The sequence below is a fragment of the Malania oleifera genome, chromosome 4 (assembly GCF_029873635.1).
Source record: "Malania oleifera isolate guangnan ecotype guangnan chromosome 4, ASM2987363v1, whole genome shotgun sequence".
NCBI lineage: Eukaryota > Viridiplantae > Streptophyta > Magnoliopsida > Santalales > Ximeniaceae > Malania > Malania oleifera.
The window spans coordinates 101911375-101979787 of record NC_080420.1 but is presented as its reverse complement, the minus strand read 5'-3'; the positions used below and the strand labels follow the sequence as shown (position 1 = coordinate 101979787).

Here is a 68413-nt window from a genome sequence, read left to right as displayed (position 1 = left end):
AAGCTAAAGTCCAAGGGATTTCAAAGTGACCATGTCATGGAAGATTTTAAACTTAGAGTATAAGGTTTCAGGATGAGAAATGTAAGTACTTCAAAATTGAATATCTATTGAAATATTATTTGAAGCTCTTTAGGGGTAATTCATGGGCTTAGAAACCCATTTTAAAAACCCCGAAAAATGGTTTATAAATGAGCAAAGAAAGAGAGTAAAACAGATTTTTTTGAAATGGAAATAAAAAATCTAGAAAGTATACTGCTCAGAAGATTGAAGTTGCTACTCAGAAGTTTGAAGATATAACTTCAGAAGACTGAGGTTTAAGCTCAGTTGTATGAAGAATTACTCAAGAAGTCTGAAGATTAAGTTCGGTCGTCTGAAGATTTATTGGTGAAACATAGAAACAAACAGTAGCACATCAAAACACTGAACTCTAACTTCAGTCGTCTGAACCCGAAACTTCAAAAGTCTGAACCCTAACTTCAGACGTCTGACCCTGTGTCCAGTTCAAGATTTTTAAAGCTTTAAGGAACTTCAGAAGACTGACGCTGAAGGTTCAATCATCTGAACACTGTTAACGGTCAAATTTTTTAAATATTTTAAATGTTTTAAAATGGTTTCTTGTGGTCCATATTTTCCTAAAACTTAGGAAACAGTCCAAGTAATCTTGGGTAGCACGAAACTAACTTTATTGGCTTATAAATACATGGTTTTATAAATTGAATAATACCAAGAATTGAAAAATCTGCTCTAAGCTCTCTTGCATTCAAAATCAATACTTGCTCAAACACTTGCAATCTGAAAGTGCTGATATTCTGAAAGTGTTGATCATCAATCCTTGAGTTCTGCATACTGATTTCTTATATGGAGAAAAGGGAACTTGGTGAATTCTAATCTTGAGCTTCAAATTGTATTTCAACTTTGATATTTAAATTCTGAAGTATATAGATTTGAAACTGTACTAATCAGCTCTGTGTGTGAGCACTCTTTATACATATCTATTTGTTGTTTCTCCTGTAGTTATTGGATGATTCCAAGCTTGTTGGATTGTTGACCGAATGAGAGAATATTGTTTGGAGAGGTGGGTTCTAGCCTACTTGAAGGAGTGATTGTAAAAAGTGTTGTTCCGCTCGGTAAAGGAACTAAGTTAGTGAATCCTTTGGTGGTTTGCCAAAGGCGACGACGTAGGCTGGGGATAAGCCGAACCTCGTAAAACCTTGGTGTTCTTCTCTATTCCTTACTTTTGCATTTTACTTGTATTTGTTGGATGCAAACTGATTGATTGCAGGGCTTAAGTAAAAATTCAGAGAAGACTCTTAATTCTAGAAAGTACATTTTAATTAGCCTTTTGCGGAAACCCTTAAGGGAGTACATTGGTTAATTTGTGAAAATCTTGATTAAGAGAGTGCATTACAAAACAAGGCTTGCATATAATCACATGGCTATTACCAAAGGCTAAAAGCATCGAGCTCTTGTTTGTTTTGATTGATTGATTTCAATATTGTGGTTGATTGGAATTTGTGGTGTGTTTTGGTTTGATTGATTTATTTATGTTTTCATTGTTGCACTAAAACAAGTAAAAGTTTTAAGAAGAGCCTAAAAGTTTTAAATAATCCAATTCACCCACCTCTTGGGAATCATATTCTACTTTCAATTGGTATTAGAGTCTAGTTATAGTAAGTCTTAACAAGAAGCTATAAAAATATCAAATGGCACACATAGGAATATCTCCCTTCGGAGAGGGACAATCCTCAACCTGTCCACCAATTTTTTGCGGACTAAATTATATCTTTTGGAAATAGCGTATGAATCTTCAAACTATGGATTGAAAAGCTTAGGAAGTTGTCACAGATGGTGACCTAATTCCCCTCAAACTAGTAGACCAAAAACAAGTTCCTAAGGAGAAAAAGGACATGAGCAACTTAGATCACAAAATGTTGTCAGTTAATTCAAGTGCAATAAATGCTTTATATTGTATTTTAGATATTAATGAATTTAATAGAGTTATGGCTTGCAAAACAACCAAAGAAATTTGGGATAAGCTAGAAGTAACTTATGAAGGAATGGTTGATGTTAGAGACTATAGGATTGATATGCTAACTAGTGAATATGAAGCCTTCAAAATGAATTCGGATGAAACCATTACTAGTATGTATACAAGATTTACTCACATAATCAATTCTCTCAATGCCTTAGGAAATACCTATACCACCTATGAAATGATTCAAAAAATACTTAGAGGTCTTCCACCCATATGGGAACCAAAGGCTACTGCAATAATAGAAGGTAGGAACCTTAAAACCACTTCACTAGATGAACTTATAGGTTCATTGCTCACTTATGAAATGGCCTTGAAAGAAAGGAATCTTGAACCTAAGCACAAGAAGTCTATTGCTTTAAAAGCTGCTAATGAAAGCTTAAATGATGATGATAGTGATTCAAGTGATCTAGACCAAGATGAATTGACATTTATTACTAAAAGACTTGGCAAATTCTATAGAAGAAACGAAAAGTTCCCTAGAAAGTTTAGTAAAACAAAATATGAAAAAGGGGAAACAAGTAGGAAGGAAAACAAAAATAAAAATGATCCACCTACATGTTATCATTGCAAAAAGTTAGGTCATATCAAATCGGACTGTCCTCAACTCAAGAAGGAAAAGAAGAAATAGAAGACAGCTATGAAAGCAACATGGGATGACACAAGTTCAAGCAAAACAGAAGATGAGACAAGCGGGCAAGAGATAGCTAACATGTGCTTCATGGTATAAGATGAAGAGGTAAATTTTTACTACTCCTCATCGGAAGAATCAAGTAGTGAATCATGTGATGAATCTTGTGATAGCAAGCCCTCCTACAAAGAACTTCAAGCCAAGTTGTTTGTACTACATAAAAGATTTATCAAAGTTTCTAAAAGAAATATAACTTTGAAAGAACAAAATGAAAATCTAATAAAACAACTTGAATCCTCAAAATCTATCGAAAAAGAGAAAAAATCTCAAATTGAAAATCTAAAAGAGAAAATAAATGATATGTCACAAGAAATAGAAAAAATACAAGTAGATGATCAAAATAAGAAGAATTTAGAAATAATTGATCTTAAGAAGGCACTTGAGGATAAAGAGAAAATTATCTACAACTTCACAAAAGGAAAAGAAAATTTTGAGAAAATGATTGGACAACAAAGAATGCATGGAAATAAAGAAGGAATCGGTTATAATGGAATAACAAATAAAAGAAAGAAGAAGTTGTTCATGGGGTACTTTGTGAAAGAAGCTAAACACTATGTTAGTATTTTTTCAACTAATGTACATGAACATACCACTTGCTATATGTGCAAGAACAAAGGACTTATCATGTTTAACTGCCCCCTTAAAAAGAAATATGTTAAGGTTAAAAATGAATGGAAAGAAAATAATAGAACTAGATATAATTTAAAGAAAATTAAGAAAGTTTGGATTCTAAAAGTAACATCTTAAATCTTTCATTGTAGGTGTGCTTTAGGATAACACCATCAAAAGAAAAGTGGTACTTGGACAGCCGGTGTTCGAGACACATGACCGGAGATAGAACCAAGTTCACCACATTAACACAAAAAGATGGGGGATACGCAACCTTCGGTGACAATGCCAAAGGTAAAATTGTTGGAATTGACAAAGTAGGTAAGGAGCCCTCACTTACAATTGATGATGTGTTGTTAGTAGATGGTTTGAAGCATAATCTATTAAGTATTAGTCAACTTAGTGACAAAGGTTTTGAAATCATCTTTAAGAAAGACAAATGCATAATTCAACATCCTAAGAATAATAAAATTCTATTCACAACTCATAGAATGAACAATGTGTATTACATAAATCTTGATAATTTAATATCTCAAGATGTAACTTGCTTGGTAGCACTAAATGAAAATAGTTGGCTTTAACATAGAAGATTAGGACATGCTAGCATGGATCTTTTATCTAAATTATCTAAGAAGAAACTAGTAAAAGACTTACCAAATACTAAATTTGTAAAAGATAAAATTTGTGATGCCTGCCAATTAGGAAAACAAATCAAGACAAACTTTAAAAAGAAGAAATACATATCAACAAGTAGGCCCTTAGAACTCATGCACTTAGACTTGTTGGACCTACTAGAACTCAAAGCTTAGGTAGAAAATAATATGCTTTTGTGATTGTTGACGATTATTCTAGATACACATGGGAATTGTTTTTAGCCAATAAATATGAAGCTTGCAATATGTTAATAACTCTATACAAGAAACTACAAAATGAGAAAGGTTATAATGTTACCAACTTTAGGAGTGACCAAGGTAGAGAATTCAAAAAAAAAGACGTTGAACAATTTTGTAGTGATCATGGTATAAATCATAATTTTTTAGCTCCAAGAACTCCATAACAAAATGAAGTTGTTAAAAGGAAAAATAGAACCCTTCAAGAAATGATTAGAACAATGCTAAATGAAAACAATTTACCTAAGTATTTTTGGGCTGAACTGTAAATACAACTTGTTATGTGATAAATAGGGTATCTATTATATCAAGCTTAAACAAGACACCTTATGAACTATGGAATGGTAGAAGGCCTAACATAACTTACTTCCATGTATTTGGGTGTAAGTGCTTTGTTCTAAATAACAAAGATGACTTAGGAAAATTTGATGCCAAATCAGATGAAGGTATTTTCTTAGGATATGCTACAAATAGTAAAGCTTATAGGATTTATAATAAAAGGACACTTACTATCATTGAATCAATGCATGTAACTTTTGATGAATTAAATCCCTTTGCAAATGATATCAAGAATGTTGAAAAAGAAGATATCACTCAAAAGGTTGAAAATATTGAAACTAAAGAAGAAATAAAAAAAAAACAATGAAGAAACTTCACAAGAAAAACCCACAGAAAATCAAGAATTACCAAAAGAATGGAAATATGTTAAAAATCATCCAAAAGATCAAATTATTGGAGAACCATCGAAAGGAGTAATCACTAGATCATCAATGAATAGCATATGCAACCATTATGCATTTCTATCTCAAGATGAACAAAAAAATATAGAAGAAGCATTAAATGATGATTCATGGATCATGGCTATGCAAGAGAAGCTCAATCAATTTGAAAGAATTCAAGTATGGCAATTAGTTCCCAAACCTAAAGATCATTCAATCATAAGAACTAAATGGGTCTCTAGAAACAAGAAAGATGAAAATGGGGTAGTTGTTAGAAACAAAGTTAGGCTAGTAGTACAGGGATATAATCAAGAAGAAGGTATTGATTATGATGAAACCTTTGTCCCTTTAGTTAGAATGGAAGCAATTAGAATGCTTCTAGCCTATGCAGCCCATAAGGAATTTAAGCTATATCAAATGGATGTAAAAAATGTTTTCTTAAATGGATATATAAATGAAGAAGTTTATGTAAAACAACCACCAGGTTTTGAAGATACAAAACATCCTGATCATGTATTTAGATTAACCAAAGTTTTTTATGATTTAAAACAAGCTCCTAGAGTTTGGTATGAAAAACTAAGCAAATTTCTACTTAGTAATGATTTTTCAAGAGGAAAAGTTGACAACACCTTATTTGTAAAGAATAAAAACAAACACATGCTAATAGTACAAATATATATGGATGACATTATTTTTAGAGCTACAAATGAAGAATTATGTAAAGAATTTGCAAATTGCATGCAAAAAGAATTCGAAATGAGTATGATGGGAGAGTTAAATTATTTTCTAGGGTTACAAATCAAACAAGCCAAAAGTGGAACTTTTATAAATCAAATAAAATATATTAAAGATATGTTTAAAAAGTTTGACATGGAAGGAAGTAAACCCATAGGAACTCCTATGAGAACCTTAATAAGCCTTGATAAAGATGAAAAGGGAAAATCAATGGACATAAAACATTATCAAGGAATGATAGGAAGTTTATTGTATTTGACAACTAGTAGACCTGATATCATGTTTAGTATATGCATGTGTGCTAGATTTCAATCAACACTTAATGAATCTCATCAAGTCGTTGTTAAAAGAATACTAAGGTACTTGGTAGGTACTCTTGATTTAGGATTGTGGTATCCCAAGGAGACTGATTTTGAAATGATTAGCTATTTGGATGCGGATTATGCTGGATGTAAAATAGATAGAAAAAGTACTCGTGGCACTTGTCACTTTTTAGGACGCTCACTAGTATCTTGGTTTTCAAAGAAGCAAAATTCTGTAACTTTATCCATAGCTGAAGCCGAATACATACTTGTTGGGAATTGTTGTGCACAAACACTATATATGAAACAACAACTAAAAGACTTCAGTCTTGAATATCAAACAATATCAATTAAGTGTGATAACACAAGTGCAATAAACATTTCTAAAAATCCTATTTCACACTCAAGAACTAAGCACATTGATATAAGACATCACTTTCTAAGAGATCATGTTCAAAAAAAAGATATAAAACTTGAATTTATCAATACAAATGATCAATGGGTAGATATATTTACAAAACCTCTCAGTGAAGAAAGATTTATAACTATAAGGAGAGAACTTGGATTAATACATAGCAGAGAAGTGTTTTAAAAAAAAAATTATAATTTTTTTTCTGAACTTTGGTCGTCTGAACCTAAATCCTCAGACAACTTAACATTGTACACTGTAGGTTCAGAAAACTGAACCTAGAACTTTAGACATCTAGGTGGCTACTGACATTTAAAATTTAGGATTTGGATATCTTCAGACGATTGAAGATAATCTTCAGTCTTCTGAAGTCGGGGAGTTTAAATATAACAACTCCTTCAAAACCCTAATTTTAGACATTTGAAGTCTGTTCCATCACTCCTCCGAACTCACCTCTCTCTATCTCCCTCCACTCTTAACCAAAAATCCTTCAATCCAAAGCTTCACTTTTCAAAAGTCAATCTCACGTAGTCTAGGGTTTTCCAAACAAGCTTTCGCATACTCCAATCATGACTCGCACCAAACAAACAGCAAATCGTGGATCTTCTTCAGGAAGAGATTAACAAAATATTGAAAAATGGCTTGTTGCACCACAAGCCAAACTCCGTTATCATGCCTCTCTTGGCACCATTGATCCTATTATGGGTAAGGTGTTAGATATCTCCTTCTTCACTGATGAATTTCCTGAAATTCTTCAGTTAATTAAAAATATAAGATGGTATGATTTCATTGTTCAGCAACCCAAAGGCATCTTTCCTCATCTTGTCAAAAAATTCTATGCAAACTTGATTTATGAAAATGACATTTTTTCATCTAAAGTTAAGGGGAAGAAAATTATTGTAAATTTTGAAATACTTTCTCCTATCTTCAAAATCACTCCAAGAGAATTTTAATGTCCCACTCTCACTCAATCCTGGATTTTGGAACAAGGTTTTACTCTTGAAACCTTTCTACCATTAATTATGGAAAGCAAACCCGTATACTTTGGGCATCCTCTGACATATAAGCAACTCAATTTAAAAGCCCAAATTCTACATAAGATTATTTCCTATAATATTCTCCCCAAACAAGGTTCGTTCGATCATCTTTCATACATAGAATGTTTTGTTCTTTGGTGTCTTCTTAAAGGTAAAAAACTAGATTTGGCCAGCTTGATTATAAAATGGATGTGGGCCAAACTAGAATCCACTACGGTTGTTCTCCCGTATGGTGGTGTTCCCACCCTTCTCTTTGCTCATCTTCATATCTCAAGTGCTCCTGAATTCTTCGTTAAAAGAACCCGATATGATCTTTTCAATCTTTCCACCTTAAAATAAATGGGGTACGACAAAGGCAATGAGGGTTGGTATTTTAAGATCGGTAGACCTCAGCGTGCTCCAACAGCCTCAGTAGCAGCTCCTCCTACACATGATCAGGGATCTTCACAAGATGCACCCTCATGGTTTTTGTCCTTTCAGCAAGACTTCTCCACTTTCTCATCTGAAGTGCGATCTGGGATTCAAAGTATCAAGGAGAAAGTCACCTCACTTGATCAACACATAACTCGGATTGAGGAACATCAGAAAAAATCCTTTAGGGGTGGTGATCCCATGGACATCAGCTCAGCTCCTTGCAGTGAAGCTGATAGTTCTGAAGAAGAAACTGAGGACGAAGAAAAAGGATCTGAAGAATAAGGAGGTCAGGAAGAAGAAAAAGGTCAAGAAGAAGAAGAAGAATAGGAAGATGAAGAAACTAGAGTAGATGACTAGCTGATGTTGTATTTATAAGTTGTTTGAATTGTATGACACTGTTTGAGTTGTTTGACTAGCTAAAGTTGTTTTATGAGTTGTTTGTTTTTTTTTAACACTTTTTGAATGTAATTCCCTCTGTGTAAAGACATCTTTGCGTTTATGATATGATCCTATTTCCTATCCCTTGTTTCTTTTTGAATAATGACAAAGGGGGAGAAAATTGTTAGCAAAGATGATACAAAATGAGCTAAAGTGTAAATATGACAAATATAAAAATGGCACAAGAAAAGGTGAATAAGTTATACAAATATAAAAATTGGCACAAGAAAAGGTGAATAAGTTATACAAATATAAGAAATCATTTTTCAAGTAATACATATCTTGTGAATGAATTTAACGAAATCATACTTTATGAGCTAAAAGATTCATATTGAATAAAGTGTGACATACTTGTTAAATATTATTACATGTTGGATGATATGCTATTTGTTTACTTGAAAATTTTATCATTACTCTTATTAAATGTTAAAAGGATGCTTATTGTAAGGGGGAGCTTTTTTTCAAAGGAACTTTCATCTTTACTCCTTATTGGTCATCATAAAAAAAGGGGAGATTGTTGGCCTAACTGGGTTTTTCAATTAGTTTTGGTGATAACAAACAAAGGATAATCTAACTTGGATTGGTTGAGTAATAATGTTTCAGGTTTGACAATAATACAAGGATCATTATGGACCATCAAGCTACACTCATCAACAAGTGATCCAAGCGAAGCTCAAAGCAACACTAGATTGATTAATGCATGAGGAAACTAAAACCAGCTCAAGCTAAAGTCCAAGGGATTTCAAAGTGACCATGTCATGGAAGATTTTAAGCTTAGAGTATAAGGTTTTAGGATGAGAAATGTAAGTACTTCAAAATTGAATATCTATTGAAATATTATTTGAAGCTCTTTAGGGGTAATTCATGGACTTAGAGACCTATTTTAAAAACCCTAAAAAATAGTTTATAAAAGAGCAAAGAAAGAGAGCAAAACAGATTTTTTGAAATGGAAATAAAAAAGCCAGAAAGTATATTACTCAAAAGACTGAAGTTGCTGCTCAGAAGTTTGAAGATATAACTTCAGAAGATTGAGGTTTAAGCTCAATTGTCTGAAGAATTATTTCATAAGTCTGAAGATTAAGTTCGGTCGTCTAAAGATTTATTGGTGAAACACAGAAACATGCAGTAGCACATCAGAAGACTGAACTCTGACTTCAGTCGTCTAAACTGAAAACTTCAAAAGTCTGAGCCCTAACTTTAGACGTTTGACCCTGTGTCCAGTTCAAGATTTTCAAAACTTTAAGGAACTTTAGAAGACTGACCTCGAAGGTTTAGTCATCTGAACACTGTTAACGGTCAATTTTTTAAAATATTTTAAATGTTTTAAAATGGTTTTTTGTGCTCCAAATTTTCCTAAAACTTGGGAAACACTCCAAGTAATCTTGGGTAGCACGAAACTAACTTTATTGGCCTATAAATGCATGGTTTTATAAATTGATTAATACCAAGAATTGAAAATTTTGCTCTAAACTCTCTTGCATTCAAAATTACTACTTGCTCAAACACTTGCAATCTGAAAGTGCTGATATTCTTAAAGTGTTGATCATCAATCCCTGAGTTCTACATACTGATTTATCATCTGGAGAAAAGGGAACTTGGTGAATTCTAATCTTGAGCTTCGAATTGTATTTCAACTTTGATATTTAAATTCTGAAGTATATAGATTTGAAATTGTACTAATTAGCTCTGTGTGTGAGCACTTTTTGTACACATCTATTTGCTATTTCTCTTGTAGTTAATGGATAATTCCAGGCTTGTTGGATTGTTTACCGAACGAGGGAATATCGTTTGGAGAGGCGGGCTCTAACCTACTTGAAGGAGTGATTGTAAAAGGTGTTGTTCCGCTTGGTAAAGGAACGAAGCTAGTGAATCATTTGGTGGTTTGCCAAAGGCGAGAACATAGGCTAGGGATAAACTGAACCTCATAAAATCTCGGTGTTCTTCTCTCTTCCTTACTCTTTACTTGCTGCATTTTACTTGTATTTGTTGGATGCAAATTGATTGATTGTAGGGCTTAAGTAAAAATTCAGAGAAGACTCTTAATTTTAGAAAGTATGTTTAATTAGCCTTTTGTGAAAACCCTAAAAGCAGTACATTGGTTAATTTGTAGAAATCTTGATTAAGAGAGCACATTACAAAACAAAAACAAAACAGGGCTTGCATATAATCACAGGGCTATTACCAAAGACTAAAAGCATCGAGTTTTTGTTTGTTTTGATTGATTGATTTCAATATTGTGGTTGATTAGAATTTGTGGTGTGTTTTGGTTTGATTGATTTATTTATGTTTTTGTTGTTACACTAAATCAAGTAAAAGTTTTAAGAAGAGCCTAAAAATTTTAAATAATCCAATTCATCCCCCTCTTGGAATCATATTCTACTTTCACTGTTGCTGCACTTTTTTTATCTCGTCTTCTTCTTCTTCTTCTTCTTCTCTCTCCATCCTATTGTTCTTATCCATCAATGGCTAAAGAGAGAGAGAAGGAGAGAGAGAAAATGATGTTTATTGGGTTTGTAGGAAAGTGTGCTAATGAGCTCAAAATCTTCTCGACCTGTCTTCCGTTGCTAGGCGTGGTAGCCACCCTTCTCCAGTTTCTCCCTTCTCGCTTTTCCCTTTTCCCCCTCTAATATTCGCCACTGTCTAGTCTGCAAAAATACACTCCAGTTTGATGACCGCCTCCCAGTGGTGGCGATGACTCCATCGCCTCTTATTCAGCCGCCGGAGGTCTCCACCCCATCGCCACCGGCGCCACCGCTGCCGTTGCTTCCGTATCCCCCGCCACCACCGTCCCTCGAGAAAGATCAAACCATTCACAACGGCATCATCAAGTGCGCGGTCAACCCCTTCGGCGCCGCCACTTACAACTTTATCCTCATGAGTGCTTAGAGAGGCGGAGTCAACATTTTCGCCATTGTCGGCCTAGCCTCCAATCCTCTGCTCGTCTTCGGCAAGCCCACTTACCAATGTGAGTGGTTCCCCGCACTCAATTCCTCTAAATCCATCACTGCCACTAGTTACAAGATCCTCCTTGATTGGGGCTATGGACGGGTCTACACCGTCGTAGTCATGAATTGTACCTTCCCGAAACCTTTCAGAGCCAACAGCTCCTGCAAGAAATTGGTCCTCCACGCCTCCATGACCGGCGGCGGCGGCGACCAAAATTTCAACTTGACTGATACATTCGAAGCCTTGGTCGAAATGCCAGGGAGCGTAGAAGCGTCTCTGTTCACTTCTCCACCGAAATATGATTATTTGTACTGCGGGTCTTCCCTGTACAGGAACTTGAGTCCGTAGAAGATGAGGGAATGGGTCGCCTACCACATGAGGTTGTTCGGCGAGAAATCTCATTTCATTATCCACGATGCCAATGGAATTCACAAAGTTCTCGAGATTCTGAAGCCGTGGATGGAGTTGGGGTATGTGATTCTACAGGATATCACAGAGCAGGAACGATTTGATGGTTACTATCACAATCAATTTCTGGTGGTGAACGATTGTTTGCATCGTTATAAATTTGCTACAAAATGGATGTTCTTCTTTGATGTGGACGAGTACATCTATATTCCCGATGCCCATGTCGAGCCAGCTCTGCCTCTCTGCTGATGCCGATCAGTCATTCAGGAAATGGGGAATGGAGAAGCTAGTGTACAGGGACGTGAAGAAAGGGATCTGAAGAGACAGGAAGTACGCGCTGCAGCCATGCAATTTGTACGCGACGGGGGTGCACATGTCCCAGAACCTCGTCGGCGAGACCACCCACAAGACGGATCACCTCGTCAAGTACTTCCACCACCACAACACTCAAATACACACATACTGTTTCACCCACTAAAAAACACACCAACACACACCTATACACACACCTGCGCGCGCGCGCGCACACACACACACACTAAAAGACGCACCAACACGCACTACCTCACACATTACACACTAATTTAATGTACATCACTGCACAACCTGCACACACACCAACTCACACACCACAAATTTACACACACTCATGCACGCGTACAACACACGCCAACTCACCCACTCATGCACGTACCCACCCATCCACATGCACACACACCCATGCATGTATACAACCCATGCACATGCACACACACCCATGCATGTATACAACCCATGCACATGCACACACACTCATACATGTACACAATATACACCAAAACACGCACTCATGCACGCACAAAATTCACACTAGCACACATGAACTCACGCATTCCATACACGGACCACCCACGTGAAAGGCATCGCGTGTTGACGTTGGACTTGACGGGGCCTAAAACTGGTCGACCCCTCTAGGACCGGTTCTTTCCCGAACCGGTTGGGTCCTTTGAACCGACATAGGACCAGTTTTGTCTTTTGGTTCGTTTCATATTTTAATTAAATAAATTCACAAAGTCCACAAAAATCACAAAAATTTTAGAAAAATCATTCAAAAAACTTGGAAAAAATTTTGAAAATACTTTCACACATATTTTCATGATTTTTGCTTTAATTGTCTTTGTATTATTTAAATATGTGGGAAAAATATTAAAAAATCATAAAAATGTTTTCACAATCACAAAAAATTCAGAAAAGGCCTTAGAAAATATTTTAGAGGACTCAAATCCCGAACGAGTCCAAAAAACCTCCCGGAGTATTACTTTTCATACTTAAGAAAAACCTACAAAATTTCAAAAGAGCTGAGAGTGTATTTTGTACCCCAATTTCTCGATTTTCCAATTCTGATGATTTCAAAGGGAGGCATGAACTCTTCGGAGTACGATATGCCTCGGTTATGAGGGAATACCTATATAGTACCTTCATTTTTTCGATTTTTGGAAAGCAGTAATCTTAAAGGCTTATTACATTTAACTTGTGGGATAATTTTCGTTTAATCTGGTACCGTACGTAAGAACAAGTGCGTAGGGGGTGCTAATACCTTCCCCTCACGTAACCGTACTCCTGATCCTGATTTTAGCAAAGCAGACCGACTCTACCCTAAATTGGGTAGCAATCAAGTGTTCCAACCGCACTTAAAAAGGCTAGTGGCGACTCTATTACACCATGTTGTCCAAAAAAATATTCTTTTCAAAATTCACCCATTTTCCCAATTCGCAGCTGCACCCGTGCATGTTTGGCGGGTTCGGGATGTCACGATAGCTTGGCGACTCCGTTGGGGACATTAGAGAGTCGAGCCAATGATTATTTGGGATTATCTCAAAATTCAAATCTAATAAGCCTTCTTGTCTACTCCTTCCTTGTTTTGTATATTTTGTTCATATGTTTATTTGTTTGCAGGTACTTCGCGAATAACCACAGTAACTATAAGTGAATGAATAAATGCTTGGCTTTGCTTGTGATGGCTTTATTGACTATATAAGCATGCGAGTAATTGTGAATACCTTGATTTAGCGTGTGATGATAAGCATGTGACTACTTGTTTCCATAATTTTTTTTAAAATAAAGCATGTGTTTAATTATGAATAAATGGATAAATGTTGGGATAGTGGGTTTAGGCTAAGCATATGAATTCACACACTTTCACCAGCCTTCTACTCGGGCTTCACCATTTATGAATAGAAAGGAGCACAATACCGTTAGCCCTCATGGGACATGGTCCTTGGGGGAGTGCAAACCACTCTGCTCGGTTTGAACTTTCTCCGGACCACTATGAGGGAGGATTGAAGTTTCAATTTGGGAACCTGTTGTTTATAGGGATTAGAGCCTACCCACACGTACTTTTCCATAGGACGCCCTACCTAGGATAGAGCTTTGAAGAACTCGATATGATAGATGAAGCCACCTGGGGTCAGGACAGGAGCCTCATCCTTCTCCACATGACTTGTTCTGGTCCTTTGTATATACTTTGTGTCATGTCATACATGCTGCACCCATCTCTTTGATTAATTATAGTTAATTGTGAAAATTTATTTCCATTAGTGTTTGAATAAACGTTAGTGATTAATTGTAAATACTTTGTTTCCATTTATGTTTGAATAAACATGTGGATAAATGTGGGGTAAAGGGTTTAGGCTAAAAGATGAGTTCATACACTTTCACAGCTTTATACCCGGGCTTTCCCTTACTAGGATTAGAAAGGAGTGTAATAGTGTCAGTCCCCATGTGGCAGAGCTTATGGGGACCCGCTAACCACTCCGCTTAGTGCGAGCTTTGTCCGGACCTTTGTGAGGAAGGATGGAGTTTCAATCTGGAGACCTTTTGTCTATGGGGATTAGAGCTTAACCACACATAATCATTTGGAATCCCCTACTTAGGATAGAGCCTCAAAAAACCCTGTGTACATCCTTAGCCCGGGGTTGAGACAAAAGCCACATCCTTCTCCACGTGTTGTAATCCATGTCTGTTGTATATATGTTTTGAAATGCTTTGTGTTGTACATTCTGCATCCACTTAGGCATCCCTATCACTTAGCCAATGTTTTGAGAAAAGCCCAATTCATTTTTGGGAAGTCAAATTTTATTTCCCAAAGTACCCTGCCATGGGGAAAATGGATCAGTCCTAGGATCATTAATGGATAAGGTTTTTCTATGAACTCTGGCCAAATGATTATTTAGGTTGCATTACATGCATACATGCATAAGTTCACACATGATGCATGATTGTTCTTCTCCAATGGGTCGGTAATCATATTCCAATTTCTTGTAAAATCAGGCCGAACTAAAGCTTGGAATTCCAACATTGAGCCCACCTCTACCCACCCTTACAATACAAGAATTATAGTAAGGATTATGGCTGAAAAAGTGGAAAGCAAAATCTTGGACATAGAACAGGGGCAAGAAGAATTGAATGACAAAATGAGTAAGATTTTGAACTTACTAATAGGTAAAGGGAAAACGGTGTGGTTGCAAGATAATGAGAAGGATTCAGACCCTGCTCATCCTTTAGGGTCCACACCAGTCCACGGGCAAACATCGGCACAACCTCCGGTCACCGTAGGAAAACCACTTCCAAATAGCGCTTCATTCATTCCTACCGCACTAGTGCCAGGAATTCCAGTGGTTGGAGTACCCTTGATAATGTTGACAGATGTGAGGGCAAGCAAAATCGCAACCAAGTGTTGCTATAACGTGCTTGAAGAATGGTTAAAAGCCATTGAAGGATCTAATTCATTCGATTCTGTTAATCCGGCAGACCTTTTCCTAGTACCGAAAGTGGTCCTACCACCAAAATTCAAGATCTCGGACTTCAAGAAGTTCGATGGAACCTGGTGTCCTTGAACACATCTGCGATTGTATTGTCAGGTGATGGTAGCATACTCAGACAATGAAAAACTGATGATGCACTGCTTTCAGAGTAGTTTGACTGGGTCGGCCATCCATTGGTACATACAGCAAGACAGGACCCGGATCCACTCATGGGGAGATTTGGCCAAAGCTCGTAACCTAATACCGTCATGTTATGGAAATGGAGCCAGATCGGATGGCCCTGCTAGAGATGGAAAAGAGGCTTATAGAAACCTTTCAAGAATACACCTATAGGTGGAAGGATGTGGCGATCCAAGTGGGCCCCCTCGATAGGTGACCGGGAAGCCACCACGTTATTAGTGAGTACACTAAAAGACCCCTACCGAAGGCATCTCCTAGGAGCAACTCCCTATGATTTCATGGATATTGTGACCATGGGAGGAAGGATTGAGGCCGAAAGGCAGGCCAGGTCCAGGATGATAATGCCGAGATTGGTTCGAGCAAGAAGTGGACTAACAAGAAGAAAGATGAGGAAGCCCACATGATTCAAGGGCGTTATTACCAAGGCAGATGGAATAGGGGGTTAAGGATAAATTTTTTTGCCGAACCCACCATTAATCAGGTAGTGCATGCAGGCATAAGACCCCAACTCACTCCCTCAGGGCCTATGCTCACTCAGCAAAATGTTCAGACGCAAAGAAGGGGTCCTAATAGGATCGAGCCAATTCCTATGTCCTATTCGGAATTGTTGCCCCAATTGCTTGAAAGAAATCTCATCTCGGTCATCCTTGGAGTAGTTGTACGGTATCCCCTACCACAATGGTATGACCCGGATGCTCGCTGCACGTATCATTCTAATTCACTGGGCCACACCGTTGACCGATGTTGGACATTTAAGCACAAGGTACAATCGTTGAGAGACGCCAGTTTTTTGGATTTCGATGATAAATAGTCAGGAATTTAGAACGGTCCCCTGCCCAATCATGGGGAAGGAAGTGGTTAACACGCTATAAGAAGATCTGGGAGCCAGGGCTAGACAGAAGAATAATTAGATATGGCCTGAATGAATCAGTTTACCGTTTTGCTGTCAAAGCAGAAATACAAAATAGACAGACTTTTGACTATCCAATCCACTTCATATGGTGCTTTTGTCTTCTTTATTTCTTTATTTTCATTTTCTCTTTGTAATTCTGTGACATTTTCGTCTCAGAGAATTTTGTCCCCATCAATGAAATGAAGTTTTGCACTTTCGTATATCATTTGCATCATGAGTTCAATTGCAAAATTTTGTTCGCTCGTGTTTTATGCGGGAATAGGGAAAGTAACATTACCATCATTCACGAGTCAGGAAGAGATGTTAATTTTGAAAATTTAACCCAAAGGCGAAAGAATAGGAGGATGGAATAATTGTCCTTACCTCATTGAATTTGAATGTTATGAAGGAGTATTTTACTCTCGAAGGAACTCAATGAAATGACTGTGTTGTTCCAACAATCTCATGTCATTTCATTACTCTCATTTTGATCAAATGATTCATGACCATCTTTAGCCGACCAGTCCTCCTAAAATGAACCCAAATGTGGATTTACCATTTGCTAATACGTTTGAGCTTGAATGTTAAGCCATTTTCTTCAAAAGTCATTTTCCAAAAACTTAATTGGGTTCGGGGTTTCAAAGGTCTGATAGATCATATGAGACAACAATTGGTTACCCAAAATGACGGCAGGCCATTTTTTGGCTACCAAGAAAGAAAAATTGAGAAAAAGAAAAACCCCTTGCAAGCCTTCTTGAGCCTAAAAGAATTTAATTCTTGATTAACTCGTCAAATGATCACACCCCATACTGGGGCAGTTTTAAAAAAGGTTAGTCCCAATTGAGCTTCCAATGAACATGATGCTAAAAAAAAAATCCTTCATAAAAGGGAAAGCAAAAAAAAAAAAAATGCAGAAAAAGAAAAAAAAGAAAGGAAATGAAAAGGGACATGCTTAAGATGTGATCTTTGACCAAGGATTACCCTTTTTAAATTTAGCAAAGCTTGAGCCGTATTGTACCATTTTCTTCTCTAACCAGTACCCTAAGCCTATATTACAATCCAAATGAAAGATCTGACTAGATTGGCAGACATTGTTGTCTCAAATGAATTGTCAGACTCAATGATTGAGTTTGAACTATGTAATGACCTGATCTTGAAGAGGTACGTAGGCATCTTGTTCAAAAGGACAAGTTCGGTCAAACTCATGTAAAAACGCCTAGCCACAAAGCAGGGTAGAATATATCATTTAAGGGATGAGATTTTTGAGCCTTAGTTTCCTTTCTCTTCTGAAAACCTAAATCTCTAAGCCTACGTTTCGTCCTGAGTCTTAAAGACCATTTTGAGATCAAATAATGGGTCGTATTGGCTAAACTAGGAGCAACAGTTAAACAAGAGATTTCCAGTGGGTTCACAGCAAAATAAGACAGAAAAGGAGAGGTTTCCCATGATAAAACAGGGGCAATCGACAAAGGGAGAGAGTTAGGTATTCAGCCTAATAGACTAGCACCAATGTCACATGACTTTTGAATACTAACATAAAAATTTTTCCTTTCGAAATAGCATGAACATGGTAAAACATCTATTTTGTGCATCTGATCTCTTGATTTAGCAAATTGATGTCCTAAATGCATGGACATTCATCCTATGAAAAAAGAGACTCCCTTTCTCACTCTTCAAAAGTTCCAAAAGAGGAATGGATAGTTAAAGAAGGTATCTTGCAAGGAATCGCCAAGAATGTTCCTATTCAAGGAATGCCAAGTGAATATAATCAACCACAGATAAATGTAATTGGGGCAGACTCGTGTTGAGCTTCAATGAGGCCAGTTCCTGCATCTTCATATCAAAGCAGAATTTGGAAACAGGGCCAAGACCAATGACAAATAAATGTAGCAGGGGTAGATTTCGTGTTGAGCCTTAGTCAAGCCAGTTTTGGTGTCTTCATAACCAAAGTAGAATTTGAAAACATGGCCAAGATTAATGACGAAAATGAATCTAACTGGAACAGGTATCATGTTAAGTTCTAGTCAAGCCAATTTAGGAATCTTCCATCTAGATTGAAATGTTAAAACATGGCCAAAACCAATGACAAGTAAATGTAACTGGGGTAGATTCCATGTTGAGTTCCAATCAAGCCAATTCAGGTGCCTTAATGTCAAAGTAAAATTTGAAAACATCGCTGAGAGCAGGCATAGACCAATTTAACTGGGGCAAATTTCACGTTGAGCTTCAGGGGAACCAGTTCAGAGACATTCACCTCGAATTGGAATTCGAATATATGACCAAGATCAGAGATTGGGTTCATGATTATAGGCATATTGAAAAAAGAAATTTCATACATTATCATGCATTGCATAGAAAAGAAACCAAATGCAAGCACATAACATCAACATGCATGCTTACCTCCGCATTTAGGCATCATAAGTAGAAACATGCACACTCATCTCCACATTTAGGCATTGTCAGTAGCAACATGCATAAAATAGAGCACCATTCATACTTGTCTGGTTGAATGAGTTTTTGAACGGTCATCTGGCATACTTCACTGAGAAATCTCCGGAAACTGGGGAAGCTGACCCTAGGCACACAAAGAGTTACCTGAAAATTGGGCAATTGACCCAAGGCATAGATTGCCATACCTGGAAACTGGGGTAGCTGATCCCCAGGTATAAATTTGATTACTTTAAAATTGGGGCAGTTGACCCTAGGTACGGATTGACATGCTTGGAAACTAGGACAATTGACCCCAGACACACATTGGTATACCTGGAAACTAGGGCAGCTGATTCTAAGGCACAAATTGATTCACTTGCAAACTCGGGTAGCTGACCCCAGGCACAACTTGACATACTTTGAAACTAGGGCAGCTGATCCCAAGAACAAATTGAGACATTTGCTTTGAAACTGGGGCAATTGACCCAGGAGAAAATTAACCCATTTGTTTTAACACCCAAGCAATCAGTAGAGCCTTAGAATCTTTCATCTAAGAAGTCCTCGGGATCCTACACTCAAGTAGACACCAAGAGTCTCGAGATCCTATACTCAAGCAATCAGCAGATTCTCATAATCCTACATCCGAAATGTCCTCGAGATCCTACACTCGAGCACTCAGAAAACTCTCGGAATCCTACATCTAAGAAGTCCTTGAGATCCTACTCTAAAGCAATCAGTAGATTCTCGGAATCCTACACCTGAGAAGTCCTCGAGATCTTACACTCGAGCAATCAACAGACTCTCAGAATTCTACATCTGAGAAGTCCTCAAGGTCCTACACTTGAGCAATCAATAGACTCTCGAAATCCTATATCTGAAAAGTCCTTGAGATCCCACACTCAAGCAATTAGCATACTCTCGGAATCCTACATCTGAGGAGTCCTCGAGATCCTACACTCGAACAATCAGCAAACTCTCAGAATCCTACATCTGAGAAATCTTCGAGATCCTACACTCGAGCAGCCAACAGACTCTCAGAATCCTACATATGAGAAATCCTTGAGATCCTATACTCGAGCAATCAGCAGACTCTCATAATCCTACATCTAAGAAGTCCTCGAGATCCTAAACTCGAGTAATCAACATACTCTCAAAATCCTACATCTGAGAAATCCTCGAGATCTTAGACTCGAGCAGCCAACAGACTTTCAGAATACTAAATCTAAGAAGTCCTTGAAATCCTACACTCGAGCAATTAGCAGACTCTCAAAATCCTACATCTGAGAAGTCCTCGAGATCCTACACTTGAACAATCAGCAGACTCTCAAAATCCTACATCTGAGAAGTCCTCGAGACCCTACACTCGAACAATCATTTTAACTCACAAGATTCTACACTTAAGTAGTCTTTAAGATCATACACCCGAACCTTCATCTGACTCTCATGATTCTACATGTGAGTAATCCTCGAGATCATACACTCGAGTTACCATCTGACTCTCATGATTCTACACTTAAGTAGTTTTTGGAGTCATACACCTGAATTATCTTCCGACTCTCATAATTCTACACTTAGGGATCCTACACCTAAGCATTCATCTTTAAAATAGTGTCTACCTAACTTTTGGGATCCTACACCCATCCCTAGTAGAACAGTCATCTTTTGAAAGACTCTCAGGATCTTACACCTGAGCACTTGTCTTCCAAAATATCTCAGGATCTTACACCTGATTCATCATCCCCATATGGAGCAACCATTTTTTAGGGATTCAGGACCCTACACCTGAATGCTCATTTTCCCAAAGGATCTCGGGACCGTACACCCGATTGTTCATCCCCAGTGAAGTAACCATTTTTCAGAGATCTAAGATCCTACACATAACACTCATCTTCCAAAGGATCTTGGGATCTTAAACCCGATTGATAATCCCCAGCAGAGCAATTTTTTAGGGACTTAGAACCCTGCACCTAAGGACATTTTCCAAAGGATCTCGAGACTTGCATCCAATTGATCATCCCCATACCTAGTACGAGTCATCCCCAATACAAGTCATCTCTAATTCCTTTTGATCCCACATTAACCACTAACTACTCACCTCCGCTAACTTCTAACCAAAAATTGCTAGCTACGAACTTTCCAAAGAGCTATGTGACATTTCCATTTCCACTCCTTGATAGGTAAGCCTCCTTGATCAACCCAAAGGCACTGAATAGTTGTCCGACCTGGTTATAATAGGTGTCTCTTATCTTTGCAGGCTTGTTACTACAAATAATATAGGAGAGTTCCTACTGTTACATTGAAGCAATGAAGCCTACAAAGAGGAGCAGCTGTCGACACCCCAATTTTAAGCAGGCTACCCTGAGGAGACCCGATGTAATAAAAGTTGACTTCAAATCCCTAAAATTGGAGGACCCTATTTGAAAAGCCTGATGTTTTTAACCGAGTCCCGGTGTTTTAAATTGAGTCCCGATCGTGTCCCAATATTTTTATTTGAGTCCTAGTAATTTTAATTGAGTCCCGGTGTCTTAAGTTGAGTCACGGTATTTTAAATCGAGTCCCAGTATTTTAAATTGAGTCCTGGTATTTTAAATCGAGTCCCAGTAATTTTAATCAAGTCCCGGTATTTTTATTTGAGTCCTAATATTTTTATTTGAGTCTCGGTGTCTTAAATTGAGTCCCGGTATTTTAAATCGAGTCCCGATATTTTTAATTGAGTCCCAATATTTTAATTAAGTCCCGTTGAATTTCAATTGAGTCCCGTTCCTTTTTTAATGTAGTCAAGTTTGGGTCCTTCAATGTTCGGGAACTAAGTTTTAATTTTCATTTTAGGAGGAATAACATTGGACAAACAAAAAGCAAAAGATAATATATATATATATATATATATATATATATATATAAAGAAGAAGGCAAATGTGTGTATGTGTGTATATATGTGTGTTATGTTTGTATGTATGTATTTTAGAAAAAAAATTTTGTACACGTCTAACAATAGGTCACCCAATACTACTCGGGGGTACATCCTGAGGGAGAAAATCCAAAAAAAAAAAAAAATGACAATGACAAAAAGGTGAGAAGATTCTTCTGTTCGTATTTTTTTTTTTTGGCCACGCACAGGAAATTTTTCCTCCGTTAACAAACCTTTTGGCGCGAAATGAATGGCTGGACTCTCTATAAAGAGAGTCTCAGCGCACAGGAAACAGGGAAGGGAGGGAATCACTATTCACACACGCAGGAGAGCTTTTTCCGCACATTTCTTTTCTCTCAACCTCTCGTCACTCTGCCACAACCACCTTCTGGGCATCCCATCTTTCTCTCAGCTCTCTATCTCCCTCCATACTAGGATTCTCTCTACTTCCATCCTCATATCTCCATCTCACCGAACCCTTATAGGCCTCCACTGTACACTGCCGAGAACTCAAAACTCCACCCTCTCGGTTTCACCACGGCAACAACACCGGCTAGCAGCACGTCAAGCTCCAATCTATGTTCACGGTAGCATCTTACACCAACAACTCACTCCCATCTCAGGCCACCACCCTCTCTTTCCGGCGAACAACCTTCAGAACCAGTGACTGGACTTGAACCAAACTCCGACCCAGCCACCCCTGCAAATCACAGAGCATTACATTTTGGTTTAGGTACTTGGCGTTTTCCTTTATTATGCAGTTGATTCTATTCCTTCTAGCTATTTCTATTTCCAGCTGAGTAAGAGAGATAAGGAGAATTGTTTGAGAATTGGGTCGCCATAGGGGAGCTCGACGGTGACGGCGTTTATGGAGTTGCCCACGGGGCTTCCTGTGTGAGAGAGAAAGAGAGTGAGAGTGAAAGAGAGGCAGTGAGAGAGAGAATTTGTTCTTCTTCGGGTGCTCTGCTCCAGCTGCTGCACTTTTTTGATCTTGTCCTTCTTCTTCTTCTCCTTCGTACTGTAGTTATCCATCAATGGCTAAAGAGAGAGAGAAGGAGAGAGAGAAAAGATGTTTATTGGGTTTGCAAGAAAGTGCGCTAACGAGCTCAAAATCTTCTTGACATATCTTCTATTGACATATCTTCCCTTGCTGGGTGCAGTAGCCACTCTCCTCCAGTTTGTCCCTTCTCGCTTTTCCCTCTCCCCCTCCAATATTCGCCACTTTCTAGTCTCCAAAAATACACTCCATTTTGAAGAATGCTTCCCAGTGGTGATGATGGCTCCATTGCTTCTTCTTCAACTGCCGAAGGTCTCCACCCATCGCCACCAGTGCCGCCGCCGCCGTTGCTTCCGTCTCCCCCGCCATCACCGTCCATCGAGAAAGATTAGACCATCCACTACGACATCATCAACCGTGCGTTCAACCCCTTTGGTGCCTCCACTTACAACTTTATCCTCATGAGTGCTTACAGAGGCGGAGTCAACAGTTTCGCCATTGTTGGCCTCTCCTCCAAACGTCTGCTCGTCTTCGGCGAGCCCACTTACCAATGCGAGTGGTTCCCCACACTCAATTCCTCTAAACCTGTCTCCGCCACCAGTTACAAGATCCTCCTTGATTGGGGCTACGGACGGTTCTACACCGTCGTCGTCATGAATTGTACCTTCCTGGAACACGTTGGAGCCAACGACTCTAGCAGGAAATTGGTCCTCCATGCCTCCACGACCGGTGGCAGCGACCAAAATTTCAACCTAATTGATATGTTCGAAGCCTTGGTCAAAATGTCAAGGAGCGTAGACGCGTCTCTGTTCACTTCGTCGCCGAAATACGATTATTTGTACTGCGGGTCTTTTCTGTACGGGAACTTGAGTCCACAGAGGATGAAGGAATGGATTGCCTACCACGGTGAGGTTGTTTTTTGAGAAATCTCATATCGTTATCCACGATGCCGGCGACATTCACAAGGAAGTTCTCGAGGTTCTAAAGCCATGGATGGAGTTTGGGTATGTGACTCTACAGGATATCACAGAGCAGGAACGATTTGATGGTTACTATCACAATCAATTTATGGTGGTGAACGATTGCTTGCATCGTTATTTGCTACAAAATGGATGTTCTTCTTTGATTTAGATTAGTACATATATATTCCTGATGCCCACGTCGAGCCAGCTCTGCCTCTCCGCCGATGCCAGTGGGGAATGGAGAAGCTAGTGTACAGGGACGTGAAGAAAGGGATCCGAAGAGACAAGAAGTACACGGTGCAGCCGTGCAATTTGTACGTGACGAGGGTCACATGTCCCAGAACCTCGTCGGCGAGACCACCCACAAGACGGATTGCCTCGTCAAGTACTTCCACCACCACAACACTCACATTCACACATTGTAATGAATCAAAAATTATACCATTTTTTTTCTATTTAAAATATAATTTACTCTGATACCCTTGTAATACTTACTATAACATCTCAGGGCTAGATGGCACTGAGGTATCCCTATACATAAATCAACATGCCTATGCAGCAGAAAACATAAAGTCATACTTCAATATTTACAATACCATAATTTAGTGTTTTTAAACCATATATACATATTACACATCACCCAAGTATTATCTGCTAAAAAATATAATCCTCTAAATACACTTACCCTATAAAATAGAGCAGTACACAAGATCTCTCTATCTGCGAGCCTGATATGCTCGCCTAACTGGATCACCTAAAAAATATTAAACCATTGGGATGAAACAATGTTCAGTAAGAGGAAGTATGCTATTACTAGTGTGTGGCATCTGAGTTTCATTAATATTATAATGACAATATCTAAAACTGTAAAAGCCAGTAAATCAATAAATAGTATAGCTTGTAATGATCATAGTTTAAAATGTAACTATAATATCTGAGTTTTCTACTTTTTCATACTTCTAGTATTATACTATATCTGATGATATTCTGTAAAATTATATACATATACATAATTGAGATGTTTACCCTAGAAAACTGTACGTCATGATTTAACCTGTCATGATAGGGTTGTACGGCCCGTAGGCGGGACTTAATTCTGGTTGGCCTACCAAGTAAGTAATATTCTGAAATCTGTAAAATTGTATAGTTTTATATACTATGTACCTTAATGAACAAATGCTATAATTTTTCTAATAATAATTCTAAATTTCCTAGCATAGCATATTTCCCTTACCTAACTGGTTGGGAGGTTCACCTCCAACCTAATCCTCTCGCTCATGGCGTACTATCCCTAAAATCCTAAAATAATACATATATGCATATTTCCAATAAATCAACTATATTTTCCCGAACCTACATACACGTAAATTTTCTGAATTATAATTTACTTGTGCTCCTGAAATATTTATTGGGGTCCCCAACCCATGTCTGCAAGTTCCTAAAAACACCCTATTCCTCAAAATATAATATCTTAATTTATTTCACAAAACTCCAGTGTATTCCCATATTATTCAAAATTTAAACTCAAATAAGCCTAATAAAACTAAAAATATCCAAATAATCTACTTACACTGATTCTAGGATGGTGCCCAAGTTGGCCAAACCAACAATCTCTTCTGACAGACTTGTACAGAATCTCCCCAATATCAACGTGGCGGCTTCTGATCATCAAAACGGGGAGAATCGGGGAAAGAATCATAGAGAGAAGGAGAGAGAACTGAGTGAGAGAGAGAAAGAAAAGAGAGAAAGAAAAGAGAGAAATGAAATTCTCTCGCTGAAACCCGATTTTCTACTATTTATAGACCTTTTGCCACGTGGCCTCGTTGACGAGGTGTCGACGAGCCACGTCACCTTGTTGACGAGTTCAAGAAGGAAGTTTGTCGATGAGTACCTAATCATTGTCAACAAATTTCAAGTCCCAAAAACAGCTCCTCGGTAAACTCTCATCAACATGACACGCGTCCACGTCAACGAGCCTAAGAAGACTTTTCGTCGATGAACGCGGACCCCCTAAAAAATTCTTTTTCCCTCCCTTTTCTTTATTATTTAATTCCAATAATTATCCAGGTTATTACATTCTCTCCTCTTTATAAAATTTTGTCCTCGAAATTTACTATCCGTATTGAACACCATCTATTAAGGAAAATAGGCTACTTATTTTATTATTTACCCTCACTTGTGGCGAAGGAATACCGTGGTTACATTCAGGGTTCTGAAAGATTACAAATATACTCATAAATGAAAATTCCCCCCAAAAAAAAACATTACCTACCCTATAATCTAAAATACAATTATACATTCATTACCCTATACTAAATAAAATAAAACTATCATTATTTTAACTTTACAAGCCACTATTGTACCCACTAAACAAGGTGTGGGTATTTCTGTCTGATTTCCTCTTTAAGCCCCCAAGAAGCTTCTTCCACTACGTGGTTCCTCCACAGGGCTTTTACTAGTGATATTTTCTTACTGCACAATTCATGTTATTTTCGGTCTAAGATCTATACTGGACCTTCCTCATAAGCTAGAGATCACTGACTTCTAATTTTGCATAACTGATGACATGGGAAGGATTTGGGACGTATTTCCTTAACATAGAAACATGAAATACATCATGTTTTCTGAACAAAGTTGGTGGTAAAGGTAGCCTATAGGCAATTAGCCCAATCTTCTCAAGTATCTCAAATGGGCCAACTAACCTAGGGCTCAACTTATCCTTCTTCCCAAACCTCATAACTCCCTTCGGTGGTGCTATTTTCAGAAAAAACATGGTCACCCACTTTAAATTCCAATTCCCAGCGGTGAGTATTTGCGTAACTTTTCTATTGACTCTATGCTGCACTGATTCTATCTCGAATAAGTTGGACTTTATCGTATGCCTGTTGCACTATTTCTAGCCCCAAAACTCGCCTCTCACCTAACTCATTTTAGTATAAAGGAGAACGACACCTCCTACCATATAGTGCCTCGTAAGTTGTCATGCCGATGCTGGTTTGATAGCTATTATTGTAGGCAAATTCAACCAGTGGAAAATACTGGATCTAGCTACACCCAAAGTCCAATACACATGCTTGCAGCATATCCTCAAGTACCCGAATCGTTCTCTCTGTCAGACCATTTGTCTGAGGATGGAAAGCGGTGCTGAATGCTAACTGAGACCCCAAAGCCTTCTACAAGCTCTTCCAAAATCGTGAGGTAAAGCGTGGATCATGGTCCAAGACTATAGACACTAGCACTCCATAGGGTTGTACAATATCCTGAATGTAAATCTTTGCTAATCTGTTCATAGGGTAGCTAACTTTAATAGGTAGAAAATGAGTTATTTTCGTCAGCCGATCAACAACTACCTTGATGACATTTTGATCATGCGGTGCTGGAGGTAGCTCAGTGACAAAATCCATGGATATGTGGTGCCACTTCCACCGAGGGATGAAAAGTGGCTGTAACTGCCCTACCAGCCTCTGGTGCTCAGCCTTAACCTGCTGGCACGTCAAGCATTGTTGCACAAATTCAAAAATCTCCCTCTTCATATCACTCCACCAGAAATACTCTCGCAAATCCCTATACATTTTAGTACTACCAGGATGAACCGTGTACAGAGATCTGTGAGCCTCCTCTAGAATCGTTCTTCTAATTTCATCATATGCAGGCACATACAATCTAGTGCAAAACCTCAGAACTTTGTCATTAGAGATACTGAACTCCTCTCCTTGACTATCCTGTACTCTGACTATTATCTCTGCTAATTCCGCGTCATCTCTCTGAGCGGCTTTAATTTTTTCATATAATGTAGGCTGCACAACCAGACTGGCAATAAATGCCTGAGGATTACACTCTATCAACTCTACACCGAATCTCTCCAGATCCATCAGGATCGAATGCTGAACCTCCATGACTGCTAGTACTAGTCTCACTGATTTCCTGCTCAGAGCATCTGCTACCACATTCGCTTTCCCTTGGTGGTAACTAATAGTGCAGTCATAATCTTTAATGAGTTCCAACCACCTTCTTTGCCTCATATTCAGCTTTTTCTGGGTAACGAAATATTTCAAACTTTTGTGGTCCATGAAAATTTCGCATTTCCCACCATATAGATAATGCCTCTAGATTTTTAAAGCATAAACCGCTACAACTAATTCTAAATCATGCACGGGATGGTTCTTCTCATATTCTTTAAGCTGTCTAGATGCATAGGCAATAACTCTCCATGCTGCATTAACACACATCCAAGACCCTTCAAAAATGCATCACTATATATCACAAATCCATCCTTCCCTGATGGAATAGTCAATACCGGTGCTGAAACGAACCGCCGCTTTAACTCCTGGAAGCTTTGCTCATAATCATTGATCCAATCAAACTTCACATTTTTCCTCATGATCGTGTTAGTAGACCTGATAATCTCGAGAAACCATCTACGAAGCATCAGTAGTTAGGGGTGAGCAAAATTCGGTGAAAACCGAATTAACCGAATTAACTGGCCAAAATTGGTCGGTTCGGTTCGGGTAAAAAGCCCGGTTCGGTCGGTTCGGTTATAATTCTACAAAATTTTGGTTAATCGGTTTCGGTTCGGTTAAGGGTAAAAAAAATTTCGGTTAACCGAATTAACCGAATTACTAATTAATTAGATTTTAAATATAATTTATGAATATAAATTTTGCTTATGTAAGTTCATTAAGGAGTTTAATTAACCTATTTGGATTCTTTATTATATGGTAAAATATTATTTTCATTAATAAAATTAATAAATAAGGTATTTAATTAAATTGGATTTGGTTTTAAAAAAAATTTATAATAGTATTATATTTCTAACAATTAATTTTAAATAATTTCGGTTAAAATCAGTTAACCGAATTACCTGAATGAGCAATTCGGTCGGGTCGGTTCGGTGTATTTCGTCAATTCGGTCGGTTCGGTTAATGGTTTATATTAACCGAATTTTTCGGTTAATTCGGTTAATTACCCGAATTTAACCGAACCGACCGTTTGCTCACCCCTATCAGTAGTAGCCTGCTAAACCTAGAAAACTCTTGACCTCCTAGACATTTTCTTGCTTTACCCAACTCACCACTGCTTCTATCTTACTCGGGTCAACCCAGATACCATCCTTGGAGATCACATGCCCTAGGAAAGTAACCTGCTTTAATTAGAATTCACATTTCTTGAATTTTGCATACAACTTCCTTTCTCTCAATGTCTGCAACACCAGCCTCAGATGATGCTTGTGCTCCTCAAAACTTCTCGAGCAGACCAATATATCATCAATGAAAACCAAAACAAACTGGTCCAGGTACTGATGGAACACCTGATTCATTAAATCCATAAATACTACTAGTGCATTATTCAACCCAAACGACATCACCAAAAATTCGTAATGCCTATATCTGGTTCGAAATGCTGTTTTCGAAATGTCCTCTGCTTTAACTTTCACCTGATGATAACCTGACCGTAGGTCAATTTTAGAGTAGACCTAGGTTCCTTGGAGCTAATCAAATAAGTAGTCAATCCTAAGAGGAGAATATCTATTCTTAACTGTCAATTTGTTTATCGCCCTATAATCCATGCACAACCTCATGGTTCCATCTCTCTTTTTCACGAACAGGACTAGAGCCCCCCATGGCGACACACTAGGCTTGATAAATCCTTTATCCAGCAAATCCTGCAATTGATCTTTTAATTCCTTCAATTCAAATGGAGCCATACGGTATGGTGTTTAAGATACCGATGCCGACCCTGGTAGTAGATCCACGGTAAATTCAATCTCTTAGTCTGGTGGTAAGCCAAGCAATTCTTCTAGAAAAATATCTGAAAATTCTCTAACTACTGAAAAATCAACCTATTTTAATTCTTCTTTTGGTAATTCCTTTATGTAAACAACATACCCCTGCCAACCACCCTGTAGTAGTCTCCTTACCTGAATAGCTGACACTAGCTGTGGCGAGGCACACACATGTGAACCCACAAATCCGTATTCTTGCTCACCCGAGGGTCTGAAAGTCACTTATTTTTTATGGCAATCTATGCTGGCGTGATTAGCTTCCATCCTATCCATACCCAGTATTACATCAAACCCTTGCATATCTAGTGCCACGAGATCAGCTGGTAGTACTTTCTCCCGAATGCTTACTGGAAAGTTCCAAAGCACCTTCCTACACCTTACCATAGAACATCGGTGTGACTACAAATAGCTCAACATCTAATAACTGTGCCTTTACCCCAGTTACTTTAACATACCCCGCCAATATAAAAGAATGGGTGGCACCTGTGTAAAATAAAACAATAACTTTATATGATAATACAGTAAGTATACCTATGATAACGACTCTAGCAGTCTCGGCATCTCCCGGCGTCAATGCATAGACCCTTGCCAGCGCCGTATTCCTCTGCTAGCCTCCACGGGGTGCTTGATACCCACCCCAGTTCGGTCTGGGAGCCGGTGCATGAATCGGAGGTCCCTAACATGATCGAGCCATATGGCTGGGTCTCCCACAACGATAGCAGAAATTCTCCCCCAGTTCGCACTCACCCGGATGTCTCCATCCACATCTGGGGCAGGTGGGATAAGTCTGCCCACCCTGATACCCACTGTGTCCTGTCGTCTGTCTCTGTCCCTCACCAATTCTGCCTCCTCTCCATGGACCCCGGCTAGGCCCAATCTGAAAGCTCAAAGGTGTAGCCCTCTTCCTCTAGCTTGGTACTCCCACATCTGCCTGCTCACTCCTTTCTGCTAACATGGCCCTATTTACTAACCTCGAAAAGTTTTGTATCTTTAGTACTGCCACCTGTCTATAAATGTCCCGCTTCAAATTCCTTTCGAACATCTTGGCCTTCTTAGCTTCATTTAGAACAATATAAGGACAAAAACGCGACAACTCGATGAATTTTTCCACGTACTATTGGATTGTCATTGATCCCTGGGACAAGCTCAAAAACTCTTGTACTCTAACCTCTCTGATCGAGGCAGGATAGTATCTATCAAAGAATATGTCCCTGAATCGGGCCCAAGTCATCGAAACTGGAATTGTTCTCTGCCCTTCCAGTAATCTAGTGGTCGTCTACCATCCCTCGGCCTCCCCTGTCAGCTTATACGAGGCATAGAGGACTCTCTGCTCATCAGTGTAGTGAAGCACCATCAAAATCTTCTCTATCTCCTGCATCCAGTTCTCTGCAACTGCAGGATCAACCGCTCCTGAAAATACTGGTGGGTTCATCTTCTTAAATTTTTCTATCGTACACCCCTGAGCTGTAAATGGACCTCCCTGCTCCCTGGAGCTCTAGGTAATCTCATCCATGACTTGTTGAGCCACACTACATAACACAGCATCTAAATCCCCACCTTCTGCACCAGAAGGCCCTGCTCCGTCGTCGCCACTAACGTGAGTGCTACTACCTCCGGGGTCTATCTTGCAATATTACCAAATTATTCTGAGAATTCGAACCTTACAATACTATACTAACTAAAATAACTCTTAACTCTTATCACTAATTTAAGGTCTAGCTCTACCATATGGAAATCGAAATCATTGATAGTTTACTATGGTTTTCCTCAAATCATCACCCCAGGAAAAGCACAGAAACCACCCCGAAACTCTACCTCCAAACCGCAGAACAAAACCCTAAATTCTTATCCTAATTCCCCAACATTAATTCACCGATACTCTGTTCTATCTTTCTCCAAACTCTATTCCTATATTCTGGTATTGTTTTCCGCTGTACTCTAGAGTCTACAAAACCTAGCAACCTAGGCTCTAATACCAAATTGTAACGACCCAAAAATTACACCATTTTTTTCCATTTAAAATATAATTTACACTGATAACCCTGTAATACTTACTATAACATCTCAGGGCCCAGATGGCACTGAGGTATCCCTGTACATAAATTGACACGCCTATGCAACGGAAAACATAAATTCATACATCCATATTTACAATACCAGAATTCAATGTTTCTAAACAATATATACATATTACACATCACCCCAGTATCATCTGCTAAAAAATATAATCCTCTAAATACACTTACCTTATAAAAAAGAGCAGTACACAAGATCTCTCTATCATCTGCTCCATCGCCTCTTCTTTAACTGCCGAAGGTATCCACCCCATCGCCACCAACGCCGCCGCTGCCATTACTTCCGTCTCCCCAGCCACCACCATCCATCGAGAAAGATTAGACCATCCACTACGGCATCATCAAGTGTGTGTTCAACCCCTTTGGTGCCTTCGCTTACAACTTTATCCTCATGAGTGCTTACAGAGGTGGAGTCAACAGTTTCGCCATTGTTGGCCTCGCCTCCAAACCTCTGCTCGTCTTCGAAAAGCCCACTTACCAATGTGAGTGGTTCCCCACACTCAATTCCTCTAAACATGTCTCCACCGCCAGTTACAAGATCCTCTTTGATTGGGGCTATGGACGGGTCTACATCGTCGTCGTTGTGAATTGTACCTTCCCGGAACACGTTGCAGCCAACGAATCTAATAGGAAATTGGTCCTCCATGCCTCCACGACCGGTGGTAGTGACCAAAATTTCAACCTAACTGCTACATTCGAAGCCTTGGGCAAAATACGATTATTTGTACTACGGGTCTTCTCTGTACGGGAACTTGAGTCCGCAGAGGATGAGGGAATGGATTGCCTACCACGTGAGGTTGTTTTTTTAGAAATATCATATCGTTATCCATGATGCCGATGACATTCACAGGGAAGTTCTCAAGGTTCGGAAGCCATGGATGGAGTTGGGGTATGTGACTCTACAGGATATCACAGAGCATGAACGATTTGATGGTTACTATCACAATCAATTTCTGGTGGTGAACGATTGCTTGCATCGTTATAAATTTGTTGCAAAATGGATGTTCTTCTTTGATTTGGATGAGTACATCAATATTCATGATGCCCACGTCGAGCCAGCTCTGCCTCTCCGCCGATGCTGGTCAGTCAAACAGGAAATGAGGAATGGAGAAGCTAGTGTATAGGGATGTGAAGAAAAGGATCCGAAGAGACAAGAAGTATGCGGTGCAGCCGTGCAATTTGTACGTGACGAGGGTGCACATGTTCCAGAACCTCCTCGGCAAGACCACCCACAAGACGGATTGCCTCGTCAAGTACTTCCACCACCACAACACTCACATACACACATTGTAATGACCCAACAATTACACCATTTTTTTCTATTTAAAATATAATTTACTCTGATACCCTTATAATACTTACTATAACGTCTCAAGACGCAGATGACACTGAGGTATCCCTATACATAAATCGACATGCCTATGCAGCGGAAAACATAAAGTCATACATCAATATTTACAATACCAGAATTTAGTGTTTCTAAACCATATATACATATTACACATCACCCCAGTATCATCTGCTCAAAAATATAATCCTCTACATACACTTACCTTATAAAATAGAGCAGTACACAAGATCTCTCTATCCGCGAGCCTGATTTGCTCGCCTAACTAGATCACCTGAAAAATGTTAAACCATTGGGATGAGACAATGCTCAGTAAGAGGAAATATGCTATTACTAGTGTGTGGCATCTGAGTTTCATAAATATTATAATGACGATATCTAAAACTGTAAAAGCTAGAAAATCAATATATAGTATAGCTTGTAATGATCATAGTTTCAAATGTAACTATAATATCCGATTTTTCTACTTTTTCATATTTCTAGTATTATACTATATCTGATGATATTCTGTAAAATTGTATACATATACATAACTGAGATGTTTACCCTAGAAAATTGTACGTCATGATTCAACCCCTTATGACAGGATTGTGCGGCCCGTAGGCGGGACTTAATACTGGTTGGCCTACTAGGTAAGTCAACTATACTCTACCAATCCTCAGTCTGGCCAAACTACATCCTCTCCTAAGCTCGAAACTGGTAACTACCTCGTCAAACTGGCCTCCTCAACCCAGAATACTGGGGAGACTACAATCTCTCCATTAGCACGGTTGACGAAATCCACATACTATCTGAGATATGTGGTTGCACTCTAATTTGAAAATAGCAACGGTACTGTGCTCTGCTAACTGAACATAACTTGATTCTTCAGGGTCTAATACTGTATATACTATTTCTATAAATATCCTACTGTTTTCATTATGATTCCAAAATAACCATAACACTATAAATCTGATATAAAAATAATGTAATATCTGACTAAAATAACTGTAGTATCTGACTGTTATAACTGTAGTGACTGACTGTAATAACTGATTGAATAATTTGTAATATTTGAGTGTTATGGTTTTGGAAAGCATGACATTCTGTAATTACTGTAAAATATTGGTCTATATAATATCTGTAAAATATCGATCTGGTAAACATATTTTTCTATATATATGCACTGTAAATCATGATATTCTTAAAAGCTACATAAATTCTGTATCAGACAAATATCTACTCAGGTCACACAATTAATACAACTCATATTCTGAAATCTGTGAAACTGTATAATTTTATATTTTATACCTTAATAAAAAAATGCTATAATTTTTCTAATAATATTTCTGATTTTTCTAGCATAGCATATTTCCCTTACCTAACTGGCTGGGAGGCTCGCCTCCAACCTAATCTTCACGCTCACAACGTACTATCCCCAAAATCCTAAAATAATACATATATGCATATTTCCAATAAATCAACTATATTTCCCCGAACTTACATACACGTAATTTTTCTGAATTATAATTTACCTGGGATCCTAAAAATATTCACTGGGGTCCCCAACCCATGTCTACAGGGTCCCAAAAACACCTTATTCCTGAAAATATAATATCCTAATTTATTTCACAAAACTCCAGTGTATTCCCATATTACTTAAAATTTAAACTCAAATAAGCCTAATAAAACTAAAAATACCCAAATAATCTACTTACCCTGATTCTGGGATGGTGCCCAAGTTGGCCAAACCAACAATCTGTTCCGGCAGACTTATAGAGAATCTCCTCAAGATCAACGTGCCGGCTTCTGATCATCAAAACGAGGAGAATTGGGGCGAGAATCGTAGAGAGAAGGAGAGAGAACCGAGTTAAAGAGAGGAAGAAAAGAGAGAAATGAAATTCTCTCGCTGAAACCCTATTTCTACTATTTATAGACCTTTTCCACGTGGCCTCGTCAACGAGTTCTAGAAGGAAGTTCGTCGACGAGCACCTAGTCCTCGTCGACGAATTTCAAGCCCTGAAAATAGCTCCTTGGTAAACTCTCGTCAATGAGACACGCGTCCACGTCGACAAGCCCATGAAGACTCCACGTTCGACGACGAGGCCTGCTGCGTCCCCCTAAAAAAATTCTTGTCCGCTCCCTTTTATTTATTATTTAATTCCAATAATTATCCGGGTTATTGCACACATACTGTTCCACCCACTAAAAAATGCACCAACATACACTTATACACACACCAACACACACACAAAAAAATGCATCGACACGCACTCTAATACACACTACCTCCCACATCTCACACACTAACTTAATGCACATCACTGCACAACCTGCACACACACCAACTCACATACCACAAATTTACACACACTCATGCATGCATACAACACACGCCAACTAACCCACTCATGCACGTACCCACCCATGCACATGCACACACACCCATGCATATACACAACCCATGTGCATGCCCACACACTCATACACGTACACAATACACACCAAAACACGCACTCATGCACGCACAAAATACACACTAACACACACGAACTCACGCATTCCATACATGCACCACCCACGTGGAAGGCACCACGTGTTGACGTTGGCCTTGACTGGGCCTAAAACTGGTCGACCCCTCTGGGACGGGTTCTTTCCTGAACCGATTGGGTCCTTTGAACCGGCATGGGACTAGTTTGATCTCTTGGTTCGTTTCATATTTTAATTAAATAAATTCACAAAGTCCGAAAAAATCACAAAAATTTCAGAAAAATCATTCAAAAAACTTGGAAAAAAATTTGAAAATACTTTCACACATATTTTCATGATTTTTGCTTTAATTGTCTTTGTATTATTTAAATATGCGGGAAAAATATTAAAAAATCATAAAAATGTTTTTCCAATCACAAAAAATTTCAGAAGAGGTCGTAGAAAATATTTTGGAGGACTCAAATCTTGAATGTGTCCAAAAACCTCCCAGAGTATTACTTTTCATACTTAGGAAAATCCTACAAAATTTCAAAAAAGTCGGGAGTGTATTTTGTACCCCATTTTCTCAATTTTTTGATCCTGATGATTTCAAAGGGAGGCATAAACTCTTCGAAGTATGATATGCCCTAATTTTGAGGGAATACCTATATAGTACCTTCATTTTTTCAATTTTTGGAAAGGATTAATCTTAAATGCTTATTACATTTAACTTGTGGGATAATTTTTGATTAATCTGGTACCGTTCGTAAGAACTGGCGCGTAGGGGATGCTAATACCTTCCCTTCACATAACTGTACTCTCGATCCCTACTTTGGCAGTATAGACCGATTCTACCCTTAATTAGGTAGCAATTAAGTGTTCTAACCACACTTCAAAAGGTTAGTGGCGACTTCATTACACCATGTTGTTCACGAAAATATTCTTTTCAAAATTCATCCCTTTTCCCAGTTCGCAGCTGCACCCGTGCGTGTTTGGCGGGTCCGGGACGTCGTGACAAAAATAATGCATAAATATATAATATTTTTCATATATATACATGCATGCATATTATTCATGCATAACATACATTCACATGCATATTTGCATGTAAGCGATACATGCATCATGTCATGCACATATGCACCTACATGCATTCATGCATATGCATATCTCATGGATCATCCACATGCATCATACATATATGCATGCATTCCTCATATATATACACACCTGAATACACACACACATCACACATACCACACAACACACAAATGCACAGGGGTAAGGAAGAGAGAGAGAGAGAGAGAGAGAGAGAGAGAGAGAGAGAGAGAGAGAGAGAGAGAGAGAGAGAGAAGAGAAGAGAAGAAGGAGAAGAAGAATTCTTTGAAAAAAAAAGATAATTTTTTTTTTTTACAAAAAGGAGGGGTCTTGGTAAAAAATGGTAGCTCCGGTAGGGAAGAGGCTTCAAAACGACGTCGTTCCACTTATGAATTTTTTTTTTTAACCAAATGGTTCCATTCTCTTTGGGCAAGGCACGTGTGCGCACGCGCTTGGGTGCATGCTTACACGTGCTAGCCTTTTTTTTTTTTTTGAAAAACTATTTTAATTTTCATTCATATTTTTTAAACAAACTAAATATTAGAATATTATAATATTTTAAAAAATTGAAATTTGATTAAATTAAAGAAAAAAAAGTGGGGTCTACAAAAAAAAGCTATAGGAGTGTAAAAAAAGGCCAAAAAATTACTAAAAATAAAAAATTTTGCCTCTATTTTCATACAAAATCAAAATTATAAATTGAACCTCCACTATGGAATTATTAAATGCAACTAATGTAACTATTTCACATACTGATACTAATGATTTTTATTGTGTATGCATAACTGTATATTGACTCATTTTATGTCTTTAATTAATTGGTTTTGATTTTCAATCACATTTCTAAATTTTTTAATTGTTAAAGTAATGGAAAGTATAAAAAAAAAAATGAATTTTCCTATAAATAGTGTGCTAAAATTAGTATAAAAATCATGTTGCATGTTAAAAAGTGTTTGTTTGTTGAATAAAAGTGGCCAAAATTCATTAAAAATAATGTTTTTAAAGATTCCATACTTAATCTTCAATTTTGGCATGGTTGTGCATGCATGAAAAAGATTCACAGCCATTACGACTGCTTCATGTTACGTAATGTCCACTTCTCCTGCATCCCACGACACCTGCGACCATTACACGCCATTATTTGCGATGATTTAAACCATAGGATTTGAGCAGCTGAGTTTTTGCAAGGCTCTGCTTAATGCACTCCCACATTATCATAGTAACCTTAGTTACCATTAGGTGTGTTACTAGTTATAAGGCCACAAGCTCAACCTTTTTGCTTAATGCATCCATGACATGATTCATCTACCCAACCTTGTACTCAAAAGAGAAATCAAACTCCACAATTCTTGCCAATGACGTTCGCGGAACAACTCAAGTTTTGTAAAGAAATGATTGACAGTTAAGCAATCTATCTTCACCCCAAATTTAGACCCAAATAGGTTATGTCACACACACACATATATAATGTATCACAACCAACCTTTACTTCTCAAAGTTTGTACTTTTGTTTAACTTTGTTAAACTTACGACTCTTGTACATAATTGGTCATCCATTCTATAATAAAAATCTAACAAGGGCATAGCCTCATGCATTTGTTTGTACCTCAAAGGGCCTCATAATGTTTAAAAGATCAAGTATTAGATCTCACATCATGACTTCCATTGAGTTATTAAAGGTTCATAGACACTCCTTTGTTCAATTCCAGTTATGACCTTTCTTTAAGAGTTATGTCGATGGAGCAATCCACCACATGAACCCCTCTATGAACTTGCAATAGTAATTGGCAAGTCCGGTAATTATGATCTTCCAATCATAAATTGATCTCACCATCTTCATATCCATCCAAATATAACCTTGTTTAACCATATGGCTAAGGGATTTGATGCTACTCTAAGTGAAAGATACTTCTCTTTCTTGATATCAAGGCTCTTCTCCTTTAGCCTATTAACAACCTTCTATAGATGCTTTTCATTTTCCTCTAACATGGAACTATAGACAACAACATCATCCAAGCATACCATGACAAACTTGTCAAGGTAGTCATAAAACACCTAATTCATTAGTGCGTAGAAAGTTGCTAACGTATTCAGCAACCTGAAGGGTATCACTAAGAATTTATGTGTTTCATACCACATCACTCAAGTAGTCTTCAGCTCATCACCACATGTTATCTTCACATAATAGTAACTTGACTAGAAATCAAGTTTGGTGAATACTTGGCATAACTTAGCTAATCAAACCAAAACAACCAAAGAAATGGGATACTTGCTACACATAATCACTTTGTTGAGCACATTGTAGTCCATGCATATGCACATACTCCCATCATGTTTCCTCTTAAACAACATTAGTGCTCCAAATGATGTTTTGAAAGGAAGTATATAACTCGCTTAAACTCATTAAGTTGCTTCCTCAAATTTTCTAGATCTAAAGGCATCATCCATTATGTCCTTTAGCAAGAGGCTTCATCCCCAGTAACATTTTGATCTTATGTTCCACACCTCATTATGGAGGTAAGTTGTGCAGTAACATATTGTTGTGATATGTGGCTTATATACTTGATGGGATGCATGTACAAGGAGAAGGTATAGTGGAAAATCAAAGTGCTAAGGAGCAGCAGGGAAACCGTCGACGGTTTGGCACCAGAATTTAGACAATTTACATTTTGTCTGCAACCGTCAACGGTTTGCCTCGGGAACCCAGCGCATATTTTTGAATTTTGAACAGTGGACGTTAAGTTGGTTAGGGTTTGGAGGGAAACCCTCCAGGAACTTTATATTTACATTTTTTGGGTGTATTTGTATTATAAGAAGATCATTGTAAGTGTCTTTTGACACCAAGATAATAAAAGTACTTTGTCGATTGCTCTCGTGGATGTAGGCATTGCCGAACCACATAATTCCTTGTGTTGTTTCTATTGCTTTCATATATATTGCGTGGTTGTATTCTGTACTTGGTTTTAATCGATTGATGCATTAATATTCCTCTATGCAAGTACAATTCATACAACAAATTGGTATCAGAGCAATTATTGTAATGGCTTCAGGTACTTCGTTTGCAAAATTTGACATTGTCAAGTTTAATGGAACAGGGAACTTCAGTTAATGGCAGAGAAGGGTAAAGGATTTGCTTATGCAACAAGGGATGGTAAAGGCCTTGTATGGTGTTCAACTGGAAGGCATGGAAGAAGTAAATTGTAAGAAATTGGTGGCAAAAACAATGGCTGCTATCAGATTGTGTCTGGCCAATGACGTGCTGTATCACGTCATGAAAGAGGATTCTCGTGCGGCTGCATGGAAAATGTTGAAAAGCCGATACATGTCTAAGTCTCTTAAAAATAAACTCTTTCTTAAGAAAAGGCTATATTGGCTTAAGATGGTGGAGGGTTTGGATTTGAACCAACACATCAACAAATTCAATCAAATCATAAATGATTTAATGCAGATTAATGTGAAATTCGAAGAAAGGGAATGCTGAAAAGCAAGAAGGCACTTCAAAATCAAAAAATTTAGCTGAAAAAGGAAATTCAAAATGCAATGATGGTGACATACTTTCAGTTTTATTGGGGTCAGATCACCTTACGGACTTTGGGATCCTAGAATTTGATGGGGATCAATGTAATAACCCGAAAAAAAAATTAATTAAAAATTTTTAAAAATAATAATAATAATAAAATTAGTTAAACATTATTAAATTAATGTATTAAATAAAAAAATAAAAATAAATAGTATGAAAAAAAGAGAGTAATTATTAATTAATTAATGAATTAATTAAATATTATTAAAATAAATAAATAAATAAATAAAAGAATAGAAAAAAAAATTGGAATAAAGATATATATATATATATATATATATACATATGTAAGTTTAATATATATAAAGTATAATATATATATATATATATATATATTTATATGTAATATGTTAGTTTAATGTATATATATATATACATAAAAGTTAAATTAAAGAAAAAAAAAAGGATAAAGAAGCTTACTGAAGCTTTTGCAAATTGGAATTGCAGAGAGCTTCTGCGCTCTCGTCGTCTCGCCTCTCCATCTCTGCTTCTCTCTCTCCCCTCATTTCTCGATGGATATTCGACCGATCGGGAATCGGAAAGTGTCGTTGGATTGCTAACTCCGCCTCCAACATTTTTACTGGAGCGAATTTGTTGTGGGAGCGGCGCAAGCACCATTCTTGGGGTAAGGTACTTTTCCCCTAATTTCTCATTAAATCTGTTATATAATCGATGATCAGGTACCACCACAGGGTCCTAGTCGTCATCGTTGTCATTTTGGCGTAGGTAATTTTCCAATTGGGGTTTTCTAGGCCTCACTCCAAAGCAAGAGTGGGATTTGGGAAATTTGGAAAAATGGTTATATTTGCAGGCATTATTATTTATTTGGGAATTATGGCCCTAGGAAATATTTAAATAATATTTTATTCAGGATTAATTACATGGAACTAGGATTTTATTTCAGGGTCCGGGTGAGCGTCGTAGGTATTTTTTGAGGTCCCTGTTGGCGTAGTTCAAGAAACCAGGTAAGGGGAAATTATATATTAAATCAGATTTTATGAAATTAAAGGGAATAATTTATGTTATATTATATGTATGTTTTGGTGTGAAATATTAAAATGCCAACCATGTAAAATTATGATTTCTGAGCCTAAGACCACTTATTTAGTTATGTATTTGTGGAAATGAACTGAACAAAGTAGAAGAAATTTTCTGGATAATTATGTAAGAAAAGAAATGTATATTCAGCATATAAATGTTAAATGTGGGTTGACCTATTTTACAGGAATATGTATGAATTTTTACTGTTACATTGTGTGGCATGAGATTCTGTGCAAATATATGTTAAATGTATGAGATGCAGGTTAAGTAAGTAAAGTATTAAGAATAAAATATGATATGGACAATGTTGTCTGTGTATGTTAAATGCAACCATGTAAAGGTACAACAGCTGAAAGCTAGGTTAGCAGATTCTAGCGCATTTCTATGTGGACTAACTGTAGTAGATTCTAGCGCATTTCTATGTGGACTAACTGATGACGGCTAAAGAGCGGCTGTAGTACAAAGGGATGAAATGAAAACGTTATGCAATGAAATGACAATGCAATGAAATGAAATGTGAAACGTGAATGATACAAATGGGAAAGAGTCACTTAAAGTGAAATGCAATGCAATGTTAAGTTATGAATATGAATAGATGTGTATGATTGAATAATGATAGAAAGAATGATGTATTATGATATTAGAAGTATATATGTACGTAGAACATGTTACGATTGGGCGAGGCGTACCTTTCGCCCGAGGGCTTGCTGAGTAAGGCGAGTGCACTAATAGCGACAGATGTGCCAGTAGCCGCATAACGTACTAGGGCAGAGGGAACCTACTTGTATGGGCAAGTAGATTTCCCTATCCTTAGGGCCTTCACCGATAAACTTTTGTATGAACTGTGTGAGTACGAGATCAATTTATCACTTGAGGGCTTACTGAGTAAGGTGAGTGTCCTAGTATGCTTAAATTGTGACCTTCGGGTTGCTAAATGTATCAGAGCAGAGGGGTGCTACTTGTATGGGCGGGTAATCACCCATATCCCCAAGAAATCTCGCAGGTTAAATCTTTTGCATGTGTTTGGTTAAGATCAGAGAATGATTTTAGAAATTTCATTAATGATTTGCAAATGTTGAATATTATGTTGATTATAATCTCATGTTGGCCACACACTGTTTTAATATGTATGTTTCTTCCCTTACTGAGATATGTCTCACCCGAATATGATTATTTTTTTTTTTAAGATTTCATCAAGATCGAGCTTAGAGAGCTCGAGGTTCTATAACATTATTGGGAAAATAGAAAAAGTAAAGGGTATATTTCTATGTTAATTTTGGGATATAGAATATTTATGTTTTATGTTGTTAAGTTTTAAGTCAGTTATGAAAGGAATGATTGTAAAAATACTGAAATGTTTTGGGAGTTATGTAGATTTATGGAAATGCAGGTGATGGATGACATATTATGGATTATAGTTAGAATTAGTAAACTCTGGTGTTATGTGATATGGAGATTATGTTTATGTTTTCCGCTGCGTATATTATGGATTATGGATTATCAAGATTTTATCAGGTATAACGCGCTGAACCCAGGTTTAAGGGTTCGGGGCGTTACAATCAACATGCCTTACCCATTTCCTTTGCAGATATGGTGACATGTGGACGACCTCCCGATGTCTTCTCCTTTGCCGATATGGTGACAGGTGGACGACCTCTATCATTAAATTTGTTTTGTAGGTACACATGGATTATTTGAAGACTTTTTTATGAAATACTTTGTTTAAAGACTTTATTATTATTTTTCTTGGACATGTTATTTCAAGACTAATTAGGTGCTTGAAGACCCAAGTGAAGTATTGAAGTAAGTTCCACCTTAAGACCCATATGGGCCCCATAGGATTTGGGCCTCCCTTTTGGCACATACTTAAGTTCTATATTTAATTTGTAATATTACAAGAAAACTAAGCTTGCATATGTGTACTTAATAAGTTGTATTGTGTTAGTAAGTTGTGTTAGCATTAATTGTGTTTGTCTCCCATGCTTGTGTTGAAAGTGTAAGTTAGTAATACTTTGCCCCCCCCCCCCCCCCAATGCTAGCTAAGCTTATTAATGCTTTGTTCCCCCCATGCTAGCTTTATATATCCCTTTATTGTAAGAACTAAAAGTTAAGCTAAGTTTGAATATTGAATAATGAATATTGAAAAGAATTTCCTTTGTTGAGCTTGAAAGCTTGTCCTGTAACGACCCCAACCCGCCACGTGGACCCGGAGTGCTACTTTAGTGATGTCTGTGTACCTAATACCTTGTTCATCATATATAAAACACACATGCGCAACAAAAATAAAATAAAAAATCCTCAAATTATATTACTAGAGTTCTAACTATCTTTATACACAAATATATTCATTTTCACATAATTACATCCCACAAACTAAACAAAAATAAAATCTCTATCTACACACTACCTACATAAAATTTACACCACTAGCCCGGCTCCTTTAGCCTGGTAGACCCAATCTTTAGGATTCCCTGAAAAGACAGTTTGTAAAGTAGGGGTGACGCACAACTCAGTAAGAGAAAGAGTAAGTTAATGTCAATGAGTGGCCAGCATGCATTTAGTGTACAGAAAATAACCAGTTCACTAAATATATAAACACATTTACGAAAACATTTTTAATTTACACTCACACACACAATTAGCCGAGGATAGAGAAGATTACCCGCTCATACAAGTAGCTTCCCTCTGCTCTAATACCATTACTGCTACTAGGGCACTCGCTTTTCTCAGCAAGCCCTCGAAACTATCTTATTAATTATTCGTATTCACATAAATTAACAAATATGCATATAAGACACTCCCTATGACAAACACGCCATTTACATCCCCATGGCACGGGTTGTGCGGCCCAAAGGCTGGACTAAGCCTCGGTGATCAGCCCAAACAAAGTCAAAAACAACATCTTCTGCAAACACATCTGCAGGCATCCATAGCAAAGCTGTAGGTCTGACGCCCTTACTTCAACCTCATGCAGGCAGTCGGCTGGACCCCCTACACTTCTATCCAAACAGTGTGGGTGCACATGGTCTAACTAGCAACAGTACTGTGCTCACATTACAATGGTCCCCAGGGTTCCTAAAGCATATTATGCAATTTCGATAATAGAAATCACCATTTAAAACATTAATTCACATATATTTCCTATTATTCCAAAAACTTGGCCCCCGACCACAAAATACAATCCAGCATATAGCCATCAATTAAAACTTGACCCTCGACCGTCAAATAAAAATCTTGGCCCTTGGCCAATCAAATAACACCTAACCATTGGCTATTAGTTCAAACTCTTGCATTTCATAAACAATTCCAGTATTTTCACAAGCATTTCTAGTATTTCTTAACCAATTTAGTATTTCACAGACAATTCAGTATTTCAAAATCCCAAATCCAGATATATAATAATCCATACAAATTAAATCATCTGCCACACGATTTTCCATATTTTAACAAATTCATATAAACAAACAAGCTTTCCACCGTTCATTTTATTAAAAAATACTATATCATATATCCTAGGTTTGTAAAATCTATTTTGAACGGTTTGTTTCTAAAATAGCCTTTAAATTCCCAAATGAATGAATAAATTCATTAATTAATATATTTATATATATATATATATATATATATATATAACAATTAAATTGATTCAAATTTCATAAAATTACTAACTTAACTTAATCCCCTTACCTAATTCTTGGAAAAACCTGCTAACACCCCGGCCTACGCCCCACGACGTTCAAAATCCCCTAAAACCCTGAAATTCAAACTTCACTACATTATTCATCACAATTCTTAGAGTAACTTTTCCTAAAATTTCCTTAGGTTCTGAATACCATAAATAGCCTAATAAAAGCCTAAATTGTCAAACTTACCCCCGATTTAGGATTGGTACCTCGGAGCTCCAATTCGAAAACTCGCTTCGGCTAGATTGTGGAGAATCTCCCCACGAGTCTCCTAACAATTTCCGTTCGTTAATGGGTCTTATAGTTTAAGAGAAATTGAGGTAAGTTTGAGATTTGGCCTTACCTCAGGAGATATGCCTACGCAGCTCCCATGACAAATCCGCTCTGGTAGAAATGTCGGTGGCGACAAGTAGAACCCAATAGTATTTTCGAATTTCCGATCAGCCAAATATCAGAGATGAGATGGAAGAGAGTGGGAGAGAGGAGACGAAGGAGATCAGGGGCACAGAAGCTCAGAGCGTCCTCTGGAAATTCTTTTTTCCACTTGCTTCCTGAAGACAACCTTCAGGAAGTTGTACCTTACGAATATATATATCCTTATAATATTATATTATTATATTATATTATTTAATTAATAATAATAATTTATTTATCTATTTAGTTTAAATTTTAAATTTAATTTAATTTTAATTTAATAATAATTTTTTTTAATAATAATTTTTTTTTTTAAGGATTACTACATTCTCCCCTCCTTACAAAAATTTCATCCTCGAAATTTGTTAACTATTACCAATTATCTCCTTAATTCACAATCCCTATCTGCAGAAGAGTGGGTAGTCACCCACATAACAGCCCCATCCCACGTTTATTATCTACCCTCACTTATGGCGGAGGAATACCATGGTTACAATACTGCCTTTGGGAAATTACAATAATCATAACAAAATTTTCCAAAGACTATCCATAATTAAAATTATACACAACTAACCACACAACCTACTCTAATCCCTCTACATACAACTATACCCTTACCCATCTGGCACTAACCCTCGCTGAACAGGTGTGGGTACTTATGGCGTATTTCCGTTTCTAACTCCCAAGAAGCCTCCTCAAAAGTGTGATTTTGCCACAGCACCTTCACTAATGGTATATCTTTAGTATGCAGTTTCTGTATTTTTCGATCCAAAATCTAAACTAGTACCTTCTTGTATGCCAGAGTATCCTCGATCTCCAACGATTCAAAACTGATCACATGTGAGGGGTCTAGAATGTACCTCCTCAACATGGACACGTGGAACACGTCGTGTATCCTGGACAGCGCTGGGGGTAGTGCCATTCTGCACGCCGCTGAACCAATCCTTTCTAGAATCTCGAACGACCCAATGTATCTAGGGCTTAACTTACCCTTCTTTCCATACCACATCACTCCCTTCATCGAAGCAATCCTCAAGAATATCATATCACCTACTTCGAATTCTAGCTCTCGTCGGTAAGTATCCGCATAACTCTTCTGCCAACTCTGGGCTGCTTTGATCCTTTCCCTAATAAGTTTGACCTTTGTAAAGGCCCACTGAACAAGTTCTGGTCCCAAAATCTGTCGCTTGCCTACTTCATCCCAGTACAATGGAGATTTGCACCAACGACCATACAAAACCTCATATGGTGCCATTCCAATGTTGGCCTGTTGACTGTTATTGTATGTAAACTTAACCAACGGCAGATATCGGATCAAACTGCCCCCAAAATATAACACACATACCCGTAGCATATCCTCAAGAATCTTAATGGTTCGTTTGAACTGTCCATCCGTCTAAGGGTGAAATGTAGTACTGAAAGTGAGTTGAGAACCCAACGCTCCCTACAAACTCTTCCAGAAATGGGAAGTGAACCGCAGATCCCGATCTGAAACGATGGACACAGGCACGCCATGTATTCTAACTATCTCCTAAACATAGAGTTCTGCCAGCTTATCTATAGAGTAACTAGTTCTAACCAGAACGAAATGGGCAGTCTTCGTCAATCTATCAACCACTACCCATATGGCATTCTGTCTATGCAATGCTGAAGGCAATCCCGATATAAAGTCCATCGAGATATGCTCCAACTTCCACGTAGGGATGTCTAGTGGTTCAAGTGGTCCCGCTGGCCTCTAGTGTTCTGCCTTCACCTAACTGACATGTCAAGCACTGACCCACAAATTTAGCAATTTCCCTCTTCATGTAACTCCACCAGAATGATTCACGCAAGTCTCTATACATCTTCGTGCTACCTAGGTGAATAGTGTAGAGAGAACGGTGAGCTTGCCCTAGAATCATCCTCTTTATCTCTGCGTCATCTCTCACATACAATCGAGTGTGAAATATGAGAACTCCATCCTCAACAACATTAAAGTCCGTGTGCAGCTCATCTTGTATCTTCTTTACAATCTCCATCAACTCTGCATCTTTCAGTTGAGTTATTCTGATTCTCTCTCGTAAAGTCGATTGAACCACAAAACTATAAATGAACACCTGATGATTCCCTTCTACCAATTCTATACCCAACCTCTCCAAGTCCATCACAATCTGGTGCGAACCTATAACTGCTGAGGCTGACATACCCCTAGATTTCCGATTCAATGCATCGGCTACCACGTTCGCCTTTCCTGGGTGATAGCTAATAATGCAATCGTAATCCTTTATCAACTCGAGCCATATGCGCTGCCTCATATTCAACTCCTTCTAGGTGAAGAAGTACTTGAGACTCTTATGGTCGGTAAAGATCTCGCACCTTACACCATAAAGGTAGTGTCGCCAGATCTTCAACGCAAATACAACTGCTGCCTGCTCCAAGTCATGCATAGGATAGTTCTTTTTGTACTCTTTCAACTGGCGAGACACATACGTAATGACTTTCCCCTACTACATTAGAACACAACCAAGTCTCTTCTGCGATACGTCACTATAAATTACAAATGCACCCTCACCTAATGGAAGGGTCAACACTGGGGCAGTGACTAGACACTGCTTCAACTCTTGGAAGCTCTGCTCACATTCATCGGTCCATTCAAACTTCACATTCTTCCTCGTGAGTTGTGTCAAAGACCCTGATAATCTGCAGAACCCCTCGACAAATCAGCGGTAGTATCCGTCAAGACCTAGAAAACTTTATACTTCCTGCATCTTCTTCGGCCTTGCCCAGTCAACCACAACCTCTACTTTGCTCGGATCCACTGAAATCCCTTCCTTGGATACCACATGACCCATAAATGCAACTTACTCTAGTCAGAATTCACATTTCTTAAGTTTAGCAAATAACTTATTTTCCCTGAGCACCTGTAGTACTAGTCTCAGATAAGCTTTATGCTCCTCAAGGCTCCTCGAATAGACCAAAATATCATTTATGAACACAATAACAAACTGGTCTAAGTACTCTTGGAATACCCTGTTCATCAGATCCATTAATACCACTGGAGCATTTGTCAAATCGAACGGCATAACTAAGAACTCATAATGGCCGTATCGAGTTCGAAAAGCAATCTTCGCTACATCATCTAATCTAACCTTCACTTGATGATATCCAGATCGCAAATCAATTTTAGAGAAAATCTCCGTATGCTAAAGCTGATCAAATAGGTCGTCAATTCAGGGTAATGGATACTTGTTTTTCACCATTACCTTATTAATCTCTTGTTAGTCGATGCACATCCTCATCAACCCATCCTTCTTCTTCACAAACAACACCGGTGCACCGCAGGGCGATACACTCGTTCTGATAAACCCCCTGTCTAGAAGCTCCTTTAACTCCTTTAATTCAGCTAGAGCCATTCTATATGGGGCTTTGGAGATTGGTGTTGCCCCTGGGATCAGATCAATTGCAAATTCCACCTCCCGATCAGGAGCCAATCCCGGTAAATCCTCTGGAAAAACATCAAAGAACTCCCTTATCACTGGGATATCTTCCGACTTGAGTTCCTCCTTTGGCGCTTTCTTCACCATTGTAAGGTAACTCTGGCATCCCCCCAAAAGTAACCTCGTTGCCTGGATAGCCGAAAGGATCTGTGGTGCCGAACGCACACACAACCCAACAAATATAAACTCCTGCTCCATAGGAGGTCTGAATACCTCCTCCTTCCTATGACAATCAATGCTCGCGTAGCTAGATGCTAGCGAGTCCATGCCTAGAATAATGTCAAAAACATGCATATCAAGGACTATCAAACTAGCAAGCAGCACTCTCCCCTGAATCTCTATTGGATAAACCCTAATCACCTTGCTACATATTATCATTGACCCTATCGGTGTGCCCACTACTAACTCAGTCTCTAATAGTTGAGCTTCTAACCCACATAATTTAACAAATCCTTGAGACACAAACGACTGGGTTGCACCTAAATCAAATAATACAATGGCACTATCTGAAAATATGAAATTAATATAATATACTGGTTCTAATTTAATAATTCATACTCCAATTCTATCACAAACCATTAAGGTAAAAAAAATCATCATCCCAACATTAACTTCACACACATACCCACTCATCCTAATACTCCACCCGAAATTTTCGGAGTTCCAGTCCCCTAACCTAGAAATGAAACCATCGATGGATTTACAATGGTTTTCTGAAACTCGCGACTGATTCAAAAAATCACATAAGTCCGTCAATAGATTTCTACCTCCAAGCTTCCAGACTAAAACTCATTTTAACCTACCCACTCCTATCCCTATCTTATCTCAACCTATACTCTGATAATTATCAATCCTCAAAGTCTGCAGAACTTAACAAACTTAGGCTTTAATACCACCTGTAAAGACCTCGACCCACCACGTGGACCCGGAGTGTTACTTTAGTGATGTCTATGCACCTAATACCTTGTTCATCATATATAAAACACACATACGCAGCGGAAATAAAATAGAAAATCCTCTAATTACATTACCAGAGTTCTAACTATCTTTATACACAAATATATCCATTTTCACATAATTACATCCCACAAACTAAACAAAAATAAAATCTCTATCTACACACTACCTACATAAAATTTACACCACTAGTCCGGTTCCTCTAGCCTTCTAGACCCGATCCCTAGGATTTCCTGAAAAAGATAGTTTGTAAAGTATGGGTGAGGCACAACTCAGTAAGGGAAAGACTAAGTTAATGTCAGCATGTGGCCAACATGCATTTAGTGTATAGAAAATAACCAGTTCACTAAATAAATAAACACATTTATGAAAGCATTCTTAATTAACACTCACACACACAATTAGTCGAGGATAGGGAAGATTATCGGCCCATACAAGTAGCTTTCCTTTGCTCTAATATCATTACTGCTACTAGGGCACTCGCCTTTATCAACAAGCCCTTAAAATTATCTTATTAATTATTCGTATTCACATAAATTAACAAATATGCATATAAGACACTCCCTGTGACAAACACGCCATTTACATCCCCATGGCACGGGTTGTGCAGCCCGAAGGCTGGACTAAGCCTGGGTGATCAGCCCAAACAAATTCAAAAACAACATCCTATGCAAACACATCTACATGCATCCACAGCAAAGTTGTAGGTCCGACGCCCTTACTTCAACCTCACGCAGGCAGTCAATTAGACCCCCTACACTTCTATCCAGATAATGTGGGTGCATATGGTCTAACTAGCAACGATACCGTGCTCACATTGCACTGGTCCCCAAGGTTTTTAAAGCATATCATGCAACTTAGATAATAGAAATCACCATTTAAAACATTAATTCACATATATTTCCTGTTATTCCAAAAACTTGGCCCCCGACCACAATATACAATCCAGCATATAGCCATCAATTAAAACTCGGCCCTCGGCCGTCAAATAATAATCCTGACCCTTGGCCAATCAAATAACACCTACCCATTGGCCGTTAGTTCAAACTCTTGCATTTCATAAACAGTTCTAGTATTTTCACAAGCATTTTCAGTATTTCTCAACCAATTCAGTATTTCACAGACAATTCAGTATTTCACAGACAATTCAGTATTTCAAAATTCGAAATCCAAATATACAATAATTCATACAAATTAAATCATCTGCCACACGATTTTCCACATTTTAACAAATCCATATAAACAAATAAGCTTTCCACCGTTCATTTTATTCAAAAATACTATACCATATATCCTAAGTTTGTAAAATCTATTTTGAACGATTGGTTTCCAAAATAGCCTTTAAATTCCCAAATGAATAAATAAATAAATATATTTATATATACATAACAATTAAATTGATTCAAATTTCATAAAATTACTAACTTAACTTAATCCCCTTACCTGATTCATAAAAAAAACCTGCTAACACCTCGGCCTATGCCCCACGACGTTCAAAATCCCCTGAAACCCTGAAATTCAAACTTCACTACATTATTCGTCACAATTCCCAAAGTAACTTTTCCTAAAATTTACTTAGGTTCTAAATACCCTAAATAGCCTAATAAAAGCCTAAATTATCAAACTTACCCCCGATTTAGGATTGGTATCCTGGAGCTCCAATTCCAAAACTCGTTCCAGTTAGATTGAAGAGAATCTCCCCACGAGTCTCCTAACAATTTCTATTCGTTAATGGGGCTTATAGTTTAAGAGAAATTAAGGTAAGTTTGAGATTTGACCTTACCCCAAGAGATATGCCTATGCCTCTCCCACAATAGATTCGCTCTGGTAGAAATGTCGGCAGCAATGAGCGAAACCCAATGGTATTTTCGAATTTTCGATTGGTCAGATATCAGAGACGAGATGGAGGAGAGTAGGAGAGAGGAGACGGAGGAGATCAGGGGCGCAGAAGCTCAGAGCGTCCTCTAGAAATTCTTTTCTCCAGTTGCTTCCTGAAGATAACCTTCAAGAAGCTATACCTTATGAATATATATATATATATATATATATATATATATATCCGTATAATATTATATTATATTATTTAATTAATAATTATTATTTATTTATTTTAAATTTTAAATTAAATTTAATTTAATTTTAATTTAATAATAATAATTTTTTTTTTTAGGATTACTGCATGTCCAATTTTTCGATTGTGTAGCATGAGGCTATGTCATTCTCTCCGGAGATCAAGTGGTGAGAGAACACTATTCAATCTAGTGACTCCATCATTATCTTCCCCACACACCACAAGACCACCTTCCATCAAACACCCACACGGCCAGCACCTTCACACACCCACATGGCCATCATCCCCCTACAAACTTTTCCCAAACTATGAGGTGAACCATACGTCTCGATCTGATATGATGGACAATGGTACGCCATGGAGTCTAACTATCTCATGTACATACAACTTTGCCAATCTATTCATGGAATACTTGATTTTGATTGGAATGAAGTGTGTTGTCTTTGTTATATGGTCAACAATTATCCAAATGGCGTTTTGTCCAGGCAATGCTGACAGTAACCCCATTACAAAATCCATCGAGATGTGCTACCACTTCCACCCAGGAATGCGGAGTGGTTGCAATGGCCCGACTTGTAATGCCCCAAACCCGCCAAGTGGGGCCTAAAGGTTACGTGTTTCTTCTACCTGTTTCTGATACCATAAACTATAATCACGCAATAGAAAAATAAATAAATAAATAAATAAACAACCTCAAATTAAATACCAAAGTCTATCTATAAACCCCGAAAACAACAACATCCATATGTTTATATTACATCCCAGTATTTAAAAACATAAACTAAATATTAAACTGTTATCACAAACACTCTAAAGTTTACCAAAAATACTACCCTATCCGGAGCTCTAAGCTCGATCGCCTGATGGACCTAAAAATATAATCATCCACTAGGGTGAGACACATCTCAGTAAGGAAGAATAAATCATAGCAATGTGTGGCAGAGAGTTTAAATAAATACAGAATATATATTCATTTGTATTTCACTATCAACAGTAGCAGAGAAAACGCATCATTAATAACAACACTAACATCTACTATCACACACACATACATAATTACTTTTAGTGATAATTCCCGAGAATAGGGAAGATTACCCGCCCATACAAGTAGCTTCCCTCTGCTCTAATACTAATATCAGGGTCCTCACCTTACTCAGTAAGCCCTCGGGCTATGTATATAGGCAAAGTCTCCAAGAATAGGGAAGATTACCCATCGTTACAAGTAGCTTCCCTCTGCTCTGGTACCAAATTGAAAATTACCAGGGCACTCACCTTTCTCAGCAAGCTCTTGACAAAAAGTTTAACTTTCCCATAAATATACATATAATAAAATTCACATATCATTTATCTGATTAGATCACATTCCATGTAAATTATCCACATAGGAGAATACCGTCCACACAAGACTCACATCCATACAGAATACACGGTCCATGCTACACTCATATCCACGCAAGTAATAATGTGGCCCACACAAGTACCACTCTGGCTTCCGCAACATGTGGCTCACATAGAAACCACTATTCACCAGTACCAGTTCCTATGAGCTACCCGTAGTATGTCAGTAGAACAACCTCCTCAGGCTTGCCAATGCTCTACCCCAATATATAATGACAATATACGAACTCCTCATGCCTGCCAACGTTATATTGTGATACACACGAATAACCACACAAAATGACCCATTCACACACATCACATTATTCATCACACAGTAATCACAAGCATCCAGTATTCACAACCAATCTTTATTCACAAATAAAATGTATTCACAACTAGCCAATATTCACAATCCAATAGTATTTCTCATCAATCAGTACTCACAACATCCCATAATCGTGTCCAGTTAAATTATGAAAATTGTATTTCTGCCACACAATTTTATCCCATATATAATATAAAATATAAAAAATCATTATTTTCCAAATGCCTAAATTTTCAGATGAATCATGCCTAAATATATAAATTTGTATAATCCAATTTAACCAGTTAAAATTAATAAAAACCCTACTATAATTAATTCCCCTTACCTGGTTTCCTAAATTACGCCCGCAAAGACCCCAAACGATGTCTGCAGTACTCACTTGATCCCTAATTCAAAAACCCGAGTTTATCAACTCAAATCTCATTAAAATGCTATTTTATTATTCCCTAGGCCCTATATATATATTCCATATCAACAATAAAACTTAAAACACCCTACTTACCCTAGTTTTGGGATGGTACCCCAAAATCCCAACTCAACAATCCACTCCGGCTACTTTCCAAAGAGTGATCCTACAAACCTCGTCGTGGTTCCTGATCGTCAATCCGAGTTTTATCGGAGTCGGAATCGAAGAGAGAAGGGAGAGAGAGTCGTGGGTTTGGAAGAGAGAAAAAGAGATTTTGTTTTGTTAAATAAAATGATACTCTCGGCTTCCCTTATAGCGCCCACTGCAGAGAAAACCGTCGCTGATTTCTCTAATCCTCAAAAAATCATCACCGATTTTCTATTTAATCGGCCCGATTTTTATCATTTACCCGTTACTGCTACGCGATAATTCCAAAGCCATCGCCTGTTTTCTCCCCTTCCAACCAAAACCCTCCTTTTCTCAATTATTTTTATTATTTATTTTCCTAGGTCTCTACATTCTCCCCTCTTCATAAAATTTCGTCCTCGAAATTCGTTAATCCATCATTTTTCACAACTTAAAAGCTAATTAACCACATTTACACAGTTCAATTTATTTTAACATATAAACCATCAAATTACTTAAAATCAATCAAGACTATCACTTATGCAATCATAAATATATTACTTGCGCCTCTAGCATTGTCCCCCTTAGTTGTACCAAGCATATAAACATGCGTCAGGCCACCATTGTCGCAAGGTACTGGGTTGTTTCTCCTATTTTGATCAGGAGCGAGTACATTGCTCGATGCAGCATGATAGTCATGAGCTATATGGCCATACTTGCCACACCTATAGCACACGGTATTCCCACCCCGACATTCCCCCCAATGCCTTTGATTACATCTGGCACAAAGGGGGCAGGATGAATTCTCTCGGTAATCTTGATCAACCCTATCCGACCTCTAACCCCCAGCATCTCAATCTCCCCTCCAAGAATCCTGTCGAACATCGGTATGTGAGTTATAAGGCATGTATCCTTTCTTCTATTTCGCTTCTGCCTCACTCTCCTATTACTGGCCTCAACTGCCATGGTCCTATCCACCAGCTCAGAGGAACTCTGAGTCAGTAGTGCCTACCTCAATCCTCTCTCAAACATTCGGGCTTTCAACGGCTCATTTGGGACCATGTATAGAGCAAAATGAGATAACTCCACAAACTTGGCTGCATACTGTTGCACAATCATGGACCCCTGGGTCAAATGTAGAAACTCTTCTTCTTTTGTCTCTCGGGTGGCAACCGAGAAGTATCTATAGAAGAAAACCTCCCCAAAATGGCTCCATGTAATAAATGTATACCTTGGACACTGCTCCTTCACTAGCTTTGCTAACCTCCACCACCTCTTGGCCTCCCTAACCAATTTAAAGGTGGCGTATTGTACCCTATGCTCCTCAATACAGTGTAGGATAGTCAAAAGCTCTTCCATCTCTTGAATCCAGTCCTCAACTACAATCGGGTCTGCGCACCTCCTTCAAAAGCCGGTGGACTTGTCTGGGTGAACTGCTGAAAAGTGCAGCCCTTATTTGCCAATGGCTGACCCTGCTTTTCCGAGCTTCCTTCTTAGCCTGACGTGCTATGCTACGCAACACTGCCAAGACATCAATGTCATCCTCATTGGACGTATCCACATGTTTATCTCCCTCAATATCAATGTCCTTTCCCCTAGGATCCATCCTAAAGATAGAATAGAAACAAATTTAGAATCTCCTTATTTATCATAACTGAAACAAGTTTAAAACGAAAACTACTATAGCATAAAGTTCCAATCTACGATTCGTTCATACCGTTTTACTACAAAACTATAACACCAACACGACAAACATACTCAATTGACCCAATGTTCCGACTTACGTGCCCAAGTTCCAGTCTCTCAACCCAGAAACGAAGCCATTAATGGGTTTACCGTAGTTTTCCCGCCATCTCTAGAAAATCACAAAAGACCATCAAAGGATCTCCACCTCCAAGTTTCTAGACCACCATTCCACCTAACCTACCCACTTTTATCCTTATCATAACTCAAGCCTATACTCAGGTATTAATCATTCCTTAAAGTCTACAAAAGTGTTAGGCTCTGATACCAACTTGTAATGCCTCGAGCCCACCAAGGGCGGCCCGAAGGTTATGTGTTTCTTCCACCTGTTTTCGATACCACAAACTAAAATCACGCAGTGGAAATAAAATAAACAACCTCAAATTAAATACCTGAGTCTATCTATAAACCCTGAAAACAACTGCATCCATCTGTTTGTATTACATCCCAGTATTTAAAAAAATAAACTAAACATTAAATTGTTATCACAAACACTCCAAAGTTTACCAAAAATACTACCTTACCCGGAGCTCTAAGCTCGATCGCCTGATGGACCTGAAAATATAATCATCCACTAGGGTGAGACACATTTCAGTAAGGAAGAATAAATCATAGTAGAGTGTGGCAGAGAGTTTAAATTAATGCAGAATATATATTCATTTGTATTTCACTATCAATAGTAACTAAGAAAATGCATCATTAATAGCAACGCTAACATCTGAAATCATACGCATACATAATTATTTTTAGTGATAATTCCCGAGAATAGGGAAAATTACCCGCCCATACAAATAACTTCCCTCTACTTTAATACTAATATCAGGGCGCTCACCTTACTTGGTAAGCCCTCAGGCTATGTATATAAGCAAAGTCTCCAAAAATAGGTAAGATTACCCACCCATACAAGTAGCTTCCCTCTGCTCTGGTACCAAACTGAAAATTACTAGGCCACTCGCCTTTCTCAGCAAGCCCTCAGCAGAAAGTTTTACTTTCCCATAAATATACATATAATAAAATTCACATACCATTTATCTTATTAGATCACATTCCACGTAAATTATCCATATAAGAGAATACCATCCATATAGGACTCACATCCATACAAAATACATGGTCCACACATGACTCATATCCACACAGGTAATAACGTGGCCCACACAGGTACCACTTCGGCTTCCTCAACACGTGGCTCACACAGACACCACTATTCATCAGTACCAATCCCCATGAACTACACGTAGTATGTCAGTAAAACAAGCTCCTCAGGCCTGCCAATGCTATACCCCAATATATAATGACAATATACAAACTCCTCAAGCCTACCAACGTATATCGTCATTATATCTAGGCAATATAACGAACTCCTCAGGCCTGCCAACGTTATATTGTGATACACATGAATAACCACACAAAATGATCCATTCACACACATCACATTATTCATCACACAATAATCACAAGCAGCTAGTATTCACAACCAATCTTTATTCACAAATAAATTGTATTCACAACTAGCCAATATTCACAATCCAATAGTATTTCTCATCAATCAGTACTCACAACAACCCTTATTCGTGTCTAGTTAAATTATGAAAGTTGTATTTCTACCATGCAATTTTATCCCATATATATATAAATGATTTTTGATATAATATATATATATATATTATATCAAAAATCATTATTTTCCAAATACCTAACTGTTCAAATAAATCATACCTAAATATGTAAATTTGTAAAATCAAATTTAAAAGGTTAAAATTAATAAAAACCTTGCTATAATTAATGCCCCTTACCTGGTTTCCTAAATTACGCTCGCAAATACCCCAAACAATGTCTGCGGCACTCACTCGATCCCTAATTCAAAGACCCTAGTTTATCAACTCAAATCTTATTAAAATGCTATTTTATCATTCCCTAGGCCCTATATATATATATATATATATATATATATATATATATATATATATATATATATATTCCATATTAACAATAAAACTCAAAACACCCTACTTACCTGATTTTGGGATGGTGCCCCAAAATCCCAACTCAACGGTCCACTTCAGCTACTTTGCAGAGAATGATCCTACGAACCTCGTGGTGGTTACTGATCGTCAATCAGGGTTTTATCGGGGTTGGAATCAAAGAGAGAAGGGAGAGAGAGTTGTGGGTTTGGAAGAGAGAAAGAGAGATTTTGTTTTGTTAAATAAAATGATACTCTCGGTTTCTGATAGGAATGGTATATGCCCATGCGGGGGAGGGGTGAATTGGATATTACAAAATTTCTTCATAGGTTGACTTCAAATCACAATTAGTATAGTAAAACTTAGGGTCTTTCTAAGCATTCACCAATTTCACAGGTATTAAGAATATGCAAATATTTAAACCATGCTCAATAAATTTTAACATACACATGCACGTGCTGGAATGTGAAGAGTATAGGGAAAAGAAAGAACACCGAATTTGTTATCGAGGTTCAACCAAACCAGCCTACGTCCCCACCTTAAGCCAACAGTCTAAGGATTCACTACGTGCCCACTTTAACTAGGTGGAGCGACGCCACTTACATTGTCCTTACGGGGTGGACATTCCCCAGCTCAAATTACGGGGCTAAACCACAACCAATACACCTTACAGAACGTTACTCCTAGTTCTCCTAACCAGGTCTGAACCAATACGAGACTTTCTTAATCGGGTCTAAGTCTATCCGAGACTCTTGATAAGGCGAGTCTCCCTCTTCAGGCCTCGCTTGGAATACAACATATAATAAAATTTGCGTAAAAGTAAATGTTCTCAAAAAGTAGATGTGTACAAATTGAAATACTATATGCACTCTCATATAATTTAAACATGAAGCTCAATAGAGTATGGTTTTTCCTCTCAAAAATATTTTTCAAATAAAAACGTGAGAGCATGGAAACTAATTTTCCCTTTTGAAATGACCTTAAAAAATAATCAACAAGTCTTCCGAGAAAATATGTATATGATTAAATACATGCTCAAGGTTTTTCTCAAGAACCTTTTCAAGTCAATATATATCAATTAAATATATGCCCAAATTTCTTGAATAACCCAAGAAGTTCTTCTCAAAAAATATTTTCAAATAAAAATAAGAGAACTTGAATTTTCTTTCTAAATGATTGACCTTAAAAAATCAAACTCAATAAGGCTTTTAGGCAACACATATATGAGATTAAACATGTGCTCAAGCCTTATTTGAATAACCAAAATTTTCTCCAAAAATAATTTTTCAAATAAAAAGAATGGGAGAAATTTTGATCTTCGAAAACCAATGATGTAAATAAAAAGGCAATCAAGCATTATATATAAACATGAATATAAGCTTATGCCATTCTAAATAAAACCTCCAAAATATTTTTCTCCAAAATTATTTTTAAGAAGAGTAGGAGAAATTTGATCTTAGAAAAACAACAAGAATAAATAGTAGAGACCTTTAGCAATATATATAAATTTGAATATATGCTCAAGCCTTTTCAAAATTACCTCAAGAAAAAGAAGCCTTTGAAGTAGAAATATATGAGTGGATATATGCTCCAAGCTTCCTTCAATAACCCACAATATTTTCTCCCAAAAAGAATTTTCAAAGTGAAAGAGTATGAGAAATATGAAATTTAATGCACAAAGGGGGTATGAAAAATGAGGGGGAAACAAAGAATGTGCAGATATGTTCTTAAGATGTCTCTCCTTAATTTTTCAAGTGTCTTTGATTTTTATTTATAAGCAAAAACCAAAACTAGCCGTTTTATGACCGTTGGGGTATTAAAATATGATTTAATTTGAAAACTAGCCGTTTTTCGGCTGTTGGGGAGATTTCTGCACGAACACCCTTCGATGTTTTCATCATAACTTTTTTTATACAACTCCAAATTATATGTTCTTAGTATCAACATAAATCTAAGAGAAAATATCACAACTTTTATGTTGAACACGTTTTAAGATAAGAATTTATGGATTGAGAAAAATGCCCATCACTGATACAGAAGAAACATAAAGGGAATGTTTCTATTACGGACACATTTCGGTATTTTAGCCATAACGTTTTCTATATGGCTCCAAATTGAACGTTATTAGTATCAATAGAAAGCTAAAATAAAATCCTAAAACTTTCATGTTGAACAAATTCTAATATAAGAAGTTATGGATAGAGAAAAAATGCTCATTTCTACTGTCCAATCGGCTGGCCGGTCGACCAACCCCTTTGTAAAAATTAGTTTTTGCCTTACTTTAACTTCAAAACCATTTTAAAACCTTTGCATAAGTTAGAAATTTTATGAAAAAGGTTTTTCATGTTACTTGAAGGTCCTATGGTCAATCTAAGGTATTGGTTGAATTTCAATTTTGATCATATGATATGCATGCACACATTAAACCTAAATAATTATTACAACTTCGAAAATAATAAATAAAATCTTCAAGTCTTCTACTCCTCTGATTTTCCATGGAATACGCCTTGGAATATAATCGTCGGTATGCATTCAAGGCTTCCATATTGTATCTCTCATTTGTGCCTTCTGCATTATAAATTTGTTCAAAAACTAAACGCACACATGAGATGTCATAGTTTGTCATAATCAAAACAGGGATCGGACTCAAAAAGTCAACAATCTCTTCATTTTTTATGATGACAAACACATGAGCAAAATTGGGTTAGCCTGAAAAGGCTCCCCCTCACATTATGCATAATTCAAAAAGATATTCAATATAATTCAATTCAAACATGAAAACTTCATCATTTTTAAGTTATGCATTTAAGCTCAATGGGTTAATGTGTAGTTTATATATTGAAGCTTTCTTTTAAAAAAAAATACTCAATTAAGCACAAAGTTCATTTTCCATTTTAGAAACATAAAGGTAGGAGAGTGAAATATAATTTTGCTCTTTAACCTTCTCCCCCTTTTGTCATCAGCAAAAGGGTCAAAAAAAATATCACCTTTGAAAAGAAGACCATTTAAAACTGTAAAGACCTTAAAATGTAAAATTTCATGACACAAACAAATTTTAGTAAAACATGTCATGAATGCATTTAAGCTCACAAGTAAGAGATAAAATTTAGAAATTATAAGATTATTCTTGCCATAAAAATTTTAAAACAAATTCCCCCTTGGATATTACTAATAAGTTCTAGAGATAATGCTTGCTGAAAAAGAAACTTTAACATGAAAGTTCCAGCAAGCTATGTTTTTCTGGTAAACATTTAAGCACATCCCAAATTATAACTAGAAAAACCAACCATATAGATCCTAAAATAGTTCAGACAATTAAATACAAGATCATATGACAAAACAAATGATTATGGCTAAATAACATATTTTCTTATAAGATTTTCAATACAATCATCATACTTTAATCCACATGGCATAGAAAATTTAATATAGATCTAAGCAAAAGAATGGGTGAGCACAACAAGTGAAATTTTATGAATTCTCCCCCTATAGATTTGAATGCTAGCTTAGATGTAATGAATTGCTTATACTAATCAAGATTAATTTCTCTAAGCATATCAATCAGTATAAGCAATCATTTTAAAATATTGTTCAAATCAATTCTACTGGTTATAGATCAAGCATTTTAACCAACCTGTAATATTATTTCCATAGAACACACATGCTTCAAGAATCTAACATTATTATTAAGTCATGCATGGTGTTTATATACCTCGAGAACAATCCATATCAAAATATTAATCCATAAGGGACATGATATGATGTTCATGGTACCTAAAAAAATTTCAGGACTCAAAAACAAAAGCAAGGATGCATATAAGTCCATGGGGCAGGTGATTTGAATTTTTTTTCCTAAGGATGGGGCTTAAGCTCCCCTGTATATTTGCATGCATACATATTTGCATTTATAGTTCAAGGATGATGTTCATTTAAGATCATTCAACATATATTCATCCTTTAAAAGATTTTAGTATGCAGCAAATATTAATCATTCAGCACACAAACATGACATATTGCATTTCAATTTAAAGCACGAAAGCCAATCAAGGCTATACTAAAAATTTTATGCAATAGGGGTTCACAATGAGTGTGTGCAATATAAAAACTCCCCCTAAGTCATGCAATTGTTTTAGTTTATGGACCATCATCAAAACATGTGACTTTTGATTACAAGGATGATGTTTTACCATTTAGGTCCTGAGTGAAAGTGCATAACCCAAAGATTTGGACCAAATTGTGTCCATGAACTAGCCCCTCCTAGGACAATGAAATGTGTACATGTCTTTCAATTTATATAGCATTTAGGATTTAACATGTACTAACCCATTCAATTATTTTGCATGCATTTTCTACTAAAAATGAGAATTAATATTCTTCTATTATTCACTCATCATTTCAAAAAATTTTAGTGTGCAGCAAGTCATAATTATCTTAGTGCATATTTTATGATTTTTTTTATTATGTTGGGAAAGTCTAACGAAGTTTCGGCAGCATGCTGTCTGTAAATAGGAAAATTTTCCCAAAACTTCATGCACAAAAAAACCTAGTTGTTTACAACAAATAATTTAATTTAAGCATGCAACAACCTAGGAAAACTACCAACATGTAATTCATATCACTGCATCAGTCATGCAAGGAGCATTCAGTTCAGGCATGCAAGTCAAGTAAAAGATTATGCTACAAATATCCATTCATTAGATAATATAAGCATTCAACAAGAATTGACATGTAGAATTCAATTCAAATAGCATGCGATCTATTTAAGCTCAAATAACAGCTTATGTTATGAGTTATCCATCCATAATATAATCATTTAGCAATGATGGATATTGCGTTCAGCTCTCAAAGGATTATAATTAACCATCCATCAATTGATGTAGCATTAAGCTAAGGATGGATAGCAAGCATTCAGCTCTTAAGCCATCCAGTATAAATGAAACAATAAAATATTTTTAAATTTAGCATAATACAATTTATTGCTTATTGGATGAATTTTAAAATGTTGCTCCCCCTCAATAAATGCAGCCGAAACATTAATATTTTAGCCAAAGGTTTTAAATGTTCAATAAACTCGACTTTGGCTATTTATACTTAGATTATAAGAAATTAAAACAATATTTCTTAAAAGAAAATATCCCTTCAATTTTAAATAACTCTATTTTCATTATGTGAAAGGGCACAACAAAAATTTTCAAGCCAAGAGAATTATATATTCAATTTATTTACATTTGGGTTTTTATGTTTAGATTTAACTAATAATTTTTAACCAGGAGATTGTTCATTTAAGCTCCATTCTTAAAATTAAAGATGGACAAATATATGCTATATTTTAGATATTTATACTAAAGCATATATAGCATTAAAAAAAAATTTAACAAATAAATACTCATTTGTCCATTTGAAGGGGATTTATTTAAACATGCTATAGCCAATGTTTCATAATATAACTAATCGTTATGATATATGCATGTTAAGTAATTGGATTGGATATTATCATTAAAATTTTCATATTGGCTTGTTTCCCTAATGATCTTAGTATAACAGCAAAGTATACTAAGATTTATCATTATAAGCACTAACCAAAATTAAAGTATTTAATTATTACTTCCCCTTATATAATATATCCTAACTTAAAATCTTATGAGTAAAAAAAAAATTATTTGAAAAGCTTCTCATAAGATGACATGTAATTACAACAAGATTCATATGATTTAAAAATTAACACAAGATATACATTATACGAGTCATGACATTTAAATATCTAATAAAGTAGAAGGAGGTAGATGTACCTTTTCAATTTACTCCTTCTTAATCGTTTAAGCCTGAAATCCTTGGAGTGGAGTTCTCCTCTCTCTTGGTTTTTTCCATATCCCTTAATGTTCCCAAATATCCTTAGCACTACTACAAGTCATGAACTTTTCTAAAACATTAGTAGTTAAGGAACAATATAAAATATGCATGGCATTAAAAATATATGCATTAAAATTATGTCATGCTCATTCAATTCATTTTCAAGTTTGGGAAACTATGCATTTAAAAACATTTCCATTGGGATAAAATTCCTTTGACAAAAACTTTTCCAAATACCTCCAATCAAATGATTTTACAAAGATTCTCATTTTCAATTTTCACACGGCAAAATCTAAAAATAACAATAGATGAGGATTTGCAAAGGATTGACCCTCAAAACAAGGATACACCGAAGAAGAGTCGTTATAATCTTTATGCAAATACGGTTAAACTTATTGCAACTGGGCTCTGATACCAATTGATAGGAATGGTGTATGCCCAAGAGGGGGGATGGATTGGGTATTTAAAAATTTCTTCGTAGGTTGACTTCAAATCACAATCAGTATAGTACAACTTAGGATCTTTCTAAGCATTCACCAATTTCACAGGTATTAAGAATATGTGAATATTTAAATCATGCACAATAAATTTAAACATAAACATGCACATGCTGGAATGTAAAGAGTATAGGGAAGAGAAAGAACACCGAATTTGTTATCGAGGTTCAGTCAAACCAGCCTCTGTCCTCGCCTTAAGCCAGCGGCCCAAGGATTCACTAAGCGCTCACTTTAATTGGGCGGAGCGACGCCATTTATACTGTCCTTACAAGGCGGACACTCCCCAGCTCAAATTATGGGGCTAAGCCACAACCAATACACCTTACAGGACGGTGCTCCTAGTTCTCCTAACCAAGTCTAGACCAATCCAGGACTTTCTTAACCGAGTCTAAGTCTATCCGAGACTCTTGACAAGGCGAGTCTCCCTCTTCAGGCCATGCCTAGAATACAACAAATAATAAAATTTACGTACAAGTAAATGCTTCTCAAAAAGCAAATGTGTACAAATTAAAATACTATATGCACTCTCATATAATTTGAACATGAAGCTCAATAGAGTATGGTTTTTCCTCTTAAAAATATTTTTCAAATAAAAAACGTGAGAGCATGGAAAATGATTTTTTCTTTTGAAATGACCTTAAAAAATAATCAACAAGGCTTCCAAGAAAATATGTATATGATTAAATACATGCTCAAGGCTTTTCTCAAGAACCTTTTCAAGCCAATATATTAAATATATGCTCAAAGTTCTTGAATAACGCAAGAAGTTCTTCTCCAAAAATATTTTCAAATAAAAATAAGAGAAGTTGAATTTTCTTTCTAAATGATTGACCTTAAAAAATCGAACTCAATAAGGCTTTGAGGCAAAACATATATGAGATTAAACATTTGCTCAAGCCTTATTTGAATAACCAAAAATTTCTCCAAAAATAAATTTTCAAATAAAAAGAATGGGAGAAATTTTGATCTTCTAAAATCAATGATGTAAATAAAAAGGCAATCAAGCATTATATATAAACAAGAATATAAGCTTATGTCATTCTAAATAAAACCTCCAAAATATTTTTCTCCAAAAAATATTTTCAAGAAGAGTAGGAGAAATTTGATCTTAGAAAAACAACAAGAATAAATAGTAGAGGCCTTCAAGCAATATATATAAACTTGAATATATGCTCAAACCTTTTCAAAATTACCTCAAGAAAAAGAAGCATTTGAAGTAGAAATATATGAGTGGATATATGCTCCAAGCTTCATTCAATAACCCATAATATTTTCTCCCAAAGGGAATTTTCAAAGTGAAAGAGTAGGAGAAATATGAAATTTAATGCACAAAGGGGGTATGAAAAATGAGGGGGAAACAAAGAATGTGTAGATATGTTCTTAAGATGTCTCTCCTTAATTTTTCAAGTGTCTTTGGCTTGTATTTATAGGCAAAAATCAAAACTAGCCATTTTATGACCGTTAAGGTATTAAAATATGATTTAATTTTAAAACTAATCGTTTTTCGGCCGTTGGGGAGATTTCTGCACGGACACCCTTCGATGTTTTCATCATAACGTTTTCTATACAACTCCAAATTAAATGTTCTTAGTATAAAAAGAAAACGAAGAGAAAATCTCACAACTTTATGTTGAACATGTTTTAAGATAAGAATTTTTGGATTGAGAAAAACGCCCATCACTGATACGGAAGAAACATGAAGGGAATTTTTCTACTACGGACACCTTTCGATGTTTTAGCCATAACGTTTTCTATACGACTCCAAATTGAACGTTATTGGTATCAATAGAAATCTAAGAGAAAATTCTAAAACTTTCATGTTGAAAAAAATTTTAAGATAAGAAGTTATGGATAGAGAAAAACATGCTTATTTCTACTATCCAATCGGCTGGCCGGTCGACCGACCTCTTTGTAAAAATTAGTTTTTGCCTTATTTTAACTTCAAAACCATTTTAAAACCTTTGCATAAGTTAGGAATTTTATACAAAAAGGTTTTTCATGTTACTTGGAGGTCCTATGGTCAATCTAAGGTATTGGTTAAACTTCAATTTTGATCATGTGATATGCATGCACACATTAAACCTAAATAATTATTACAACTTAGAAAATAATAAATAAAGTCTTCAAGTCTTCTACTCCTTTGGTTGTCCATGGAATACGCCTTGGAATATAATCGTTGGTATGCATTCAAGGTTTCCATATTGCATCTCTCATTTGTGCCTTCTGCATTATAAATTTGTTCAAGGACTAAATGCACACATAAGATGTCATGGTTTGTCATAATCAAAATAGGGATCGGACTCAAAAAGTCAACCGTTTCCCTTATAGCACCCACTGCAGAGAAAATCGTCGTCGATTTTCTTTGACCCTCAGAAAACCATCACTGGTTTTCTATTTAATCGGCCTGATTTTTACCGTTTACTCGTTAGCACTGCGCGGTAATTCCAAAACCGTCGGCCTTTTTTTGTTCCCTCCAGAAAACTGTCATCGATTTTCTCTCCTTCCAACCAAAAACCTCATTTTCTCAATTACTTTTATTATTGTATTTTTTTGGGTCTCTATATTGTTGGCCTCTAGTGTTCAGCTTTCACCTGCTGACATGTAAGGCACTATTCTATGAACTAGGCAATCTCCCTCTTCATATTGATCCACCAGAAGGACTCTCACAAATCTTAATACATTTTAGTGCTTCCTAGATGCACTGTATAAAGAGAGCGATGAGCTTCTTTTAGAATTGTTCTTTTGATCTCTATATCATCAGGCACACATAATCGGGCATGAAACCTTAAAACTCCATCATCTGTTATATTAAAATCCGCCCCTAGTCCACTCCGTACCTTATCCATAACTTTTACCAACTCTGCATCATTTTTTTGTGCAACCTTAATTCATTCCCGCAAGGTTGTTTGGATCACCAAATTAGCAATGAAAGCTTGATGATTCCCTTCCACTATTTCCACACAAAATCTTTCCAGATCCATCTTGATTTGATGTTGAACTACCACTGGCGAGACTGTGGCATTCCCTGACTTCCAACTCAACACATCAGCTACCACATTTGCTTTCCCTGGGTGGTAGTTGATGGTACAATCATAATTTTTATCAGTTCTAGTCATCTCCTTTACCTTATATTCAACTCATTTTGCCTGAAGAAGTACTTAAGACTTTTATGATCTATATAAATCTCACACCTCTCACCATACAAGTAGTGTCACCAAATTTTAAGTGCGAAAACCATTGTTGCTAATTCCAAATCATGCATCGGGTAATTCTTCTCGTACTTCTTGAGTTGCCGAGAAGCGTACGCAACAACTTTTCCCCATTGCATCAGTACGCACCCATGCCCTTTCCTAGATGAATCACTGTAAATCACAAAACCTCCTTCTCCTAAAGGAATTTCAATACTGGCGCAATCCTGAATCACTGCTTTAACTCCTGGAAGCTCTGTTCACATTCATCTATCCATTCATATTTTACATTATTTCTTGTCAACTTTGTGAGTGAACTTGATAATTTAGAAAAGCCTTCCACAAATCGACGGTAATATCCTACCAGGTCTAAAAAGTACTGACCTCGTGAACATTCTTTGACCCTGCCTAGTTTACTACTGCCTCTATCTTACTTAGGTCCACAGAAATACCGTCCTTGGATACCACATACTCGAGGAATGTAACCTTTTCCAGCCAGAACTTTCTTGAATTTAGCATACAGCTTCCTTTCCCTTAACACCTGAAGTACCATCCTCAACTGATTTTCATGCTTCTCGGGACTCCTTGAATAAACTAGAATGTCATCAATGAATACCACCACAAATCGATCCAGATATTCATGAAACACCTTATTCATAAGATCCATAAATGCAGTAGGAGCATTGGTTAGTCTTAATGGCATAACCAAGAACTCATAATGGTCATACCTAGTTTGGAATGCAGTCTTTGGAACATCCTCTACCTTAACCTTCACCTAGTGATACCCGGATCGAAGATCAATCTTGGAGAAAACTCGTGCTCCCTGAAGCTGATCAAGCAAATCATTTATACGGGGAAGTGGTGTGGCGACCCGAAAATTTCGTTCAATTTCTCTGATACTAATTGAAAATAACCTAAATATCTTATATTATAACAATCACTGATACAAACAGCGGAAGGACCTTAAATGCAAATTACCAGAGTACTAAACTATCTCAATATAACAATATCAATCTCATTATCACAATAAAATCTGAACTCATTAACACATAAATAAAAAATATAATTCTAATCACGACCTTCTATCCCACCCACGCTTCACTGTGCTACTCTGATCATGATACTCCATGTGACATCTGAAAAATATTGGATAATCATA

At 37.1% G+C, this 68413-nt stretch overlaps 3 pseudogenes; all 3 read left to right on the top strand.

The window, feature by feature from the left end:
• The first annotated feature begins 10738 nt into the window (after positions 1-10738).
• On the top strand, positions 10739-12108 carry LOC131153913 (galactan beta-1,4-galactosyltransferase GALS3-like; annotated as a pseudogene).
• A 2908-nt stretch (positions 12109-15016) lies between these two features.
• On the top strand, positions 15017-24227 carry LOC131153912 (galactan beta-1,4-galactosyltransferase GALS3-like; annotated as a pseudogene).
• Positions 24228-32026: 7799 nt separating this feature from the next.
• On the top strand, positions 32027-32952 carry LOC131153911 (galactan beta-1,4-galactosyltransferase GALS2-like; annotated as a pseudogene).
• The last annotated feature ends 35461 nt before the right edge of the window (positions 32953-68413 follow it).